Source organism: Nematostella vectensis, chromosome 15 (genome assembly GCF_932526225.1).
Source record: "Nematostella vectensis chromosome 15, jaNemVect1.1, whole genome shotgun sequence".
Classification (NCBI taxonomy): Eukaryota; Metazoa; Cnidaria; class Anthozoa; order Actiniaria; family Edwardsiidae; genus Nematostella; species Nematostella vectensis.
This window is the reverse complement of record NC_064048.1, coordinates 1,972,677-2,043,607: the sequence shown is the minus strand read 5'-3', so window position 1 is coordinate 2,043,607 and position 70,931 is coordinate 1,972,677. Positions and strand designations below refer to the sequence as shown.

Here is a 70,931-nt window from a genome sequence, read left to right as displayed (position 1 = left end):
TTGTCATGGGTTCCAGAATCCACAAAGAAATGGGCATTGTGTTTTGAGGCTATGGGAATAAACCTGGAGTATTGGAGTAAAGAGCATCTTTTTATGAGATGGGCTGTGATTGAAATGAATTTTGTTCAAGTAGATGATACACTAGGTGTACTCTGGGATGTGCATATAGTGTGGTTGTGTGTTGTACAAACTAACTACCCTGTAAACTCTGAGGTGACAACCATGCTTCTGAAACCATGTGCTTCAATAAAAAAAACAGACTTGCTTCTTTTTGTTCTATAAATTGATATATTTTGTGCTATGTATTATTATTTTTTAAGTTTCATCAGTACTCAATTGTGAAAAAAAATTAAGATTTGTTTTTTCTCTTTTTCAGGAACAGGAAGAGAAGTGATTATGGGAGATAAGACTAAAGGGAAAATAATGCCAGGCAAGAAACAGTTAAAGCAACCTTTTAATCAAAGCCAAGATTTCATCTGCAAGCAGGAAGTAAAAGTTGAGCCAAAACTATTTGATTTGAAAAAGATTGCAGAGGAAGTATCAAAAGCACTGAATTTATCTGAGAAACCACACAAATGTGATGAATGTGGCAAGTGCTTTAACCAATCTGGACACCTGAAAAGACACCTAAAGATACATACAGGACAGAAACCATACGAATGTGGTGAATGTAGCAAGTGCTTTACCCGATCTGAACGCCTTAAAACACACCTGAGGATTCACTCAGGACAGAAACCATACAAATGTGACGTGTGTGGCAAGTGCTTTTCCGAATCTAGAAACTTGAAAAGACACCTAATGATTCACTCAGGACAGAAACCGTACAAATGTGACGTGTGCGGCAAGTGCTTTTCCGAATCTGGAAACTTGAAGAAACACCTGATGATTCACTCAGGACAGAAGCCTTACAAATGTGATGAATGTGGCAAGTGCTTTATCCTATATAGGAACCTGAAAACACACCTAAGTATTCACTCAAGATAGAAACCAACAACAACAAACAACAACAAACATCTTTTATTTGCACACAAAATTAAGTGTTACATAGGTTGGGTTTTTTTTATTTTGTTTTCATTAGAGATATAATATTACTCTTCTTTTTCTTTTTTTCTTTCTTTTTATATTCATATATTTATTGAGAGGGAGAGGAGAAAAAAACCCTAGAGTGCATACCAAGGGGGGACAATGCTTCGGTGCGGGCACCCTAGAATAGCTTGAGAGCTAAACGGGCAAGGGTGCACTCAAATGTTAGGGAAAAATCCTAGTTTGGAGATCTGGAGGCTGTGTGCATAAGCAAGAACGTACGAGAAAAACACAAATATAGAGACACGACAAGGATACAGCAAGGATACGACAAGAATACAAGCTCGTACAAGCAGAGCGGAAACAAGGACAAAAGGAAAGAAGGAATATATGGCCAAGAATTAGGTGATAGATGGCCAAGAATTAGGTGATAGTATGGGTTACAGGTGAAGATGTGAGTGGGTTAATAGGTGGCGACCATGTCGTCTGATAATTTTTTTTTGAAGGATTTCATATTTAGGTCTTTGTCATTTTTGGTGAGTTCGTTCCAAATTTGTACACCTCCTAAATCGGATGTTGAATTTCCCGTAGTTGGTTCGTGCTTTAGGTAGGGTGTAACTAGATTTGGCAGAAAGTCGGGTGTTGTATTTGTGGGAAATTATATGAAAGAAAGAGTCAAAAGTTGTGGGGAGAGTTTGGGAGGGTTTGGGAGGAGTTGTTAAAGTCGTTAATGTATAGTAGAAAAAGAACCGGACCAAGCACAGACCCTTGGGGAACTCCGTAGGAGATGGAGCTCAGTGAAGATTTGCAGCTTCCAATTTGTGTGAACTGTTTTCGATTTGTAAGGTAGGAAGAAAACCAGCCATACGCGATGCCACAAATTCCATAATGTTCGAGTTTGCGTAAAAGAATCGAGTGGTCTACAGTATCAAAAGCTTTACTAAGGTCAAGGAAAAGTCCGCACGAAAATTGGCCCAATTCTATGGCTTTCTGTATTTTGTCAACAATGCTTAGTACAGCATGAGTTGTTGAGTGTTTAGGGCGGAATCCAAACTGATTGCTGTATAATATATTATGAGTTTGTAAGTAATGATTTAAGCGTTGGCAAATTAGTTTTTCAAATATTTGGTTGAAAATTGGGAGCAAGGAGATAGGACGATAGTTAGAAAGGGTAAGGGCGGAACCCTTTTTAAATACAGGGATCACCTTAGCGATCTTGAACTTGTCAGGGACTATGCCTGACTCGATTGAAAAATTGTACAGCATTGCCAATGGCTTAGATAAAATGGAGCTTGCAGGTTTTAGAACTCGCGTGGGAATACTGAAGGGCCCCGTTGACTTGTTTGAGTTGAGTTTACAAATTTCAGACTCAATTTCGTTGGGTAGAATCGGGAAAAGGCAAAAACTGTTTGGCTGTCGTTTTTTCAAATAGTAAGAGAAGGATTTCGCAGTGTCTGGAATATCATTTGCTAGATTTTTTCCAATGTTTGTGAAGTAGTTGTTAAAGGCATTAGAAATGGCTGTTGGGTCCGTAAGCACCGAGTCACTAGTTATAATTTTACTCGGAATGGAAACCGGAGATGCTTTAAGAGTGATTATTTGTTTTATACCTTTCCATATTTCTTTAACGTTCTTAAGATGTGCTAAAAATAGTCTTCATAATATTTTTCCTTGCTGGCCATTAATATACGTTTAAGTTTACTTCTGTATAGTTTAAACTTATTATGTATAAAGGAATTTTGAGTATTGAGAAACTGTTTATAGAGTTTATTTTTAATAGTAATTGAGTGTTTGATGCCTGTTGTGATCCATGGTTTGGAAAGGAATTTGATTTCCTTTCTAGATAGTTTTTTCAGGGGGGCGTGTTTGTCAATAATCCTTTCTACTGAAGCGTAGTAAGAGTCAAAGTAGTCGTTTACGTCTTTACAGTGCGAAAAACAATGCTCCCAGTTTATGGCCTGCATATCATGCACTACCGCGGACTCGTCATAATAAGAGTAATCCCGGCGGAATAATTTGAGTCTACGAGGGAGTTTAGTAAATTTGTTATTTATCAAAAAATTCGGTAGATGATCCGTCAAATCATACACAATATTCCCGCTAATGGTGTGATGTTGAAAAGAGTTAAAGAAAATGTGATCAATAAGCGTTGCAGAGTGATTAGTGATGCGGGTAGGTTGGAGAATGTGTTGTTGGAATGAGTAGGATGCCATTGTATTTATAAAATCATCCGTGGCCTTATCTGAGCTACAATTCAATGCGTTAATATTCATGTCCCCCATGAGTATTCAAAACTTATTTTCCTTATTTATCTTATCGATGGTTTCGTTAAGCGTGTTTGTAAAGTTTTCTATTTCTGAATTGGGGTGTCGGTAAGCAACACCACATAAAGTGTTTAGATTTTTTTTGTTTTCGATTTCTATCCAGATTATCTCATGGAAATTGCTCGAGGAGGAAAGGTCTGAGCGAATGTTGTAGGAGAGGTTATTTTGTATATAGAAACCTACTCCGCCTGCCTCCGTATTACTTGGTTCTAAAATAAAATCATAGCCTTCTAGCTCCGTATTCAATGTACTGTAAACACGGTCCTTATTATACTTGATTTCGGAGAGCCCAATGACATTAAACGGGTGCTTCAGCTCGGCTAACAATGAGTGAAAGTTATCAAAATTAGCAGATAGGCTTCTGATGTTACAATGCATAACCGAAAATGTTTTGTGGCAAACTGATTGACTAATTTCGGTACTACTATGAAAATCATGGGCTGAATAGTATTTAAAGTTTACTCCACAGGGTAAACTGTCTGAGGAGTCTTCGTTGGAAGGAGTAGGTTATATGAATATAAACAGCCTTAAGCTATTAAGTAGTAACCAGTCAGGTTTCCGTCCCTATCACTCGTGCGATACTGCCCTAGTAAAGTTGATTGATTATCTCATTGGAAATATGGATCAGGGACTAATATCTGGCTTGAACCTCATAGACTACCGAAAGGCGTTTGATTTAGTAGACCATGACACGCTTATTAAGAAGCTCTCCATATATGGCGTCTCTGGAAAGTCACTAAATTGGTTCAAGTCTTATCTAGAAGACCGAAAACAGAAAGTAACAATAAGTGGTCAGCTATCAGATTCGCAGCCCATTACTGCAGGCGTTCCCCAGGGCTCGATTTTAGGTCCCTTAATGTTTATCCTGTTTATTAATGACTTACCACTTGAAGTCTCCAACAGCGCACTAGAGATATATGCAGATGATACAACACAAGTCGCAAGTGGAAGTAGCGTTAGTGAGGTTGAGTCTATTCTTACTGAAGAGCTAAAAAAGGTGAATGGATGGGCGAATGAAAACAAAATGGTTTTGAACCAAAGCAAAACTAAATCAATGCTTATCTGTAGCAAGCCAAAGTTGCGCAAATTGGCAGGAAAGGATTTGACAGTCAGCACAGAAAATGGCCAGCTTGAATGTGTCAATGAAGTTAAACTGCTTGGCATAAGATTAGACAACTCCTTAACCTGGGACAACCACCTCAAGTACATTCACAATAAGATCTCCAAGCGACTAGGCTTGTTAAAAAGGACAAAGAAATTCCTGTCACTTAAAGCAAGAACCCTGTTCTACCATTCGCTCATACAGCCAATATTAGACTATGGTGCTATCGTCTGAGGCTCGACCAAAAAGCAACACATCGACGATATGGTCAAGTTCCAGAAACGATGTGCGCGGGTTATCCTCGATAAGAAATGGGATGCACCTTCAAAACCACTTTTTGAAGAACTAAATATTGTCCCCTTCGACAAAAGAATAATCTACCTACAACTTGTTTTGCTCTTTAAGGCAATGAACAATATGACCCCATGCTATATCAGAGATATATTCGTTAAGTGTAGTGATGTACATAACAAGAACACTAAAAATGCAGCAAACCATAACTTAGTACTTCCAAAGGCTCGGACTACATTAGCAAAAAACAGCTTTAAGTTTGTAGAAGCTAAAAGGTGGAATGTATTGCCACTAGAAATCAAAGAAGCCAAGTCAATCACCGCCTTCTCCGCAAAACTAAGAGAATACATCACAACTCTGTAAATAAGTTTATAAATCAGCAAAGGATTGTTATTGTAAATAGTTTCGTCAAAGATTTTGCTGTAAACAGATTTGTAAATAGCTTTTTTTAATTTTGTTTCTGTTGAGGGCCATGCGTACATTATCATTGTGATATTAAGTGAATCCCTCATTAAAAAAGGCATCTCTCTCGACGATATGGTCAAGTTCCAGAAACGATGTGCGCGGGTTATCCTCGATAAGAAATGGGATGCACCTTCAAAACCACTTTTTGAAGAACTAAATATTGTCCCCTTCGACAAAAGAATAATCTACCTACAACTTGTTTTGCTCTTTAAGGCAATGAACAATATGACCCCATGCTATATCAGAGATATGTTCGTTAAGTGTAGTGATGTACATAACAAGAACACTAAAAATGCAGCAAACCATAACTTAGTACTTCCAAAGGCTCGGACTACATTAGCAAAAAACAGCTTTAAGTTTGTAGAAGCTAAAAGGTGGAATGTATTGCCACTAGAAATCAAAGAAGCCAAGTCAATCACCGCCTTCTCCGCAAAACTAAGAGAATACATCACAACTCTGTAAATAAGTTTATAAATCAGCAAAGGATTGTTATTGTAAATAGTTTCGTCAAAGATTTTGCTGTAAACAGATTTGTAAATAGCTTTTTTTAATTTTGTTTCTGTTGAGGGCCATGCGTACATTATCATTGTGATATTAAGTGAATCCCTCATTAAAAAAGGCATCTCTCTCTCTCTAGGGAAATTATTAGTTTTGTTGCCCAGTTTTGACAAGATCTCAAATCTCCGTAGTTCTTTTAAATATTCAATTGTTAAGCTCTTAGAGCAGAGACAGCTAGAATTCGAATTGTATGATAAATCAAGAAGTTCAGGCTTAGTTATGCTATTGAATGGAAAAGTTTCTGAGCGGCACGATTCACATAACCAAAATTCATTTGTTTTCGAAATATATCTAAATTCTTGGACCGATAAGCATGTGCATTTTAGGTGAAACCAACATATGCACTGGTCACATTCAATAGCTCTATCGCCCTTCTTGAGTGACTGTCGACAGGAATCTTCATTTAAATTAGACATCAATACGTACTTGACTTACGTGCCTGTTAAATTTGCTGACTCTACCTCTTGTGAATGGTGGTCTTCTCGTTGCTTGAGGTGGAGTAAATCCTGTGATTTACTGATCAACACAGCTTGGCTGTCGTTATTTTTCCTCAGGAACACTTTTCCATTCTGCGTCCAAATGTACTTGAACTTCAGATCATGCCTGGCGCTTAACGCCGCCTTGAACAGCTCCCTGTTTCCTGGACTCAAACTTTCCGAAATGTAGATCTTGTTATCGGACCGTGTGAGACCAATGTCCCGTACGGGTTTATCTCGGAGATGTTTCCGACCGGCATAAAATCGGTCTCGAACATCTCTGCGTGCAAATTTGACAATAATTGATGCAGTCGGCGTGTTAACATGTACTCCTGGCTTAGCTGGGCGCTGGTTGGGATTCGGTCTCGAAGCCGGTAGCCTGTGGCTTGTGCTTATGTCTTCTTCTAAAATTTCGACTTCCATAAGCTCGCCTACCTTTTTTACTACGTCGTTCGTGTTCTCCGTAGGTGTTAGCGGAACGCCTTTAATCTCTAAACAATCCCTCCTCGAGTACTGTTCTATGTCGTCGAGGGACTTCTTCGTAGTATTCAAATCTCCCGCCATTTTGTTGAGTTCCACTTTAATTAGCTTGTTCTCCGTTTCGAGACTTGTGTTCCTTGACTCAAGAAACTTCACTTTTTTGGTTAATATATCACATTGGTCGTGCAGAAAAGCAAGCAAGTTCACAGCCTCCGCCAGTTGTTAGGATAGATCTTTGAGGCTTGATTTCATGGGCCGTAGCTTCTCGTCGAACTTTCTATCGAGGAGGTCCTCGATCGCCTTGAGGTCGCTAGCCATACTAACAGTACCAAAGCACTTTTATAAATTGAATATTCACTTCCTTCAATGAACACATTATTACAGACAATACATATACGACATTGAAGAGCAAAAAGACGAGCAGGAAGGGAAGAAAGCTTGACGGCTTAACAAATTTTCCCTCCAGAGCTCCAAGGACAACCGACCTTCAACCATACAAATGTGATGAAGTTGGCAAGTGCTTTTCTGAATCTGGGAACTTGAAGAGGCACCTAAGGATTCACTTACGAAAGAAACCATACAAACGTTATGAATGTGGCAAAAACTTTACCCTTTCTCACACAACAGAAACCATACAAATGTGATGAATGTGGTAAGTGCTTCACCCAACATGCACACCTGAAAAGACCTAATGATTCCCTCAGGACAGAAACCATACAAATGTTATGTGTGTGGCAAGTGCTTTTCCGAACCTGGAAACTTGAAGAAACACCTAATGATTCACTCAGGACAGAAACCGTACAAATGTGATGGATTGGGCAAGTTCTTTTCTGAATCTGGAAGCTTGAAGAAACATCTAAGGATTCACTCAGGACAATAACCATACAAATGTGATTAATATTGCAAGTGCTTCAACCAATCTGCAAACCTGAAAACACATCTAATGATTCACTCAGGACAAAAACCATACGAATGTGATTAATGTGGCAAGTGCTTTTCCGAATCTGGAAACTTGAAGAGACATCTAAGGATCCACTCAGGACAGAAACCATACGAATGTGGTGAATGTGGCAAGCACTTTGCCCAATCTGGATACCTGAAAACACATCTACAGTAATTATTCACTCAATACAGAAACCATACAAATGTTCTGAACATCATAGAGGTATAACAGCAAAAGATCCCCCAGGACATGATGGTAATGATGATGACCCCAGGTGATATACAGAAAAGTACGATAACCCTCAAAGCAAAAGTTCAAGTCAACAGGAAATTAGAGTTTTTCAGTCAGTTCTGGCGACTTGCAATAAGAAAGAATGTCACTTTTTGAGTGTTATCTCGCGCACGCTATTTATTTTCGCGGCAAAATAACCGCAAAAAAAAGTGTTAAAAAAAAAGAAAAAATTAAACTCATCGTCTGATAAGTTTGGGGTCAGGTATCGGATAGCTTGGTGACCTTACCAAGCGCACCCGAGGAGCTGGGCCTCCGGGCCACAGCTCCCCGCCCCCCCAGGGGATACCTGTCTCACCTTTCGGTGGAATATACTTACCCAATAGATACGCTCTACATAAGGGAGTGGTGGGAGGGGCAAAATATTCCCGAATCCCGTGCTGAGTCATGAATTTGCAGGGATTCAAGAGAGAGTGCAAACGTGCCACGGCTTGAATGGAAATGGGCCCAGGCGCTAGCGGTCATCCTCGATTTTAACTTATGCAAAATTATGCAAATGTAGCATACGTTTAAACTCATCGTCTGATAAGTTTAGGGTCAGGCATCGGATAGCTTGGTGACCTCCTAACCAAGCGCACCCGAGGAGCCGGGCCTCAGGGCCACAGCTCCCCGCCCAAACAGGTGCTTGAAAAGGAGGGACTGAGGACCGGGGAATGGTACCTCTTGACCCCAAACATAACCAAGCACCACCGGAGAACAAGCACTTGAAGACCAAAGGTTGGGTCACCACGGGGAGCCCAGCAAAATAAAAAGCCAGCATGTATGCATATCAACAAGGCACGCAAACCTGCCCTGCGGCCAACTGCCAGGCCCTACCCATCCGGTTTACCATCACCATACATTCCGTACGCCCGCTTGAGAAAAACTTATTCGCCTCGCCGTCTTGGTAGAACAAGGTGTAAGCACTATGTATGGCCATGGGCCTAACAGCACGCTTCTACCAGCGCCTGAGTAACCAGCTGTCCTACGGACTAAATCGTTTCGAACCTGGTAATGTGCCGCTCTGTATCCGGGCACTACATATACCCGAACACGCCAAGTGGGGAGTAGCAGACAAGACCCATTGCTTACCAGCAGGCGATGCCCGATCTGGTGAAATTTTCCGAAATAATAATAGCTTAAAGTGCAGGCACATGCCTCAAAGGGTAGCTCATGCGTGTACTCTGAGTGTATTGTTACCCTATACCATTACAGAAAGAGTTTGACATCCGAGTAGCCGCCTATTACACTGCCTCACACCAATATGCACGAACCCTTGCGTAATACGGGCACCTTACGTCGCGAGAGGGCTTCAACGTCCCCGCCGTGCCCCTTACCTCATAGGAGAAGAGCCCCTTTGAGGCTGGGATTCCCCTGGGGTGATTCAGCTGGTAATCAACCGTCATTCTCCACGTGACGCAAGTCTCGAGGACCAATGGTTCACTCCGACTTCACTCCCAATTCATCTCTCTGTCCCTAATAGCAGTGCCTATTAGCAGTCCCATTAACGCCCCTCTTGCTTCCTCAAGCTCTCCCTGGCGGAAGAGAAACCGCGATTGTGCTTGCCAGTGCGACACCGAGTGCACAGCGTGACCTTATTTAGCCCTTCCCCAGGGCATGTTAAGCGCCAAACCAAAGTAATCATAGGGTCTTGCTTATCTACCCACGATAGTAGGAGTAGTGGGCCTCGCTTGCGGTCGGTCATTAAGCACATGCAAGTGAGGGCGGGCCAGGGCGGCCATTAAGCCCATGCGGGTGAGGGCGTGCAAGGGCGGCCACTAAGCCCAGTCGAGTGAGGGCGGGCCAGGGCGGCCATTAAGCCCATGCGAGAGAGGGCTAGCCGGGGCGGCCCTTATGTCCATGCGAGTGACGGCAGGCCAGGGCGGCCCTTAAGTCCATGAGAGTGAGGGCGGGCCAGGGCGGCCATTAAGCTGTTTGAGAGAGGACAGGCCAGGGCGGCCTTTAAGCCCATGCGAGAGAGGGTCGTGCCAGGGCGGCCCTCAAGCCCATGCGAGTGAGGGCGGGCCAGGGCAGCCCTTAAAGTTCTTAAAACCTTTATCTTATATCAATCTAGCCAAACCAAAGCATAGATAAACTTTCAAATTCTGAAAAGGGAATGAAATTTGATTAAAATTTGAATTTACTACAGATCTTTGAAAATTTTCCTGGCCGCGCGAAAGGAGATTGAATCGAGTGAATAATTCCAAGTTTTGGCGGGGAAATCTGAATCAACCTATATTGCTTAAATCCGTTAAATTCAGAGACGGCAATACCACAAATTGTTGGTAATTGTTGACGAATTGTTTTCTATTGCAATGCTACCCACTAGAAGCGGATAATAATTTAAAGTCGAGAATTTTATGCGAAAAAAGAAAATATCGTTTTGTTGTAGGTTTCAAAAACAGCGCGCGCTCGTGAGAATGTCGCCATTCTTGATTGCGAATGCAGCGCGCGCGCACAATGCAAGCAATGCAACGACAAAAAAATATCTGTTAATATTGCAGATTTGTTTCCTGAAGTTAAATAATCATTTGACTACCAGGTTGAGATATAAAGATGGCGGTAAAAGTTGTAACCACACAACGTTCTTCAGCAATAACTAAGAAGACATGAAGACGGGAACCGTTTTAGCGCGCGCATATGTTTTCTCGTGGTTGACATCTCGATCTACGTCACAAATGACTGGACCCGGGCCTTTCAGTTCACGGCCTTTTTTCCGAAGGTTGACAAAAACACCTCAATATTACAGATTTGAGTTATTCGCGCAAACGGGTGTTTTATAGGGTCCATAAGAACCACATACCATTTGGAAGATTAAAATATCAACTCTGAAAGGTTATAACGACCTTAAGTCCATGCGAGTGAGGGCGGCCATTAAGCCGATGTGAGGGAGGACAGGCCAGGGCGGCCATTAAGCCGATGCGAGAGAGGGCGGGCCAGGGCGGCTCTAAGCCCATGCAAGTGAGTATGGGCCAACGAGGACGCCCAGACAAACGAGGACGGGCCGGTGCGGCCCCTACGCCCAGGCATGAGAGGTTTTTTTCTCACGGGACGGGCAATCAAAATCCGCCCAATCGATCGCGAATGGGTAATCGAGGCCCTTGCCCATTCAATCCCGGGCAGGCAAAGGAAGTCATGCGCAGATACTACCGTGGGCGGTAAACCGAGTCCTTCAGTCCAAAATATCGCGGGCGGGTAATCGAGACCCGACGCCCAATCAACCGCCCTCTCTCGCATGGGCTTAATGACCGACGCCCGCCCTTTCTCGCATGGGCTTAAGGGCCGCCCTGGCCCAACCCCCTCTCGCATGGGCTTAATGGCCGCCCTGGCCCGCCCTCACTCTCATGGACTTAAGGGCCGCCCTAGCCCACCCTGACTCGCATGGGCTTAAGGGTCGCCCTGGCCCGCTCTCTCTCGCAGGGGCTTAATGGCCGCCCTAGCCCGCCCTTATTCGCATGCACTTAAGGGCCGCCCTGTCCCACCCTCTCTCGAATGGGCTTAAGGGCCGCCCTGGCCCGCCCTCACTCGCATGGGCTTAACGGCCGCCCTGGCCCGCCCTCACTCGCATTGGCTTAATAGCCGCGCTGGCCCGCCCTCATTTGCATGGGCTTAAGGGCCGCCCTCACTCGCATGGGCTTAATGGCCGCCCTCACTCGCATGGGCTTAATGGCCGCCCTGGCCCGCCCTCACTCACATGGGCTTAGTGGCCGCCCTGGCCAGCCCTCACTCGAATGGGCTTAGTGGCCGCCCTGGCCCTCTCTCACTCTGATGGGCTTAACGGCCGCCCTGTCCGCCCTCACTCGCATGGGCTTGAGGGCCGCCCTAGCCCTCTCTCACTCTGATGGGCTTAACGGCCGCCCTGGCCCGCCCTCACTCGCATGGGCTTGAGGGCCGCCCTGGCACGACCCTCTCTCGCATGGGCTTAAAGGCCGCCCTGGCCTGTCCTCTCTCAAACAGCTTAATGGCCGCCCTCACTCGCATGGGCTTAGTGGCCGCCCTGGTCCGCCCTCAATCTCATGGGCTTAACGGCCGCCCTGGCCCGCCCTTACTCGCATGGGCTTAAGGGCCGCCCTGGCCCGCGCTCACACGCATTGGCTTAGGGGCCGCCCTGGCCCGCCCTCACTCGCATAGGCTTACTGGCCGCCCTGGCCCGCCCTCACTCGCATGGGCTTGAGGGCCGCCCTGGCCCGCCCTCACTGGCATGGGCTTAGTGGCCGCCCTGGCCCGCCCTCACTCACATGGGCTTAATGGCCGCCCTGGCCCACCCTCATTCGCATGGGCTTAAGGGCCTCCCTCACTCGCATGGGCTTAATGGCCGCCTTGGCACTCCCTCACTCGCATGGGCTTAATGGCCGCCCTGGCCCACCCTCACTCGCATGGGCTTAAGGGTCGCCCTGGCCCGCTCTCCCTCCCATGGGCTTAATGGCCGCTCTGGTCCGCCCTTATTTGCATGGGCTTAAGGGCCGCCCTGGCCCACCCTCTATCGAATGGGCTTAGTGGCCACCCTGACCCGCCCTCACTCGCATGGGCTAAGTGGCCGCCCTCACTCGCATGGGCTTAGTGGCCGCCCTGGCCCTCCCTCACTCGCATTGGCTTAATGGCCGCCCTGGCCCGCCCTCACTCGCATGGGCTTAATTGCGCGCCCTTACTCGCATGGGCTTAAGGGCCGCCCTGGCCCGCCCTCACTAGCATGGGCTTAGTGGCCGCCCTGGTCCGCCTTCACTCGCATGGGCTTAGTGGCCGTCCTGGCCCGCCCTCACTCGCATGGGCTTAACGGCCGCCCTTGTCGTCTTCATTTTGCATGGGCTTAGTGGCCGCCCTGGCCCGCCCTCACTGGCATGGGCTTAACGGCCGCCCTGGCTCGTCATCACTGGCATGGGCTTAACGGCCGCCCTGGCCCGTCATCACTCTGATGGGCTTAACGGCCGCCCTGGCCCGTCGTCACATCTGTATGGGAGCTGGAGGGGAGGGGGGGCTGGATGGTGGTGTCTACTCGATTTTCTTGCGTTTCCACGTCCTGTCGCAGGGGAACACTGCGGTATCCTACCCTTCCGGTGTTGTGAGGTAAGGCTAACTATCTATCGAGAGTTGACATGCCAATTGATTTAACCTAGTCACTGTTGAGCGTATGGGATACCTGTGGCGGTTACAATGGCGGCCCACCAAGCTACGTAAATTTCTGACGTATTCTGTTCCCTAAACACTTACGTACAGGGGGGATCAAGGGGGGGGGGAGGGGCGGTTCTGTGCACACTTGAACTCGATTGCTCGCCAATGCTGAGTGCGAACCTATGACACCCCCCATCGCCATTCCACCAATTAATCAGCCGGAATCACCCGACATAAACGATAAAATAAGTTGAGCATATACTTCAGATATAGTAATCTGAAGTAAGTTACCTTACTTTAAGTTAATACTCACGAATAGCCGTTCTCAAAAGAGGAGCGAAGAAATCGATCAAATACACCTATAGTGTATAGCCGCCCCAACAAACCTTTCGTGTCAGTCTCAACAGAGCATGGGACAAAAACTCTCGCCGGCTATCTCTGCAGTTTGCTCCACTTCTAGCACATGTGCCCTGCTGTTGATGGTTGATTGCTGTGGTGAGATGTTTTTAACGACTTAGCCGCCTCCAACGTCGCTGAAATAGCTCCTAAAAAACCTCCAGGGATAAGAACATGACCGGGACTAGTAAGCCTAGCGAAAATTTCTGTTTTGTACACCTCTTACACGGTAAAAAAACACGCCAAAATATTCTCGAATCCCGTGCTGAGTCATGAATTTGCAGGGATTCAAGAGAGAGTGCAAACGTGCCACGGCTTGAATAGAAATGGGCCCAGGCGCCAGCGGTCATCCTCGATTTTAACTTATGCTAATGTAGCATACATTGTACAGAAATCGCCTTACAGACACCGACCTCCTGACACACAGCGCGCACTGGTAGTTTTCATGGACAAGTTATCGTTCACCATGCAGACACCATGCACTGCACAGACAACAACAAAAATAGACTATAGTCTACTGTTAGACTATGGTAACGGGCCTAAGTGAGTGGTCCGAGGGACTCTTTCATCCTTAGCTGCCTTGTTTCTGCTACTATGATCATTTGCGTGCAGACTTCTGGATTTCCTTTCAGAATTATCTCTTTTCCTCTTGCGGTTCAGATCTTTATTATTTTTGTTCTAAAGGTAAAGTTATATACTGTTTTTTTCTCTTTTTTTAGTGTACTCATTGCGACCTTACACAGGCCTTTTTCTTACACGAAGTGTCTATTCTACTGCCCTACGTCATCGCAATGCCTAGTTACCAGAATCCTTCTGCATAATTTAAAACTGTGTCATGGCCGCCATCTTGAATTTGAGATTCCAGCCCTCAGGTCCATGTAATTTGTGCAGTTGAAGGCCGATTCGCGCTTTAATAACTGCATATTTAACCATAGCCTTAATTTCTACCAAGTTATTTTGGAAAATCATTTCAGCTTGGATTGATTTCGCTGATTTACTTGTGTTTACATTTACATAGCTGTCAACCCCAGGAGATCCAAAATCTTGTGATAAATTAGGGGGAGGGGAGGGGGGTACCAATTTTGGTTGGGGGAGGGGGTACCTGAAACAGGAGAGGTTAGTGGTCAAGCTATGTGTTGTCATTTGTGTTCGGTACTCTGAGAAGACCTATTCAAAAGATTAACATTCAAATATGTTTGGTGTTTTTTCTGATGGTTTTCTTGTACTTTTTATGTTAAGAAGCTCTTATAGAAATCACAGTGGCTATATGCCCGACAGCCCGAAAAGGTCCTCAATTGACTAAATGCCCGAAAATTCTTAATTTATTCAGATAACCCAGCAAATTGTGGACCTACTGAGTTCAAAGTATTCTATATTTGTTGAGAAAGGGCAAGGCAATCTGAATTGAGCTTTGTTGTAGGTATTGGATGTTTTATTTTTCGCTTTGAAGTTATTTGTCCTCTATATTTGTGTAGTTCCAGAAAATATCCATACCCCCCTATTGAGGGGAGCGGAGTTAGGACCCCCCACCCCTCTGGGATTTCAAACCCCCTGGAAAAAGATAAATACAGTAACTGTTAAGGAAAAAGGACATTTACCCCCCCTCCCCTCTGGAAATTCCTGGGCGTCTGAACGCTCGAAATGTCAGCGCAACTACTCTGTTTCACAGAGGCGTTTAACATACCTTTTCAAAATTGCGTTTATTTGTACCAATATTATGCCACACAGCATCACAAGCTAGTAAAATCATTGGAATGCCGAAACAAGTATTCATAGTGAGCAACGGAATTCAAACAGTAGTGAGATCAGACAACGACCCACATTTCGCAAGCAGAGAGTTCAAATAATTTGAGGTAGAGTACGGTTTTCGGCTGGTCACTAGCTCCACCATCTACCCACAAAGCAACGGCTGCATCGAAAAGCCAGTCAAGATGCTACAACAAAAGTCAAAATAAACGCGCCAAATGATCCAAACATAGCGCTTTTGTGCCCCTCTAACGCCCCACAAGCTGTAGATGAAGAAGCAATGAGCAGACTTCTTGTAAGACAACAAGGGAAGATATTCTACCACGATCGAAACGCAAAACCCCCTGAGACCCGGGCAAGACGTCATTGTACAAGTACTCTCAGGTACTGTCAGAGAACGACTCGAAGAACCAAGATCATAATTGGTGGTTACTTGTTGTGTGTGCAGGACAATTGTATGTGGGTTTCCTGTGTTACATATCACGTCAGTTCGTGGCCTCCGCAAATACGACATTACTCCAGACGGAGCAGGTCTGCGAAGTGACTGAGGTGCCGTCCACACTAACACGGATTCGGTATACATTTTGATACGTTTAGGCCTTCCGTCCACACTAACACGCGCGCTGACTCCAGCGAACCCGGATACTTTAAAAAATGCCGTCAAAAGTGAATCAAAATGAATCCGTATACTTTGGTCCGTAGTGTGGACGGTCGAATCCGTATCAGAATGAAACGATGGCGTCATATCGCAGGGGCGCTTTGAGCATGCGCATATCATAAAAATTGACGTCACCCTGTACCTTTCAGCGTTTTCAAACGTTTGAATCCGTTTTAGTGTGGACGGCTGGATCCAGGCGAACACGATGCGAAAACGATAGTGTGGATGCAAAGCAAGTGATGCCTTTTCGGCGAAACGAATCCGGATACTTTTGAATCCTTGTTAGTGTGGACGAACCCTGAGTGCATCTACAAGAATATTCAAGCCCCGGACTGTTTAAAACCAAGAACAAAGAACAATACAGGAACAGGCCCAGGTAGACGATACCCCAACGAACCAACACCCAAAGCTGGCACAATAGTAATACGAAGTGGAAGAGCCGTCAAACCACCCACAAGATTGGGACGACGCTATCGCAATGTATTCGAGTCACTACAAGTCCAGAATAAAGAACGCAAAACCATTACAGTCGCTACAGTTATCTACTTATTTTGGACTATTCTCCTGGTTATATCTTCCTGTTGCCTGTGCATTCCTTTTTGAAATGTGCATCACAAGCACGCGAAAAGAGATCGACAGCTGAAGACGTTTCTGGCTTTATACAATCACGAAAAGTCTCGCGCGCAAGGCAGAACCAAAACTTTGCGCCGCTTTGCACCAAATCGAAGGCAATAACTCACAACTACAGTGAAACCAACGCGACCAGCAAGCCAGAACCAAACATTAGGCTAGCTGCATCCGCAGGCATCTCGAGTAAGTATTTTATTACTTTTTCAGTATTTTTATGAAATGGCGAGTTGAACCAGAACTAGAAGCCGGACGAGGGGAGGGAGACAATAGAAAACGGTCTTCCTCACTCCCAGGACCCCGCTCTTTCTTGAACACGCCACAGAAAGTCCGAAATCGATAAAAACCCTTTCGATACGCCTGCGAAGGAGGCTATGATGCACTACGAATGTCAGCTTTACGGTTGAGTATCTGATCAAGAGACCATGATGTAAGAGAACGAATCCCCCGTATTAGGGTATGTTCCAATGATGACGTCCGTGAAAGCTATTTTTAGAACAAGCAGCTATTATTAGATGCGCCTCTGATTGGTTAGCCCTGACGTTTCCTAGCAACATGAGTCTTACGCGCGATCAAATCTTGAGCTATGTGAACCGGCAAAGGATGTTATGGAAATCTTTTTGACCGAAAACCGTCCTTTTTTACAAACGCTGGGAAAATGATCTTAAATAGAGTACGCTGGATCCAATCAACCGTTTCTGGGACATTGAAATGCATAAAGTGCGTCATTTTAGGCTCGGGGATCAACTTCCCCAGTAAAAATTTTAACGGCTGATTCGCAAATTATAAAACAACAATCAATCATAAATATGTGTTTACAACACAAAATTCTCCCCCAATTCCCTTTTAATGAAAAAGATTCACTCAGAACTTAAAAGCATTATATTCACACCGATATTGTGGTTATTAAGACAGGTATTCCACAAATAAAAGATTTCAAGTCTCTATAATGAAGTAAATCATATTTCGGTGACAAGGGTTTCTTGAGTGACATGATTTCTGAACATTTGCGTGAAGAATTGAAGTTCGTTCATCTAAAAATATTGTAAATGAAAGAAAAATAAAGGCCTTCTTGTATTTAAATACATAACATAGACTGAGAATGCCTAGGTTTGCCATCTCACCATATTGAAGAGAAAAAGAACTTTTTAGGAGTCAGCCTGATGCATTTTGAATGAACTTCAAATTCGCCGTCTCCCCGACGTCTTTAATTATTTATATAACATTTAGATAACTACATAACTTAACAGATACCAGGACACCACCCTACGAATAGCATTGTAATCATGAGCTGAGAAGCAGCTAAAATGATAAAAAAAAGTAGCGAACGAAGTCAAGAAGTGCAGAGGGGAAAAAAATTGTGAAAATGTACTAGCTCGCGAGGTGCCCATAACAAAATGGGCGCGATGAACCATATATGGATTCTATGATTGACAAGCTCGCGCAATCTAAAAATAGCTTTCTTGGACGGCATCATGGGCCACGGGGATTCGTTCTCTTATATCATGGTCTCTTGATCTGATCTAATACATTTCTATGCATTTATTTATATTTGTTTCACCAACATTCTTAAATATATAATAAGACTACGTTAATTGATAGCGAGGTAATCAGAAAAGCGGTTGAAGAGGCTCAAAATCTTGTGACACCCACCTTATGCGGGTGGGTTGACAGCTATGAGTGGAAAACTTCACAGTTTACAACAAAGGCGAATACAACCAATGGCGACAAACAGAAAGCCAAAAAAAACACTGCCAAGATGGGTTTTAGACGACGATTTATTTTGAAAATAAGAAAGTTATTTTTGTTTTATTGTTGTGCTTTTATAGGGCTCGTTTGTTCGTGTTTTTTATAACCAATCGCCCAAACTAAAACTCCGTACCAGCGTACCAGCTTCAGTTTGACGTCAAGATGCCATATCAAAGTCATATATCGTTGTTTTGATTACCTAAAGTACCATCTACTTGAGTTCCTATTGGCTTATAATTTTAACTTACACATAAATGGTTTCTATTCCACCGAAAATCGCCATAAAAATGACGAACGCGCGCTATTCTTGGGTTGCAAATGACGTCACATCCGCCTCATTAGAAATGCCAAAGTTGAAGTGGTGGTCAAAACAGACACAAAGATGGTTGTCTACATTTCGTACAAGTGCCGGGCACCTGTTAAAATGTCTTATATATTCGCTGTTTTTGAGTGAACAAATCAATCCATCCAAAAAGAGGAAGGTTTCTTCAGGGTTTTGTGGAAATTTTACGAAAAGGCGAAAGAATTTACAGAACGGCGTGAAAAGCTGCGAAATTCGTCTCTCCAAATGAAAAGGAGCCGAGGCGAAAATCGCAAGAGTTTCCAGTAATTAGTTTTTGAAAGGTATGAAAACAATCCCAATGTCGTCTTTGATGTTGTAAGTAATTCTGAAATGTGAATTACGCTGTGAATTTTTATAGTCCCGCTTTGTCACACTTAGCCCAAGGCTACTGTCAGTGTAAAGGCATGTATGTGGGAATTAAGATAGCTATGTTAGCGAAAAAAATACTTTTTCGTGAAAAATTAAACTATAGACCTTTTAATACTGTATTGAAGTCTCCCTTTATTTCGCTTTTGCCGATAGAATGTCAAAACAGCGAGTTTGAAGCCCGCAACGAATTGTATTTTCATACTGTAAGAAAGCTAGAAGTCAGAATGAGACTACAAACATATCCGGGCGTTTAACATAATGTCGATGGAGTAAAAAAAAGGTTGTTTACATTATTTCCCTTTTATATACCGAAATGATCACGTTTTTATAATTGACTCATATATTGAAATCCACTCACTTTGACAGAGCATGGGCTTACTCCATGGTAACAGAGGTATCCTTCCAGACAGACATGACTGGTAATGACACTTTGTCCAATGGATTAGGAACTCAAAATAGTGAATTGTGATAAGATTTTCCCGTGAGAATTGTGATAAGAGTTTTCCGTGAGAGAAAAGACTTGAGATAAACTTGAGAAACACTGCGAACTAGGAAGCCTTACCCAAGAGAAATTGTTTACACTTTATTGATAGAACCCCCCCCCCCCCCCCAACACTAACAATCCTGGCTATGCACCTGTTTGGGGAAGTTCTAGCATCTAATATTACTAGTCCTAATGCAACTTCATTTAAACAGTGAACTGAATTTAGCATATGAGGCTTGGATGTGATGCATTAAAAAAATGAAATTTCTCATTTAGTGGCCTCAAAGGGATATACCATGGTAGGATAGCGGCACCAGCAACAGATGTTTGGTAACGACTCGCTGTGGACAGGAAAGTCGCAACGCAGGGACTGGGGGAGAACTCGCCGCGGCATAGCTTTGCATAGGCCTGTACGCAAGGCTTATTGTCTGTGAGTATGCACGCCGTGTGATGTGATTGTATCAGGAATGGGCAGAAATGGTCCGTTGCTACGTCAATTGATAAGGCCTCGACCTCGCATGGCAGCCATGTAGCTTGACCACCACGGAGCTTAGCGCTGAAAAACCCCGCTAAGTGTAGCTTCTCGCCTCTGGTGACGTACAAGGTCGCGCCAATTCCTGGCTTACGGACAGCACCATCCGTTACTATCCAGAGCTGGTCATCGGGTCGAGGATTGGTGATGGCGCGGTTCTTGGTTAGGGCGCTCTTTGCTTCATTGAGTGCCCAGATCATCCTAAGGCTGTGGTGGATTGGCGGTTAATCACGGTCTTGGCCGCAGATAAGCGAAGATTCCACTTGTACAGTACATCATGGACTCTTTGCCAGTTGTTTAGTAGCTCGGTAGGTGTATTGCCGCCGCAGAACAGGCCATCCGCTATTTTCATTACAAAACCCTCTTCCAAAAGGTCGCCTAATACGCGGCACATGAGTTCCTTCAAGGGCTGTCTCTGAACCTGGGATTCCCATGGCAGACCTTACGTACACGCGCACCCCCTTGAAGGGTGTGGCTACGCACTTGTCAAGCCGGTGGCAATTAAGTGCTTCCATTGGGAGATGTGACGCAATACAGTGTCAACGTTCGGTATTAGCGAAGGCGGTTTGCTGTATCGACCTACGTTTGCGAACGTCTGTGACGAGTCTCGAGCACCCGTTGGGTTTCTGGACTAAGAAGGATGGATTCAGATATTCCACGGATACGCCAATGTCCTCTGGATGCTTGAGACATCTAGTTGTTCAAGCTCGTCAAACTTTTGTTGCAGCTCGACAAGTTTGCCCCTAGCATACTGTGGGAGGCGGCCTTTGCGTTGAGGTGGCTCCACGAGGCCCATATTAACCTTTGCTCCGAATGGGTCTGCAGCGCCGTTGTAGCCTTGGATGTTGGGGTCGAAAACCTTGTCGTACTTATCTAGCAATGAATGAAACTGGGCTTTAACTTGAGGTGGTAAGAAGTTATCTGGATCTTTGCGGACTTTGGCGGAGTGCCTGACGTTAGATGTTTCGGCTGGGGGTATCGGTGACTGTTGTTGGAACTGCTCCACAGTGGGGGTGAACACCTCGTTTATTTGACAGAAATGTTCATTCCGCTTTAACAATTGGGGTTCGCTCGAACGGTTGGGGATACAAATCCTGCCTGCTTCACTTGTCACCATCGCAGGGAATGGCCAAATGTGGGAAGTTTTGAGGTTACGGGTGCTAGGCGAGTCTGTCCGCGGCTCCAAGGCGTACTCTGAGTCAGGCAATGCGTCACTGGGGAGCTCGACCTCAATAAATTCGCCCGGCCAGACCGTTGTAGTGGTGGAGGGAGCTAGTAAGATCATAGCGCGACGTGCTGACTTATTTGGGTACAACGGGGAGCCATAGACCGTCTCCAAGTAGGACTCTTTTCGCAGGTCGGACGGCGTCGTTGGTTTCCATGAATGGGGTTCCTGCTAAAACTTCCACATCTAGATTCTCTACAACTAGCTCCTAAAACGCGAAGTTGTGTGGGCCTCGTGCGAATGAGAAGCGGGTCTCCCCGACAACTGCCTGGTAGGCAGACTGGGAGGTAGACTGGGCACCGAGCTTTGTGGCAAGGGAGAGAGAGAGAGAGTTGCCTGTAGCTCCGCTATCGATCGTGATGCGGACTGGGTAATGGCCATAGAAGGTGTCCATGTAAGGCGACTGTCGGGTTTGGACACGAAGTTCGGCGGATGCTCCCTGAACATGTTGGGCATCGTCGTCTTCTTCTTCTGTCAAAGGTGGGCGAGGGAAGTCGCAAGTTCGGTGTTCGTGATCCTCTTCTATGATCCCTATGATTTTTTGCGCTTTAGCCATGTAGCGGCGGTCTTGGTCTGGTAGATAGCTGCACGAGCTGAGAAAATGATTATTTGGCCGACCGGCCTGGCGGCGGGGGCAGCGCTTCTCGGGGTGTGCTGAGGACCTCGGTTTCTTTTGTGCCGTGGATCTCATCCAATAGTCAGGAGAATGCTTGTGAAATTTCTGGTTTAATTGAAGCCAGGGTGCGGGATCAGAGCTCCGTACCGTATCGCTGTTTCACAAGCTTGGGTAGGCTTAGGTGTACTAGCCTAGGTTGTTGTTAGTTCCTCGTCTTCTTTCATAGATTCCCCATGGTGGGAGATGCCATTTTTCTGGAGGAGAATGTCCTCTACAAAGGCCTTTAATCTTTGAAAAGGTCTTCTGGTCTTTCGTTAGGCTCCAAATAGATGTCGGTGAAGTCCAGGAAGTGAGATCCAGTCACTTGAAAGCCATAGTGTTGGCGAATGCAGTGCTGCACTGAGTCGACAGATGTGGAGTTCTTTACAATGGTGTTGCGTGAAATCACAGGACAATAATTGGCAATTTGGCCAAGCATTAATTCCAGAAAGTTGGTTTTCGGTTGGGCAGTGAGGCGCTTGGCTGCTGGAACCGATTCTCCATCGTCTTGAAAACCTCTCGTCAACGTTGTTTGGGTTTTCTTCTCCCAGGAGACGCCATCGACGAGAAAGGGAACGAAGTTGCTATCCAGGGATAAGGTATATAGTGGGTTCTTGAGGACGTTGCCACCACGCCAGTAAATATAATGGACAAACTATACACCGGATCGAGTAACAAAGGCTTTTATACAACCGGAACGGGGTAACTGAAGACCAAAACAAGATGGCGGTTCGATAACACGAGCGAGGCAGATCTCTGCGCGCGCATACATTACTAAGTCAGCACCACTGACTGGCGTAAAGTAAACTTTAAGTGTCTAAAGCGGGCAGCACATAGTTCTTATCTTAAGCCTCACATGTCTCGGGTCCCTTCAGCTAGCAAATGTAACATGAGAAAATACAGCGCAATAAATCCAACCTGAAATAATTTTGCACAATTACTTGGTAGACATTGAGGCTACTGTATGATAAAATATGCAGTAATGAAATCGTGAATCTGCCCTTCAACTGCACAAATAACATGGATCTGAGAGCCGGAATCTCAAAATCCAAGCGGCAGGTATGACACAGTTTAAATTATACAGAAGGTATTCTGGCAACTAGGCATTGCGATGATGTAGAACGGTCGGCAAGATACTTCGTGGAAGAAAAGGAGCTATGTAAGATCGGAAATAATGCCTGTTGTTAAAAATAGGCATCCATCAACTACTGTAAGGCACAAACACGAGAGATGAGATGGCAAAGCACTGTTTGGTGTTTTACTTATTATTAATCCACCTTTGCTTGCAAAAATCTTAAAGCATAGCAGTCCATGTCCAAATGCTAGATACCAGAGATAATTTGGAAAAAAATAGCGGAGATTGTTTTCTGTTTGTTTCTAAGTATTTTTTTCGAAGTAAATTTTTTCAATTTACTTACCCGTTGTGTGTGTGTGTGAGTGTTAGTGTCTGTAGGAAAAAACATCTGCCGAAGGCAGATGCATATCAGTATTTAAGGGCGATTCACAAAGGCTGGGCAAACTAACAAAAATGAACTCGAGGCACACTTGGGAAGAAATCGAGCCAACTAAACTCACAGGAGAGCGATTGTCAAAAGCGAGAACAGCAGGGTTCGTACAAGGGTACTTAATCACAGAGAAAACGACAAACACAAATACTATCCCAGAATCACTCAAAAATGGTAAAAGGGAGTAGATTATACTAACCTTCTCACCACGCGACTCGTCCGCCATTTTGATCTCTTTTGTGAAACACACAGGAAGCACAAATAAGGTTTGCTCTTTTGGCTAATATGTCAACGGGACCCCTGTGGAAACCTCACGCCGGCGAAGAGGTTGGGACTCAAATTCTTCCTCCAGTTCTTCTTTTACTGTTTCTTCTTCATTTTCTCTTTCGCGATTCAGACGCATCGACTAAGAAAACCAATTAAATTAACCGTCCTCTAGTACCAACAAAGGGATCAACCGGAGTTGAACTCATCTAGTCGTATGAGCAGGGTGGAGTCAGTTCCCCTCTGTATGAAAACGAGGCTCTAAAATAAATGTGACGGAATGATAAGTAGAACGTTTAAGAAACCCAATAAATGTAACGCGTTGTCGCCGGTTCGCGGCTCTTTGGTAGTGAAGTTTGGAGCCTGCCACCAAAAAAAGGAACTCTGTTTATCGCATTTTTCTTTTCTGCGTCACCAAAATCTTGTACTCGAATCTGCAGGGTAGACTTAAAAATGACCGTATTCATTACTCTGGTAAGCAAAGCCGACTATTGGTGTGTTCAGATTTTGTTTTTGGAAATACAGATGTCTTTCTCGTTTGCCCAACGTTCAAGAGTTTATCAATGCTTAAGTGCACAGGAAGTAAACCTTGGACCATAAACTCATAAGTTTCATGCCCTTTAATAAGTAGCTGCCCTTCGAAAAGTGCACTTGCGGGCTAGGAAAGGTAAGTTAGCGTCATTGAAACTGGCAAACCAGCACCCAGCATGTGTTCCGAGGGACTCGATATATCCACGGTGCATATGGTTATCTCGGGTCCCATGGTCCTAGTTATTTGCATTATTTATCAGTTTTCAAAGAAGTTTCAAATTTAGAGTACTAGATTTATTATGTAATAATAACAAGCCAGGTAAATATTAAAACCTGTTGTCAAGAGGATTTCGACAATTAGCTTGCTATCAATTATTGAGCTCGCAATTTTGATACAGTTCGCGCTGTCTGTCCGGTGAAGTCTGTATAGTGTGCGCTGTCAGTCTGGCGAAGTCTGTACAGTGCGCGCTGTCTAACTGGTGAAGTCTGTACAGTGTGCGCTGTCTGGTTAAGTCTGTACAGAGTGGGTTTTCAGTCTGAAGAGGTCTGTACAGTGCGCGCTGTCTGTCTGGTGAAGTCTGTACAGTGCGCGCTGTCTGTCTGGTGAAGTCTGTACAGTGTGCGCTGTCTGTCTGGTGAAGTCTGTACAGTGTGCGCTGTCTGTCTGGTGACGTCTGTACAGTGTGCGCTGTCTGTCTGGTAAGTCTGTACAGTGTGCGCTGTCTGTCTGGTGAAGTCTGTACAATGCGCACTGTCTGTTTGGTGAAGTCTGTACAGTGCGCACTGTCTGTTTGGTGAAGTCTGTACAGTGCGCACTGTCTGTTTGGTGAAGTCTGTACAGTGCGCACTGTCTGTCTGGTGAAGTCTGTACAGTGTGCGCTATCTGTCTGGTGAAGTCTGTACAGTGCGCCCTGTTTGCTTGGTGAAGTCTGTACAGTGTGCGCTGTCTGTCTCGTGAAGTCTGTACAGTGTGCGCTGTCTGTCTGGTGGAGTCTGTACAGTGCGCGCTGTCTGTCTGGTGGAGTCTGTACAGTGTGCGCTGTCTGTCTGGTGAAGTCTTTACAGTGTGCGCTGTCTGTCTGGTGAAGTCTGTACAGTGTGCGCTGTCTGTCTGGTGAAGTCTGTACAGTGTGCGCTGTCTGTCTGGTTAAGTCTGTACAGCGTGCGCTGTCTGCCTGGTAAAGCCTTACAGTGCGCACTTTCTGCTCGGTGGAGTATGTATAGAGCGTGCTGTCTATTGTTGCTGTAGTCTGTGTAGTGCCTAGAAAACAACGTCTTAGTACTAGGAAGTCGGTAGAAAGCCCCCTTTGTCAGGCAATGTCTGTAAAGTGCACCCAGTGCGTAAAACGCAAAACTTTTCTTTATCTTTAATCTTTAATTAGGTTAAATGCTTATAGTAAGATACTAAAAGTGCAATTACTAATACGTACTAATAGAACAAATAAAATTAAAAAAAAAAGATCTGAAACGCAAAGAAAAGAGATTATCCTGAAAGAAAATCCAGAAGTCTGCAAGCAAATGTTCATAGTAGCAGAAACAAGGCAGCTGGGTATGAAAAAAATCCTGGCACCTCGGTCGTTGGACCACTTACTTAGACCCGTTACTATAGTCCAACAGTACACTATTGTCTATTTTTGTTGATGTCTGTACAGTGCACGGTATCTGGTGAACGATGTCTTTTCCATAAGAGCTGCCAGTGCACACTGTTTGTTAGGAAATCGGTTAGAGCCGCCCCTGTTAGGCAATGTCTGTGCAGTGCGCGCTGTGTGTTAGGATATCGGTTAGAGCCGCCCCTGTTAGGCAATGTCTGTGCAGTGCGCGCTGTGTGTTAGGATATCGGTTAGAGCCGCCCCTGTTAGGCAATGTCTGTGCAGTGCGCGCTGTGTGTTAGGATATCGGTTAGAGCCGCCTCTGTTAGGCAATGTCTGTGCAGTGCGCGCTGTTTGTTAGGAGGTCGGTGTAGAGCCGCCCCTGTTAGGCAATGTCTGTGCAGTGCACGCTTTGTGTCTAGTGCGTGAGGACAGTTTTTTCAACAATAACAATAGCCTTGATAATCTAACACAGTTTTTTTTTAGAATTAGCTGGCTCAAATTCACTGAACACTTTTAACCCTAATATAATTAACCTTATGAAAATTAAGATCTAAATTGTAGGAATTTCACAAAAATTGGCGACTTGCAATGAGAAACCACTTGACTTTCTGAGTGACAAATTGAGCTAAAATAGACGCAAAAATAATTACGCCCGTCACATCGGAAAAAATGAAAACACTTTTTCAAACTGTTTATTTTGCCGCTTAAATAAAAAGCGTGCGAGAGTGTGCACCCAACAATTCACATTCTTTCTCAATTTAAGACGCCAGAACTGACTAAAAAGTCCCAGGGACGTATTATAATAATTTCTACTCAAATATCTCGAAGTTCCTGTTGACGTGGACTGTTTCCTTTTATCGTACTTTTCTGTATATCACCTGGGGTCATCATCATTATCATCATGTCCTGGGAGATCTTTTGCTGTTATACCTCTATGATGTTCAGCACATTTGTATGGTTTCTGTATTGAGGGAATAATTACTGTAGATGTGTTTTCAGGTATCCAGATTGGGCAAAGTGCTTGCCACATTTACCACATTCGTATGGTTTCTGTTCTGAGTAAATCCTTAAGTGTGTTTTCAGGTTTCGAGATTCGGAAAATCACTTGCCACATTAATCACATTCGTATGGTTTCTGTCCTGAGTGAATCCTTAGATGTGTTTTCAGGTTTGCAGATTGGTTGAAGCACTTGCAATATTAATCACATTTGCATGGTTTCTGTCCTGAGTAAATCATTAGATGTTTCTTCAAGCTTCCAGATTCAGAAAAGAACTTGCCACATTTATCACATTTCTACGGTTTCTGTCCTGAGTGAATCATTAGGTGTTTCTCCAAGTTTCCAGATTCGGAAAAGCACTTGCCACACACATAACATTTGTTTGGTTTCTGTCCTGAGGGAATCATTAGGTGTTTCTTCAAGCTTTAAGATTCAGAAAAACGCTTGCCACATACATTGCATTTGTATGGTTTCTATCTTGAGTGAATCATTAGGTGTGTCTTCAGGTGTGCATGTTGGGTAAAGCACTTACCACATTCATCACATTCGTATGGTTTCTGTCCTGTTTATAATTCCTGTCCTGTGTGAATCCTTAGATGTGTTGTCAGGGCTCCAGATTGGGTAAAGCATTTGCCGCATTCATCACATTTGTATGGTTCCTGTCCTGAGTGAATCCTTAGGTGTACTTTCAACTGTCCAGATTGTTGTATTATGTATGATTGCGTGACGTTGTATGACGTCACGGTTTTGAGATAATAAAGTCACTTAGCACTTGAACGTCGTACAATATGGTGGCAGCCCTGAGGACCCGCTAAAAATCAGTTTTTAGCAGCCTTATATCCAAGTGAACAAGTCAGCGTTTTATCTGGGACATTCCGTTGGACAAACCGAAGAAAAACAGGGAAAAAACTGTGGGAGACACTATCCGTTCGACACTCTGCACAAAAACTTCACCTCAGCGAGTATAGTTCAAGGGACAACATACCGCCGACTTCAATTCACCGAGCTGGAAAGAAACACAAGAACCACAGACAGCTACCACACACTGGAAAGTACAATCTACGTCTACTTAACAGCTGAGTTGATTTATTCAAAGAGTATTTTCTGTAAATAAGCTTACAAAGACAAGCTTACCGTTGTCAGAAATAAACTACGACAAGCCGGCAGATTCACATCAATTCCAACTGTGGGAGGACTTTCATCTCAAGCGGTAATGGCTACATATCAGATCCCAGCCCCACCCCCAATGTCGTTACAGGGAGACGTAGTGGAGAACTGGCGGGACTTCGAATCCTCATGGGACTATTATACCATTGCTACCGATCTAAGGTCGAAATTGACATCCCCTCCAGGCAAGGAAATAGTAGCCGCAACACTTTGCACGGTAATGGGCCCTGAAAGCAAGAAGATAATGAACTCATTACCCACCCTGACCAACGCCGACAAGAAAGACCCGAAGAGGATTATAGAAGAGCTTAAAAAATACTTTGTACCCCAACGCAACGTGCTGTATGAACGGTTTGTTTTCAACTCTGCAACACAGAAGCCCTCCGAGTCCGTCGACGAATATGTCGTCCGCCTGCGTCATCTAGCCAACTCTTGTGAGTTCGGTGACTTGAAGGACTCTCTCATCCGAGATCGGATAGTCATAGGTACTACCGATGAGAGTGGACGTGAACGCCTTTTAAGGGAACGGCCGGTGCCAAGCCTAGATAAGCTGGTGGAAAGCCTTCGAGCTGCCGAGATCTCAAGAACTCACCGACAAGTGATAAGCGGGAAACCATACTCGAGCCAGGCAGAAACCATTCACCATACAGATAAGAGGCAGCCGAACAGAAGAAACAACTAAAGAAAGGGCCGGGGTAACAACGATAACAACGGTGGACAACAAAAAACAAACGGGAACAAAAGAAGGCAAACCCAAGACCGTAGACCACCAACCCCGGGAAGCCATAACTCCTCCACCTCCTGTCACTGGTGTAGAAAAAAGGCAGACCATGTCAAGAAAGATTGTCCTGCTAAGGATGCAAAGTGCCGTAACTGCGGCAAAACAGGCCACTACGCCGTAGTCTGTCGGTCAAACAAACAAGTGCATGAAGTAAATAGAGAAGAGGAAGGAAGCTACCAGGAAGATTACTATTTAGACGACTTCTACTTCATGGGCGAAGTGAGCACCACCAACGGTGAATTCTGGTCAGCGGAAGTGCTCATAAACCACAACCCCTGTACCTTGAAACTTGATAGTGGGTCAAAGGTGACAGTGGTTGGCGACAAGGCACCGTGGTTGGAAAACCGGCGACTGGACAAGGCGACAAGCATGTTCAGAGGACCCGGTGGAGTGAACTTGTCCCACTTGATAAAAGGACAGATAACAGACGCCTTATTTGCAGTCGGAGGGAGGACACACCGCGAAAATGTCTACGTCATGAAGAACCAATCTAAGAATCTACTTTCCAAGTCAGCAATCCAGGCACTCCAGCCTGATAATACCGTCAGCAGCAGTGCACAATGTGGAGACCGCCCCTAATTTCAAGGCAGAATTCCCCGAGTTATTCAAAGGGCTGGGCCTCATGAAGGATAAGTACAAGATACCTCTGAAACCGGACGCAGTATCAGTTTGTCTATACACACCCCGACGTGTACCGCACCCACTTCTCCCTAAGGTCAAAGAGAAGCTACTGGCCATGGTTAGTTAAAAGGTAATCTCACCAGTAAGTGAGCCCACAGACTAGTGCTCAGACATGGTGATCGCTCCCAAGCGCAATGGTGATGTAAGGATCTGCGTTGACCTGACACCGCTGAACAAGGCAGTAAAACGAGAGATCAACCCTATGGCAAGTGTCGACGAGAACTTGGCAAAGCTTAAGGACAGCAAAGTCTTCACCAAGCTAGACGCCAACTCTGGATTTTGGCAAATACCCCTCGACGAGGAGTCTCGGTTGCTCACCACCTTTGTCACACCATTTGGCAGGTACTGCTTCAACCGCCTCCCATTTGGAATCAGCTCAGCCCCTGAGATATTTCAGCATACCATGTCTCGAATCCTAGAGGGCCTCGATGGCACAGTTTGTCACATGGATGACATCCTCATACATGGGCCGACACAGGAGCTTCACGACAGCCGTGTCCGAAAAGTGTTACAGCGGCTCAAGGACGCTGGAGTCAAATTGAACGAGAAATGTGAGTTCTCTAAACAGCGCATGAAGTTTCTCGGGCATGTAATCTCGGAGGATGGGGTAGAAGCAGACCCGGAGAAAAAAGCAATCCAAGATTTTCCCCGGCCTACCACTGTGACAGAGCTCCAGCGTTTCAATGGTATGGTCAACCAGCTGGCCAAATTTATACCCGACGTAGCAACCATCAATGAGCCCCTACGCCAGCTACTTAAGAAAGAGCAGCAGTGGCTTTGGGATCAGCCTCAGGAAAGGGCATTTCAGGCGATCAAGACGAAACTTACCTCTACAGATGTGCTGGCACACTACGACCCAAACAAACGAAGCATCGTCGCTGCCGTTGCATGCCAGGACGGGCTTGGAGCAGTCTTACTGCAAAGCGATAGCAGCGGTAACCGGCGCCCAATCGCCTTCGCTTCACGCTCTCTAAACGACACGGAGAAGCGATACGCAGTCATCGAGAAGGAGGCGCTGGCCGCCACGTGGGCATGTGAAAAGTTCTCAGACTACATCCTTGGGACACCATTCACCCTAGAAACGGACCACCGCCCACTTATACCCCTTCTCTCAAGCACAGCCCCCGAGGGTTTTGAGGTTTCGCCTCCGAATGGCCAGGTATTCACCAGAGGTCACTTACGTGCAAGGAGTGCACCAAAACACAGCGGACGCCCTGTCTCGTGCACCCACAAGGAGTCCCACTCCCCAGGACTTAAAACAAATCGAGGAATTAAAACAACACAGCGAATCAGTCCTAGAGTTCCTACCTGCAACGGAACGGCGCCTCAAAGACATCCAGGAAGCCCAGGACTGCGACGCCATATGCAAGCAGGTGAAGACCTACTGCTTAGAGGGATGGCCTCCCATTATGCCATCCCTACCACTCCTAAAGCCATACTGGGAGAAGAAGCAACACTTGACGGTCAACCGAGGAATCATGATGTATGATCACAGGCTAGTTATCCCCTCAAGCATGCAACTAGAGATGCTGGAGACCATTCATGAAGGCCATCTTGGCATTACCAAGTGCCAAGGGCGCGTGAGCTCCTTGGTGTGGTGGCCGCTCATAACCAAGCAGATGGTCAACAGATGCCAAACTTGCGCCAAACTTAGACCAGAGCGAAGAGAACCCCTTATGGCGCTGATCTTACCAAACCTACCATGGAGCCGGGTCGGTACAGACCTCTTTGAACTAGAACAGACCGACTACCTTATCGTTGTCGACTACACAAGCCAGTTTGAAATCCGAAAGCTAGGATCAACTACCTCAGCTGCAGTCACGCGCCACATGTGCGAGATCTTTGCTCTGCACGGAATACCGGACACAGTCGTCTCGGATAACGGACCCCAGTATGTTAGCCAGGAATTTACCAACTTTGCCAAGGACATGGGGTTCGCCCACATCACCTCCTCTCCACACTACCCACAAGCAAATGGTGAGGTCGAGAGAGCGGTTCAGACCGCCAAGAACATCCTGCGAAAGAGCACAAACCCACACCTTGGTCTCCTAGCATACCGTTCTGCCCCCCTGGCAAACGGCCTAACCCCTAGTGAGATTCTGATGGGGCGGAAACTGCGTAACAAGTTGCCATCGGTCCCCGAGAACCTAAGACCCCGAAAGATCGACCAAGAACAGCTGCTTAAGAGAGAACAAGAATATCGAGAGCGCTACTCCAGTAACTACAACTCTCGCCACAGGGCTGTGGAACTCCCAACACTTCACCAAGGGGACAAGGTGTTCATAAGGGACCAGCAAACTTACGGAGAGATAGAGAAGAAACTTGCAAGCCCGAGATCCTACCAACTGGTAACAGAAAATGGCTCAGGGATCAGAAGGAACAGAAGAGCGTTAGTCCATGAACCAGTGGCGACATCTGGAGAGTCCAGCTCCCTACCGAGCCCTTCCAACCGACCACCAGTACGCGAAGGAGGAGAAGGATCGCCAGGACCTGCTGCGTCTCCCTCCCCTAGCCCATCTAAGGCAGTAGTTAGAAGGTCGGGCAGACTTTTAAAGCCCACTAATAATCCAGACATGATTTATTATTAGTTGGACGTTCACAAGTGTCACTGAACACCTGATTATGATGATTATTTAGTGTGGATGCAAATTAGCATTTAGACCGTTCCAATTCAAGTTTGTTAGTTATAAGTTTATGGACATGATCTTGTGTAAACTGAAAGGGGGATGTTGTATTATGTATGATTGCGTGACGTTGTATGACGTCACGGTTTTGAGATAATAAAGTCACTTAGCACTTGACCGTCGTACAATACAGATTGGTGAAAGCATTTGCCACATTCATCACATTTGTGTGGTTTCTGGCCTGAGTGAATCATTAGGTGTACTTTTAACTGTCCAGATCATTACATTTGTGTGGTTTCTGTCCTAAGTGAGTCATTAGGTGTCTCTTCAGGTGTGTTTGTCGGGTAAAGCATTTGTCACATACAACGCATTCGTATGGTTTCTGTCCTGAGTGAATCCTTAGGTAAGCAGTATCAATTCTAAACTGGAAAAAAAACCTATTAAGTGGAAACATCTTAGGGTCCTGACCCCGTACGCAGTTCTGCTCAAGGTTAAACCAATCAGCTATCGAGCTATGATTTGGGGTTTGCACGGCGCAGATCTGCGCGGTTTGAGCCAATCAGACGTTATAGATCTCGGTGACATCAAGGAGGTGTTGACATACAATAACCAGACTACTCTGTATGGCATAAATATCTGGTTATTACATGTCAACAGGGGTAAAGCCTTTGTTAATTCTCAAACAAAAGGTAAAACAAAACCTCTGAAAGTCTGAACGAAAACACCTTCCTTTGACTAAATACAATAAGCGAAAAAGGAGCGACATTATTTTCACAGGTCCTCTTTTATTATTATAGTTTCTCAAATTGATACTTTTTGTGTTTGATATGTGTATTATTTTTAGCTTACTTGAAGGGTGCTAATTTGGCGGGATTGTTATGGCGCGTTAAGAACAGTGTTCTCAAATACTGGAACTTCCTTCGTGTATCTCCTCCTTAGAGTAAATCGATTAACTCCAATATAATGCCTTCCTTATTTTCGGAGTTTATGATATTTCTTTGAATACCTTGTATCCCAGAAGAGTCCTTGCGTTATTTTCCAATTTCAACTGGAAGCTTGGCAAGCCTTAATCGGCCACGGCGGACTTGTTACTTTGCTTTCGTTGTAAATGCGCATGCAACCATACAAATATCCATCTTTGGTCGCTTAATAGTAAACTCGGAATGATCAAGCCGGCTATAACGCGAGGCAACGCGAGTTGGAGTGCTTATCATTGCAAGTGGTCACAAGACACAAAGCGCAGTCCTGCGCTTGCATTAGCCAATAATGATACAATTATTCACTTCCTTTAGCGCAGGACTGCTCATGTATCAGCGAATCCCGTATTTAGCGTGATATCGGAACCCACGTGAACTGCTACCTAGCGCCTGGTTAATTAACCTGGTTAATCTACTCGGCTTAGTTTCGTATTTTAACTCAAACATATTGATTAAAAATAAACTTCTCACTACATCCAGAGTACTTTTCAATTATCTGTTAAGGACTCGCTTATTTTGAGAAATTTCGGGCTCGTTATGAAAGTAACGCAAAACGGCAAAACTTGAGCGCAGCCCTGCGCTCGCATTAGCCAATAATGATACAATTATTCACTTCCTGTTGCGCAGGACTGCTCATGTATCAGCGAATCCCGTATTTAGCGTGATATCGGAACCCATGTGAACTTCTACCTAGCGCAGAGCAGCTTATGCCCTTGTACCTGCCACTTGGTTAATCTACTCTGCTTAGTTTCGTATTTTCAATCAAACATGTTGTTTAAAAGTAAACGTGTCTATAGTTATGAAAGTGATGCGAAACGGGAAAACTTGTGAGTTAATTACGAGTTTCGCGCACGACTGCACCGTTTTGTGCTTATCTTTCAAGATATTTTTTACTTCACTGTTAGCAAAGCGGCTGTTATCTTATCAAATCAAAAATAACAATAGTATGATAAAGCCGGCTATAACGTGAAGCAACGCGAGTTGGAGTGCTTATCATTGCAAGTGGTCACAAGACACAAAGCGCAGTCCTGCTCTTGCATTAGCCAATAATGATACAATTATTCACTTCCTTTAGCGCAGGACTGCTCATGTATCAGCGAATCCCGTATTTAGCGTAACATCGGAACATATTGATTAAAAATAAACGTGTCACTATATCCAGAGTACTTCTCAATTATCTGTTAAGTACTCGCTTATTTTGAGAAATTTCGGGCTCGTTATGAAAGTAACGCGGAACGGCAAAACTTGAGCGCGGCCCTGCGCTCGCATTAGCCAATAATAATACAAGTATTTACTTCCTGTTTCGCAGGACTGCTCATGTATCAGCGAATCCCGTATTTAGAGTGATATCGGAACCCACGTGAACTGCTACCTAGCGCCTGGTTAATTAACCTGGTTAATCTACTCGGCTTAGTTTCGTATTTTAACTCAAACAGAGCAGAGCAGAGCAGCTTATGCCCTAAACACTCAACAACTCAAGCTGTACTAAGCGTTGTTGACAAAATACAGAAAGCCATAGAATTGGGCCAATTTTCGTGCGGACTTTTCCTTGACCTTAGTAAAGCTTTTGATACTGTAGACCACTCGATTCTTTTACGCAAACTCGAACATTATGGAATTCGTGGCATCGCGTATGGCTGGTTTTCTTCCTACCTTACAAATCGAAAACAGTTCACACAAATTGGAAGATGCAAATCTTCACTGAGCTCCATCTCCTACGGAGTTCCCCAAGGGTCTGTGCTTGGTCCGGTTCTTTTTCTACTATAGATTAACGACTTTAACAACTCCTCCCAAACCCTCCCAAACTCTCCCCACAACTTTTGACTCTTTCTTTCATATAATTTCCCACAAATACAACACCCGACTTTCTGCCAAATCTAGTTACACCCTACCTAAAGCACGAACCAACTACGGGAAATTCAACATCCGATTTAGAGGTGTACAAATTTGGAACGAACTCACCAAAAATGACAAAGACCTAAATATGAAATCCTTCAAAAAAAAATTATCAGACGACATGGTCGCCACCTATTAACCCACTCACATCTTCACCTGTAACCCATACCATCACCTCATTCTTGGCCATATATTCCTTCTTTCCTTCTTTCCTTGTTTCCGCTCTGCTTGTACGAGCTTGTATTCTTGTCGTATCCTTGCTGTATCCTTGTCGTGTCTCTATATTTGTGTTTTTCTCGTACGTTCTTGCTTATGCACACAGCCTCCAGATCTCCAAACTAGGATTTTTCCCTAACATTTAAGTGCACCCTTGCCCGTTTAGCTCTCAAGCTATTCTAGGGTGCCCGCACCGAAGCATTGTCCCCCCTTGGTATGCACTCTAGGGTTTTTTTTCTCCTCTCCCTCTCAATAAATATATGAATATAAAAAGAAAGAAAAAAAGAAAAAGAAGAGTAATATTATATCTCTAATGAAAACAAAATAAAAAAAAAAACCAACCTATGTAACACTTAATTTTGTGTGCAAATAAAAGATGTTTGTTGTTGTTGGTTTCTATCTTGAGTGAATACTTAGGTGTGTTTTCAGGTTCCTATATAGGATAAAGCACTTGCCACATTCATCACATTTGTAAGGCTTCTGTCCTGAGTGAATCATTAGGTGTTTCTTCAAGTTTCCAGATTCGGAAAAGCACTTGCCGCACACGTCACATTTGTACGGTTTCTGTCCTGAGTGAATCATAAGGTGTCTTTTCAAGTTTCTAGATTCGGAAAAGCACTTGCCACACACGTCACATTTGTATGGTTTCTGTCCTGAGTGAATCCTCAGGTGTGTTTTAAGGCGTTCAGATCGGGTAAAGCACTTGCCACATTCACCACATTCGTATGGTTTCTGTCCTGTGTGTATCTTTAGGTGTCTTTTCAGGTCTACATATTGGATAAAGCACTTGCCACATTCATCACATTTGTATGGTTTCTGTCCTGAGTGAATCCTTAGGTGTGTTTTCAGGTTTGCAGATTGGTTGAAGCACTTGCCACATTCATCACATTTGTATGGTTTCTGTCCTGAGTGAATCCTTAGGTGTCTATTCAGGGCTCCAGATTGGGTAAAGCCCTTACCACATTCATCACATCTGTATGGTTTCTGCCCTGAGTGAATCATTAGGTGTCTCTTCAGGTATGCATGTCGGGTAAAACCCATGCCACATTCACCACATTCATTTGGTTTCTCAGATAAATTCAATGCTTTTGATGCTTCCTTTGCAATCTTTTCCAAATCAAAAAGCTCTGGCTCAACTTTTATTTTCTGCTTGCAGATGAAATCTTGCCTTTCTTTATAAGGTTTCTTTAATTGTTCTTTCTATAAAATAAAATAAATAAATATAGTTTACAGGGGTAGTCAGTTTGTACAACACACAACCACACTAAATGCAAATCATCTACTTGAACAAAATTCATTTCAATCACAGCTCCATATATCATCTGTATTGATATTAGGTGCCACTCTCTATAAAAAAATGTCTAAATTTGCTAACTAAGTAACTCCAATCCTCCAGGTTTATTCCCATGACCTCAAGACACAATGCCCATTTCTGTATGGATTCTGGAACCCATGACAAATCTTGGCGTCATTATAGGTTGAAAAGTATGTTATGCGATATCTACAGATATCCATCCGGTCAGAGCCCAAAAGAAGAGAGATACATAGTAAATCCACCTTTGCTTGCAAAAATCCAAAATCATAGCATTCCATTATTCCCTATTTTACCCCAGTGATGAATTTTCACGCGCGCTCATTGGTCAATAAGGGTCACATGCTCAATTCAAGGGACAAATATCAGTCGATAACGTCCAGCCAAAGTGATATCTGTCCTGTGAACATTTTTGTGCAGTAAAACTCACTTTTCATCTGCTCAATAACTCCTAAACAAACACCAAGGTTTTCAAAACGCTATGAAGGTACATAGATAATGCTTTATTTCTTTTATAGAATTATCATCAATATGTTTTTTTAGAATTTATGCTGAAACGGGAAAGAGAAAGCAATGAAAAAAAACTTCACAACAACGCGCACTCATGGAATCATTCCCGTGCATGTCAGCGTGCGCAGAAGACATTTAAAAATTAAAACTTTTGCTGCAATTTCTATTCCAGCTCTTAGCAGAACAATAAGAAAACAGTCTAGGTGAAAATCCATCAGTTGAAATGCAAGTTTTGATCGTGTAGTTTTTGTTCTTTGGATTGTTGTGTGGATTTTTATGAATTGCGAATGGCAAAAATAACAGCGCGTGCTCACGGCTTCATTCCAATGCACATCAGTGTGCTATGAAGACACTTTTCGCATTCAGTGTAGTCACTGGGATATAAAATAAATAAACCCCTTCTTTGGCTTACTGTGATATCGGCAGATAATGCCAGCTGATGAGAAATGGTCCTCAAAATTTTACAGTTGCCCAGTTCGCTTCTCGGCCAACTGTTTACTTTTCGTACCATTTCTCATCCTTGGACATTATCCGCCCATATCCCAGGCACCAGAAGGGGTTTATTTACTAAATAGACTCTCCCACCATCCTAACAGTTGTTGTTCTATTAAACAAATCTGCAATTTATTTGGGCCCTGAATAAAATAAAAATATATGTATAATCTTGATTTTCAATGTAAATCACATATCATAACACTGTTTGTTGCTAAAAATGTAAGAAGCCACAAGTGAGCCATATCCTATTAATAATATAATCTATATGAAATTTATTTTTTATTGATTTAAGTATAAAGCAAGCAACAATATCAATTTACTGTATGTTAACATATTTTGAAGTCAAATAAGAGGGCTATAGAATGTCCAGACTTGAAATTAGTGCATATCATATATTTTCAAGGATCTAGACCAACAACACTAGAAAGACAACACAATACTCGAGTTTTTTATTGAATTTTTTTCCATAAAACGATGACATTCAAGGCTTTCCTAGTACAAGATTTCTGACACACTACTCTACTTATATTTTGTGGGAACCTGTCTCAATTTACACATATGCTCTACTTTTATTGCAAATCGACATGGTAAGAAGATCCCGACACTCAATGAGGAAGATAAATATATTTTATGGTAAAAAACCACAAATTATATTTTTTGGAAGCTGGTCAAGTGTCGTGATGCAAAGTAGCCTATTCTTTGGGATTTATTCACCAACATAGTGGTTTGTAGGAGACAATTTCTATCAATTGTTTCAAACTACTTCTCCACTTCGAATTAGATCAAGAAATAAAGGTAAATACCTCGAGTCCATTCATGAATGTCCAGAACACATTTAATCATGTCTTAAAGTAAACTGTTAGTGTCTAAAGTAGGCAGAACATAATTCTTATCTTAGCCTCACATGTCTCGGGTCCCTTCGGGTAGCAAATGTAAACATGAGTAAATACAGCGAAATAAATCCAACCTGAAATAGTTTTGCACAATTACTTGGTAGAAATTGTGTCTACTGTATGATAAAATATGCAGTAATGAAATCCTGAATCTGCCCTTCAACTGCACAAATAACATGGATTTGAGAGCTGGAATCTCAAAATCCAAGATTGCAGCTATGACACAGTTTTAAATTATACAGAAGGTATTCTGGTAACATGGCATTGCAATGACTTAGAACGGTAGGCAAGACACTTCGTGTGAGAAAAGGACCTGTGTAAGGTCGAAATGAGTGTACTAAAAAAAGGGACACACAATGGTGCATGCGCTTCCTGGAAATTGCAAAATCATGCCTGTTGTTAGGAACGACGAAAAAAAAAAACAGTTGCGTTTTATTACAGGGCAGTATCCCGGTAAAAATAAGAATCCATCAACTACTGTAAGGCACAAACACGAGAGATGAGAGGGCAAAGCACTGTTGGGTGTTTCACTTATTATAAATCCACCTTTGCTTGCACAAAATCTTAAAGCATAGCAGTCCATGTCCAAATGCTAGATACCAAAAAAGATACTAGATAATTTGGAAAAAAATCTGTTTGTTTCTAAGTAGCAATTTAATATCCGTTTTGTCTGTGTGTGTTAGTGTTTGTAGGAAAAACATCTGCCAAAAGCAGAAAGGAAACTCGAGGCACAATTGGAAAAAAAAAATCCAACTATCTAATCTAGAACTAAACTCACAGGAGAGCGATTGCCAAAAGCGAAAGCAGCGACATAAATACATAACAACAGAGTCCTAGAGAATAACACAACCACATAGATTTGATTTGATTTGATTTATTATTACTCCTATAGGTAGCTTTCGCTAATACTAGGAGGCCCTTCGGCTAGTAAGCACTGTCACTGGGGGTGGTCACTGCCAGAGTGGAACAGGTTCCATAGACAAATACTATCCCAGAATCACTAAAAATGGTAAAAGGGAGAGTATATCATACCAACCTTCTCACCACGCGACTCGTCCGCCATTTTGATCTTTTTTGTGAAACACACAGGAAGCCCACCAAGGTTGCCTCTTTTGACCAATATGTCAACGGGACTCCTGTGGAAACCTCACGGCGACGAAGAGGTTGGGACTCAAACTTTTCCTCCAGTTTCTTCTTTACTGTTCTGCTGTCTTTTTAATGTTCTCTTTTGCAATTCAGACGCATCAGCTAAGAAAACCAATCAAATTAACCGTCCTCTAGTACCAACAAAGGGGTGAACCGGAGTCGAACTCATCTCGTCGTATGAGCAGGGTGGGGTCCGTACGGTGGACAGGCCCCTGAAAGTAGTTATCAATAGAGACGCTTCTGTATGAAAACGAGGTTCTAAAATAAATTTGACGGAATGATGAGTCAAACGGTTAAGAAACCCAATAAATGTAACGCGATGTCGCCGGTTCGCGGCTCTTTGGTAGTGAAGTTTGGAGCCTATGGTCTTTAGGGTGGGAGAGAGTGGTACAAAATATCTATCGATGCCTAAGCGATGGTCGGTGATGGTCGGCACAAATAACGCCACCAGAAAAGGTACTCTGGTTATTGCATTTTTTTTCTGCCCGGAAACTTGTAGTCGAATCTCCAAAATCTCGTCTTTAAGACTTTTTCAGGGCAACTTAAAAAGAAACTACCGTAATCATTACTTGGTTAAACAAAGCCGCCTTTTTCTGAATTTGGATGTTAGTTTTGGTAATACAGATACAATGTCTATCTCGCTTGCAAAACTTTCAAGAGTTTTTCAATTCTTCACTGCGCACGAAGTGAACCTTGGACCATAAGCTCATCAGTTTTACGGCCCTTTTATATGTCACTGCCCTTCGAAAAGTGCATAAGTATTTACTAGATGCGCTAGTTTGCGGGCTAGGAAAGGTAAGGTAGCGTCATTGAAACTGGCAAAATAGCAGCCTGTGTTCCGAGAGGTCTTCGTGGGAATCGATATATCCACGCTGCATATGGTCATCTCAGGTCCCATGGTCCTAGTTATTCGCACTATTTCGACAATAAGCTTGCTATCAGTTATCAGTTACCGTGCGCGCTATCTGTCTGGTGAAGTCTGTACAATGTGCGCTAAGTGTCTGGCGTAGTCTGCACAGTCAATGCTGTCTGTTTATTAAAGCATGTACAGCGTACGCTATCTGTCTGGTGAGGTCTGTACAGTGTGCGCTGTCTGTTTGGTGAAGTCTGTACAGTGTGCGCTGTCTGTCTGGTGGAGTCTGTACAGTGTGCGCTTTCTGTCTGGTGAGGTCTGTACAGTGTGCGCTGTCTGTCTGGTGAAGTCTGTACAGCGCGGGCTGTTTGTTTGCTGAAGTCTATACAGTGCGCGCTATCTGTTTAGTAATGTCTATACAGTGTATGCTGTCTTTCTGGTAAAGTCTGCACGGTGAGTGCTGTATGTCTGGTGAGGTCTGTACAGTGCGCGCTGTATTTGCATTATTTATCAGTTTTCAAAGAAGTTTCAAATTTAGAGTACTAGATTTATTATGTAATAATAACAAGCCAGGTAAATATTAAAACCTGTTGTCAAGAGAATTTCGACAATTAGCTTGCTATCAATTATTGAGCTCGCAATTTTGGTACAGTTCGCGCTGTCTGTCCGGTGAAGTCTGTATAGTGTGCGCTGTCAGTCTGGTGAAGTCTGTACAGTGTGCGCTATCAGTCTGGTGAAGTCTGTACAGTGCGCGCTGTCTAACTGGTAAAGTCTGTACAGTGCGCGCTGTCTGTCTGGTGAAGTCTGTAAAGTATGCACTGTCTGGTTAAGTCTGTGGGTTGTCAGTCTAAAGAGGTCTGTAGTGTGCGCTGTCTGTCTGGTGAAGTCTGTACAGTGTGCGCCGTCTAATTGGTGAAGTCTGTACAGTGTGCGCTGTCTATTGTTGCTGTAGTCTGTGCAGTGCCTGGAAAACAATGTCTTATCGGTAAAGCACGCTTAGTACTAGGAAGTCGGTAGAAAGCCCCCTTTGTCAGGCAATGTCTGTAAAGTGCACGCAGTGCGTAAAACGCAAAACTTTTTTTTATCTTTAATCTTTGATTAGGTTAAATGCTTATAGTAAGATACTAAAAGTGCAATTACTAATACGTACTAATAGAACAAATAAAATAAAAAAAAACAAGATCTGAAACGCAAGAAAAGAGATTATCCTGAAAGAAAATCCAGAAGTCTGCAGGCAAATGTTCATAGTAGCAGAAACAAGGCAGCGGGGTATGAAAAAGGTCCTGGCACCTCGGTCGTTGGACCACTTACTTAGACCCGTTACTATAGTCCAACAGTACACTATTGTCTATTTTTGTTGATGTCTGTACAGTGCACGGTATCTGCCTGGTGAACGATGTCTTTTCCATAAGAGCTGCCAGTGCACACTGTGTGTTAGGAGGTCGGTGTAGAGCCGCCTCTTTTAGGCAATGTCTGTGCAGTGCGCGCTGTGTGTTAGGAGGTCGGTGTAGAGCCGCCTCTGTTAGGCAATGTCTGTGCAGTGCGCGCTGTGTGTTAGGAGGTCGGTGTAGAGCCGCCTCTGTTAGGCAATGTCTGTGCAGTGCGCGCTGTGTGTTAGGAGGTCGGTGTAGAGCCGCCTCTGTTAGGCAATGTCTGTGCAGTGCGCGCTGTGTGTTAGGAGGTCGGTGTAGAGCCGCCTCTGTTAGGCAATGTCTGTGCAGTGCGCGCTGTGTGTTAGGATATCGGTTAGAGCCGCCCCTGTTAGGCAATGTCTGTGCAGTGCGCGCTGTGTGTTAGGATATCGGTTAGAGCCGCCCCTGTTAGGCAATGTCTGTGCAGTGCGCGCTGTGTGTTAGGATATCGGTTAGAGCCGCCCCTGTTAGGCAATGTCTGTGCAGTGCGCGCTGTGTGTTAGGATATCGGTTAGAGCCGCCTCTGTTAGGCAATGTCTGTGCAGTGCGCGCTGTTTGTTAGGAGGTCGGTGTAGAGCCGCCCCTGTTAGGCAATGTCTGTGCAGTGCACGCTTTGTGTCTAGTGCGTGAGGACAGTTTTTTCAACAATAACAATAGCCTTGATAATCTAACACAGTTTTTTTTTAGAATTAGCTGGCTCAAATTCACTGAACACTTTTAACCCTAATATAATTAACCTTATGAAAATTAAGATCTAAATTGTAGGAATTTCACAAAAATTGGCGACTTGCAATGAGAAACCACTTGACTTTCTGAGTGACAAATTGAGCTAAAATAGACGCAAAAATAATTACGCCCGTCACATCGGAAAAAATGAAAACACTTTTTCAAACTGTTTATTTTGCCGCTTAAATAAAAAGCGTGCGAGAGTGTGCACCCAACAATTCACATTCTTTCTCAATTTAAGACGCCAGAACTGACTAAAAAGTCCCAGGGACGTATTATAATAATTTCTACTCAAATATCTCGAAGTTCCTGTTGACGTGGACTGTTTCCTTTTATCGTACTTTTCTGTATATCACCTGGGGTCATCATCATTATCATCATGTCCTGGGAGATCTTTTGCTGTTATACCTCTATGATGTTCAGCACATTTGTATGGTTTCTGTATTGAGGGAATAATTACTGTAGATGTGTTTTCAGGTATCCAGATTGGGCAAAGTGCTTGCCACATTTACCACATTCGTATGGTTTCTGTTCTGAGTAAATCCTTAAGTGTGTTTTCAGGTTTCGAGATTCGGAAAATCACTTGCCACATTAATCACATTCGTATGGTTTCTGTCCTGAGTGAATCCTTAGATGTGTTTTCAGGTTTGCAGATTGGTTGAAGCACTTGCAATATTAATCACATTTGTATGGTTTCTGTCCTGAGTAAATCATTAGATGTTTCTTCAAGCTTCCAGATTCAGAAAAGGACTTGCCACATTTATCACATTTGTACGGTTTCTGTCCTGAGTGAATCATTAGGTGTTTCTTCAAGTTTCCAGATTCGGAAAAGCACTTGCCACACACATAACATTTGTATGGTTTCTGTCCTGAGGGAATCATTAGGTGTTTCTTCAAGCTTTAAGATTCAGAAAAACGCTTGCCACATACATTGCATTTGTATGGTTTCTATCTTGAGTGAATCATTAGGTGTGTCTTCAGGTGTACATGTTGGGTAAAGCACTTACCACATTCATCACATTCGTATGGTTTCTGTCCTGTTTATAATTCCTGTCCTGTGTGAATCCTTAGATGTGTTGTCAGGGCTCCAGATTGGGTAAAGCATTTGCCGCATTCATCACATTTGTATGGTTCCTGTCCTGAGTGAATCCTTAGGTGTACTTTCAACTGTCCAGATTGTTGTATTATGTATGATTGCGTGACGTTGTATGACGTCACGGTTTTGAGATAATAAAGTCACTTAGCACTTGAACGTCGTACAATATGGTGGCAGCCCTGAGGACCCGCTAAAAATCAGTTTTTAGCAGCCTAATATCCAAGTGAACAAGTCAGCGTTTTATCTGGGACATCCCGTTGGACAAACCGAAGAAAAACAGGGAAAAAACTGTGGGAGACACTATCCGTTCGACACTCTGCACAAAAACTTAACCTCAGCGAGTATAGTTCAAGTCAAGGGACAACATACCGCCGACTTCAATTCACCGAGCTGGAAAGAAACACAAGAACCACAGACAGCTACCACACACTGGGAAGTACAATCTACGTCGACTTAACAGCTGAGTTGATTTATTCAAATAGTATTTTCTGTAAATAAGCTTACAAAGACAAGCTTACCGTTGTCAGAAATAAACAACAACAAGCCGGCAGATTCACATCAATTCCAACTGTGGGAGGACTTTCATCTCAAGCGGTAATGGCTACATATCAGATCCCAGCCCCACCCCCAATGTCGTTACAGGGAGACGTAGTGGAGAACTGGCGGGACTTCGAATCCTCATGGGACTATTATACCATTGCTACCGATCTAAGGTCGAAATTGACATCCCCTCCAGGCAAGGAAATAGTAGCCGCAACACTTTGCACGGTGATGGGCCCTGAAAGCAAGAATATAATGAACTCATTACCCACCCTGACCAACGCCGACAGGAAAGACCCGAAGAGGATTATAGAAGAGCTTAGAAAATACTTTGTACCCGAACGCAACGTGCTGTATGAACGGTTTGTTTTCAACTCTGCAACACAGAAGCCCTCCGAGTCCGTCGACTCTTGTGAGTTCGGTGACTTGAAGGACTCTCTCATCCAAGATCGGATAGTCATAGGTACTACCGATGAGAGTGGACGTGAACGCCTTTTGAGGGAACGGCCGGTGCCAAGCCTAGATAAGCTGGTGGAAAGCCTTCGAGCTGCCGAGATCTCAAGAACTCACCGACAAGTGATAAGCGGGAAACCATACTCGAGCCAGGCAGAAATCATTCACCATACAGATAAGAGGCAGCCGAACAGAAGAAACAACAAAAGAAAGGGCCGGGGTAACAACGGTGGACAACAAAAAACAAACGGGAACCAAAGAAGGCAAACCCAAGACCGTAGACCACCAACCCCGGGAAGCCATAACTCCTCCACCTCCTGTCACTGGTGTGGAAAAAAGGCAGACCATGTCAAGAAAGATTGTCCTGCTAAGGATGCAAAGTGCCGTAACTGCGGCAAAACAGGCCACTACGCCGTAGTCTGTCGGTCAAACAAACAAGTGCATGAAGTAAATAGAGAAGAGGAAGGAAGCTACCAGGAAGATTACTATTTAGACGACTGCTACTTCATGGGCGAAGTGAGCACCACCAACGATGAATTCTGGTCAGCGGAAGTGCTCATAAACCACAACCCCTGTACCTTGAAACTTGATAGTGGGTCAAAGGTGACAGTGGTTGGCGACAAGGCACCGTGGTTGGAAAACCGGCGACTGGACAAGGCGACAAGCATGTTCAGAGGACCCGGTGGAGTGAACTTGTCCCACTTGATAAAAGGACAGATAACAGACGCCTTATTTGCAGTCGGAGGGAGGACACACCGCGAAAATGTCTACGTCATGAAGAACCAATCTAAGAATCTACTTTCCAAGTCAGCAATCCAGGCACTCCAGCTGTTAATACCGTCAGCAGCAGTGCACAATGTGGAGACCGCCCCTAATTTCAAGGCAGAATTCCCCGAGTTATTCAAAGGGCTGGGCCTTATGAAGGATAAGTACAAGATACCTCTGAAACCGGACGCAGTATCAGTTTGTCTATACACACCCCGACGTGTACCACACCCACTTCTCCCTAAGGTCAAAGAGAAGCTACTGGCCATGGTTCGTCAGAAGGTAATCTCACCAGTAAGTGAGCCCACAGACTGGTGCTCAGGCATGGTGATCGCTCCCAAGCGCAATGGTGATGTAAGGATCTGCGTTGACCTGACACCGCTGAACAAGGCAGTAAAACGAGAGATCCACCCTATGGCAAGTGTCGACGAGAACTTGGCAAAGCTTAAGGACAGCAAAATCTTCACCAAGCTAGACGCCAACTCTGGATTTTGGCAAATACCCCTCGACGAGGAGTCTCGGTTGCTCACCACCTTTGTCCCACCATTTGGCAGGTACTGCTTCAACCGCCTCCCATTTGGAATCAGCTCAGCCCCTGAGATATTTCAGCGTACCATGTCTCGAATCGTAGAGGGCATCGATGGCACAGTTTGTCACATGGATGACATCCTCATACATGGGCCGACACAGGAGCTTCACGACAGCCGTGTCCGAAAAGTGTTACAGCGGCTCAAGGACGCTGGAGTCAAATTGAACGAGAAATGTGAGTTCTCTAAACAGCGCATGAAGTTTCTCGGGCATGTAATCTCGGAGGATGGGGTAGAAGCAGACCCGGAGAAAAAAGCAATCCAAGATTTTCTCCGACCTACCACTGTGACAGAGCTCCAGCGTTTCAATGGTATGGTCAACCAGCTGGCCAAATTTATACCCGACGTAGCAACCATCAATGAGCCCCTACGCCAGCTACTTAAGAAAGAGCAGCAGTGGCTTTGGGATCAGCCTCAGGAAAGGGCCTTTCAGGCGATCAAGACGAAACTTACCTCTACAGATGTGCTGGCACACTACGATCCAAACAAACGAAGCATCGTCGCTGCCGTGCATGCCAGGACGGGCTTGGAGCAGTCTTACTGCAAAGCGACAGCAGCGGTAACCGGCGCCCAATCGCCTTCGCTTCACGCTCTCTAAACGACACGGAGAAGCGATACGCAGTCATCGAGAAGGAGGCGCTGGCCGCCACGTGGGCATGTGAAAAGTTCTCAGACTACATCCTTGGGACACCATTCACCCTAGAAACGGACCACCGCCCACTTGTACCCCTTCTCTCAAGCACAGACCTCTCCAAGCTGCCCCCGAGGGTTTTGAGGTTTCGCCTCCGAATGGCCAGGTATTCACCAGAGGTCACTTACGTGCAAGGAGTGCACCAAAACACAGCGGACGCCCTGTCTCGTGCACCCACAAGCAGTCCCACTCCCCAGGACTTAAAACAAATCGAGGAATTAGAAGAACACAGCGAATTAGTCCTAGAGTCCCTACCTGCAACGGAACGGCGCCTCAAAGACATCCAGGAAGCCCAGGACTGCGACGCCATGTGCAAGCAGGTGAAGACCTACTGCTTAGAGGGATGGCCTCCCATTATGCCATCCCTACCACTCCTAAAGCCATACTGGGAGAACAAGCAACACTTGACGGTCAACCGAGGAATCCTGATGTATGACCACAGGCTAGTTATCCCCTCAAGCATGCAGCTAGAGATGCTGGAGACCATTCATGAAGGCCATCTTGGCATTACCAAGTGCCTAGGGCGCGTGAGCTCCTCGGTGTGGTGGCCGCTCATAACCAAGCAGATAGAAGCAATGGTCAACAGATGCCAAACTTGCGCCAAACTTAGACCAGAGCGAAGAGAACCCCTTATGGCGCTGTCTTTCCCAAACCTACCATAGAGCCGGGTCGGTACAGACCTCTTTGAACTAGAACAGACCGACTATCTTATCGTTGTCGACTACACAAGCGGATGGTTTGAAATCCGAAAGCTAGGATCAACTACCTCAGCTGCAGTCACGCGCCACATGTGCGAGATCTTTGCTCTGCACGGAATACCGGACACAGTCGTCTCGGATAACGGACCCCAGTATGTTAGCCAGGAATTTACCAACTTTGCCAAGGACATGGGGTTCGCCCACATCACCTCCTCTCCACACTACCCACAAGCAAATGGTGAGGTCGAGAGAGCGGTTCAGACCGCCAAGAACATCCTGCGAAAGAACACAAACCCACACCTTGGTCTCCTAGCATACCGTTCTGCCCCCCCGGCAAACAGCCTAACCCCTAGAGAGATTCTGATGGGGCGGAAACTGCGTAACAAGTTGCCATCGGTCCCCGAGAACCTAAGACCCCGAAAGATCGACCAAGAACAGCTGCTTAAGAGAGAACAAGAATATCGGGAGCGCTACTCCAGTAACTACAACTCTCGCCACAGGGCTGTGGAACTCCCAACACTCCACCAAGGGGACAAGGTGTTCATAAGGGACCAGCAAAGGTACGGAGAGATAGAGAAGAAACTTGCAAGCCCGAGATCCTACCAACTGGTAACAGAAAATGGCTCAGGGATCAGAAGGAACAGAAAAGCGTTAGTCCATGAACCAGTGGCGACATCTGGAGAGTCCAGCTCCCTACCGAGCCCTTCCAACCGACCACCAGTACGCGAAGGAGGAGAAGGATCGCCAGGACCTGCTGCATCTCCCTCCCCTAGCCCATCTAAGGCGGTAGTTAGAAGGTCGGGCAGACTTTTAAAGCCCACTAATAATCCAGACATGATTTATTATTAGTTGGACGTTCACAAGTGTCACTAAACACCTGATTATGATGATTATTTAGTGTGGATGCAAATTAGCATTTAGACCGTTCCAATTCAAGTTTGTTAGTTATAAGTTTATGGACATGATTTTGTGTAAACTGAAAGGGGGATGTTGTATTATGTATGATTGCGTGACGTTGTATGACGTCACGGTTTTGAGATAATAAAGTCACTTAGCACTTGACCGTCGTACAATACAGATTGGTGAAAGCATTTGCCACATTCATCACATTTGTGTGGTTTCTGGCCTGAGTGAATCATTAGGTGTACTTTTAACTGTCCAGATCATTACATTTGTGTGGTTTCTGTCCTAAGTGAGTCATTAGGTGTCTCTTTAGGTGTGTTTGTCGGGTAAAGCATTTGTCACAGGCAACGCATTCGTATGGTTTCTGTCCTGAGTGAATCCTTAGGTGTGTCTTCTGGTCTGTTTGTCGGGTAAAGCATTTGCCACATTCATCACATTTGTATGGTTTCTGTCCTGAGTGAATCCTTAGGTGTGTTTTCAGGTTTGCAGATTGGTTGAAGCACTTGCCACATTCATCACATTTGTATGGTTTCTGTCCTGAGTGAATCCTTAGGTGTCTATTCAGGGCTCCAGATTGGGTAAAGCCCTTACCACATTCATCACATCTGTATGGTTTCTGCCCTGAGTGAATCATTAGGTGTCTCTTCAGGTATGCATGTCGGGTAAAACCCATGCCACATTCACCACATTCATTTGGTTTCTCAGATAAATTCAATGCTTTTGATGCTTCCTTTGCAATCTTTTCCAAATCAAAAAGCTCTGGCTCAACTTTTATTTTCTGCTTGCAGATGAAATCTTGCCTTTCTTTATAAGGTTTCTTTAATTGTTCCTTCTATAAAATAAAATAAAATAAATAAATATAGTTTACAGGGGTAGTCAGTTTGTACAACACACAACCACACTAAATGCACATCATCTACTTGAACAAAATTTATTTCAATCACAGCTCCATATATCATCTGTATTGATATTAGGTGCCACTCTCTATAAAAAAAATGTCTAAATTTGCTAACTAAGTAACTCCAATCCTCCAGGTTTATTCCCATGACCTCAAGACACAATGCCCATTTCTGTATGAATTTTGGAACCCATGACAAATCTTGGCGCCATTATAGGTTGAAAAGTACGTTATGCGATATCTACAGATATCCATCCGGTCAGAGCCCAAAAGAAGAGAGATACATAGTAAATCCACCTTTGCTTGCAAAAATCCAAAATCATAGCATTCCATTATTCCCTATTTTACCCCAGTGATGAATTTTCATGCGCGCTCATTGGTCAATAAGGGTCACATGCACAATTTCAAGGGACAAATATCAGTCGATAACGTCCAGCCAAAGTGATATCTGTCCTGTGAACATTTTTGTGCAGTAAAACTCACTTTTAATCTGCTCAATAACTCCTAAAACAAACACCAAGGTTTTCAAAACGCTATGAAGGTACATAGATAATGCTTTATTTCTTTTATAGAATTATCATCAATATGTTTTTTTTAGAATTTATGCTGAAATGGGAAAGAGAAAGCAATGAAAAAAAACTTCACAACAACGTGCACTCATGGCATCATTCCCGTGCATGTCAGCGTGCGCAGAAGACATTCGAAAATTAAAACTTTTGCTGCAATTTCTATTCCAGCTCTTAGCAGAAGAATAAGAAAACAGTCTAGGTGAAAATCCATCAGTTGAAATGCAAGTTTTGATCGTGTAGTTTTTGTTCTTTGGATTGTTGTGTGGATTTTTATGAATTGCGAATGGCAAAAATAACAGCGCGTGCTCACGGCTTCATTCCAATGCACATCAGTGTGCTATGAAGACACTTTTCGCATTCAGTGTAGTCACTGGGATATAAAATAAATAACCCCCTTCTTTGGCTAACTGTGATATCGGCGGATAATGTCAGCTGATGAGAAATGGTCCTCAAAATTTTACAGTTGCCCAGTTCGCTTCTCGGCCAACTGTTTACTTTTCGTACCATTTCTCATCCTTGGACATTATCCGCCCATATCCCAGGCACCAGAAGGGGTTTATTTACTAAATAGACTCTCCCACCATCCTAACAGTTGTTGTTCTATTAAACAAATCTGCAATTTATTTGGGCCCTGAATAAAATAAAAATATATGTATAATCTTGATTTTCATTGTAAATCACATATCACAACACTGTTTGTTGCTAAAAATGTAAGAAGCCACAAGTGAGCTATATCCTATTAATAATATAATCTATATGAAATTTATTTTTTATTGATTTAAGTATAAAGCAAGCAACAATATCAATTTACTGTATGTTAACATATTTTGAAGTCAAATAAGAGGGCTATAGAATATCCAGACTTGAAATTAGTGCATATCATATATTTTCAAGGATCTAGACCAACAACACTAGAAAGACAACACAATACTCGAGTTTTTATTGAATTTTTTTCCATAAAACAATGACATTCAAGGCTTTCCTAGTACAAGATTTCTGACACACTACTCTACTTATATTCTGTGGGAACCTGTCTCAATATACACATATGCTCTACTTTTATTGCAAATCGACATGGTAAGAAGATCCCGACACTCAATGAGGAAGATAAATATCTTTTATGGTAAAAAAAACACAATTTATATTTTTTGGAAGCTGGTCAAGTGTCGTGATGCAAAGTAGCCTATTCTTTGGGATTCATTCACCAACATAGTGGTTTGTAGGAGACAATTTCTATCAATTGTTTCAAACTACTTCTCCACTTCGAATTAGATCAAGAAATAAAGGTAAATACCTCGAGTCCATTCATGAATGTCCAGAACACATTTAATCATGTCTTAAAGTAAACTGTTACTGTCTAAAGTAGGCAGAACATAATTCTTATCTTAGCCTCACATGTCTCGGGTCCCTTCGGGTAGCAAATGTACACATGAGTAAATACAGCGAAATAAATCCAACCTGAAATAGTTTTGCACAATTACTTGGTAGAAATTGTGTCTACTGTATGATAAAATATGCAGTAATGAAATCCTGAATCTGCCCTTCAACTGCAAAAATAACATGGATTTGAGAGCTGGAATCTCAAAATCCAAGATTGCAGCTATGACACAGTTTTAAATTATACAGAAGGTATTCTGGTAACATGGCATTGCAATGACTTAGAACGGTAGGCAAGACACTTCGTGTGAGAAAAGGACCTGTGTAAGGTCGAAATGAGTGTACTAAAGAAGGGACACACAATGGTGCATGCGCTTCCTGGAAATTGCAAAATCATGCCTGTTGTTAGGAACGACGAAAAAAAACCAGTTGCGTTTTATTACAGGGCAGTATCCCGGTAAAAATAAGAACCCATCAACTACTGTGAGGCACAAACACAAGAGATGAGAGGGCAAAGCACTGTCGGGTGTTTCACTTATAATAAATCCACCTTTGCTTGCAAAAATCTTAAAGCATAGCAGTCCATGTCCAAATGCTAGATACCAGAAAAGATACTAGATAATTTGGAAAAAAATCTGTTTGTTTCTAAGTAGCAATTTAATATCCCTTTTGTCTGTGTGTGTTAGTGTTTGTAGGAAAAACATCTGCCGAAAGCAGAAGTATATCATTATTTAAGGGCGATTAACAAAAGGAAACTCGAGGCACAATTGGAAAAAAAAATCGAGCGAACTAAACTCACAGGAGAGCGATTGCCAAAAGCGAAAGCAGCGACATAAATACATAACAACAGAGTCCTAGAGAATAACACAACCACATAGAAAACGTAACCATAGACAAATACTATCCCAGAATCACTAAAAATGGTAAAAGGGAGAGTATATCATACCAACCTTCTCACCACGCGACTCGTCCGCCATTTTGATTTCTTTTGTGAAACACACAGGAAGCCCAACAAGGTTGCCTCTTTTGACCAATATGTCAACGGGACTCCTGTGGAAACCTCACGAGGGCAAAGAGGTTGGGACTCTTCTTTACTGTTCTGTTGTCTTAAATACTTAAATAAATACTCCCTATACACATGTATATATAGCTTACGCTAGTAATGGGAGGGTTGGTCAGCTTTAAAGCCGGCGTAGGTGCGAGGGCACCTTTAGCTGTCTTTTTAATGTTCTCTTTTGCAATTCAGACGCATCAGCTAAGAAAACCAAACAAATTAACCGTCCTCTAGTACCAACAAAGGGGTGAACCGGAGTCGAACTCATCTCGTCGTATGAGCAGGGTGGGGTCCGTACGGTGGACAGGCCCCTGAAAGCAGTTATCAATAGAGACGCTTCTGTATGAAAAGGAGGCTCTAAAATAAATGTGACGTAATGATAAGTAGAACGGTTAAGAAACCCAATAAATGTAACGCGTTGTCGCCGGTTCGCGGCTCTTTGGTAGTGAAGTTTGGAGCCTCTGGTCCTTAGGGTGGGAGGGAGTGTTACAAAATATAAGCGCTGGTCGATGATTTGCAGTCAACACAAGAGGAAGCGGATCGATGCCTAAGCGCTGGTCGATGATTTGCAGTCAACACAAGAGGAAGCGGGGACTCATATGAAGAACACGTTGTCGTTTTGAGGGATTGGTACCGAGGACTCTTAGTTTCTTTTCAGATACTTTCTCCATTGACTAATAAAGATGGTCACAGTCACTGTTTTTCTCTTCTGATTACAAGTCATAATGTACGAAGCACATGCGGTTCCGTAAAATAACAAGAATCATGCAGTTTTTTCCAAATAAGGAATATATTAGTTTCCTTATATGGAAATGACCGCGTTTGGCAAAAACGACAATTTTTGGCTGAATTTTCTTGATATGTGAGACCGTATCATTACACAAAGCCGACTATTTGTGTAGAAGATATATTTTTTGTGAGCTTTTCAATCGTTTAGTGCACAGAAAGTAAACACAACCTTGAACCATAGGTTCCTAACCCCGGGGTACTCTCCAGAATAATAGACAAGGGTGAATAGGGTCCCATCTTTTAGGGTATAAAATTTCTATCAACTGTCATCTTTTAGGGGGTGTTTAAGGATTTTTCCGATTCTGCAATATCATAGGGTTTAAAATTAGACCAGCCTCTTTATTCCTAAGGGGTTGTTTAACGTTTTTCCCCGATTCAGTGTCATCCCTTGCGGTAAAGATCGATTTGACGACGATCATCCCCGTCTCTTTTTATCGGAGCCTCGTTCCTCTTTATAAGTTTCGCGGCCTTTCTAGTGCAGTCTGACCAGTTCGCACTGTCCATCTGGTGAAGTCTGTACAGTCTGTTTTATTAAGTGTATACAGTGCACACTATATCTCTGGTGAAGTCTTAACAGTACACACTATCTGTTTGGCGAAGTCTGTACATTACGCGCTGTTTGTTTGGTTAAGTCTGTACAGAATGTGCTATCTTTCTGGTGACGTTTGTACTGTGTGCGCTGTTTGTCTGATAAAGTCGTCCATCCCGCGTTATCCGTCTGGTGAAGTCGGTACAAAAAGCGCTGTTCGTCTGGTGATGTCTCTGCAGTGCGCACTTTCTGTCTTGTTGAGCAACCTTACAGTGCGCAATGTTTGTATGTCTCGTGACGTTTTCCATTTCGCGTTGTCTGTCTTGTTAATCTGTTCAGTGCGGGCATACTTTTGTTGTTGGAGTCTGTATAATGGGCTCTGTCTACTGTTTCTGTAGTCTGTACAGTGCGCGGTGTCTTGTCTGTACAGTGCACGACAGAGTGGTTTTCAAAAACCCGTGAAATATTACATAATTTATTTAGTACTAATACACCGTAATGTCTTTGTTCTCTGTTTTTCTGGACGGACGGACGGACAGGCAGGCAGGCAGGCAGGCAGATAAGATAGATAGATAGATAGATAGATAGATAGATAGATAGATAGATAGATAGATAGATAGATAGATAGATAGATAGATAGATAGATAGATAGATAGATAGATAGATAGATAGATAGATAGATAGATAGATAGATAGATAGATAGATAGATAGATAGATAGATAGATAGATAGATAGATAGATAGATAGATAGATAGATAGATAGATAGATAGATAGATAGATAGATAGATAGATAGATAGATAGATAGATAGATAGATAGATAGATAGATAGATAGATAGATAGATAGATAGATAGATAGATAGATAGATAGATAGATAGATAGATAGATAGATAGATAGATAGATAGATAGATAGATAGATAGATAGATAGATAGATAGATAGATAGATAGATAGATAGATAGATAGATAGATAGATAGATAGATAGATAGATAGATAGATAGATAGATAGATAGATAGATAGATAGATAGATAGATAGATAGATAGATAGATAGATAGATAGATAGATAGATAGATAGATAGATAGATAGATAGATAGATAGATAGATAGATAGATAGATAGATAGATAGATAGATAGATAGATAGATAGATAGATAGATAGATAGATAGATAGATAGATAGATAGATAGATAGATAGATAGATAGATAGATAGATAGATAGATAGATAGATAGATAGATAGATAGATAGATAGATAGATAGATAGATAGATAGATAGATAGATAGATAGATAGATAGATAGATAGATAGATAGATAGATAGATAGATAGATAGATAGATAGATAGATAGATAGATAGATAGATAGATAGATAGATAGATAGATAGATAGATAGATAGATAGATAGATAGATAGATAGATAGGTAGATAGGTAGATAGGTAGATAGGTAGGTAGGTAGGTAGGTAGGTAGGTAGGTAGGTAGGTAGGTAGGTAGGTAGGTAGGTAGGTAGGTAGGTAGGTAGGTAGGTAGGTAGGTAGGTAGGTAGGTAGGTAGGTAGGTAGGTAGGTAGGTAGGTAGGTAGGTAGGTAGGTAGGTAGGTAGGTAGGTAGGTAGGTAGGTAGGTAGGTAGGTAGGTAGGTAGGTAGGTAGGTAGGTAGGTAGGTAGGTAGGTAGGTAGGTAGGTAGGTAGGTAGGTAGGTAGGTAGGTAGGTAGGTAGGTAGGTAGGTAGGTAGATAGGTAGGTAGCTAGATAGATAGATAGATAGATAGATAGATAGATAGATAGATAGATAGATAGATAGATAGATAGATAGATAGATAGATAGATAGATAGATAGATAGATAGATAGATAGATAGATAGATAGATAGATAGATAGATAGATAGATAGATAGATAGATAGATAGATAGATAGATAGATAGATAGATAGATAGATAGATAGATAGATAGATAGATAGATAGATAGATAGATAGATAGATAGATAGATAGATAGATAGATAGATAGATAGATAGATAGATAGATAGATAGATAGATAGATAGATAGATAGATAGATAGATAGATAGATAGATAGATAGATAGATAGATAGATAGATAGATAGATAGATAGATAGATAGATAGATAGATAGATAGATAGATAGATAGATAGATAGATAGATAGATAGATAGATAGATAGATAGATAGATAGATAGAAGGGAGCCAACGGATCGACACTCTTTTGTCTCTCGTGGGAGCGAGTTCCAGAGTTTTGCCGCGCCGCTGTACTCGAGTGTTCTCTTTCCATAATTATATTTTATCCTCGGTAACACGGGATCGTTCTCGTCAGCGCCATCGAGTGATCGTACCATTTCTTGTAAGCAATTATTCGTGCTTCCCGTTTTTGAAGTAAGAGCATCGTATTGTCGAGCTCTATGAGATTATCCCCCCAAACTTTTATACAGTAATCCATTAGAAGCTGTATTAGAGCATTGAAGAACATTTTTCTCGCTGTCATTGACAGGAAGTCCTTTGTTCTACGTAGAAGCCCCAGGCGTTTCCGGATCTTTTTGGAGACATATTTGCTGTGCTTCTTCCATGATAGCGTGTTTTCTATTTGCACTCCAAGTAATTTTGTAGATCTTACAGTTTCAAGAGTCTTACCGTCAAATTGGACTTCCACACTGCGTCCAGATTTTTGTAGTTCACGTAATTTCGGGTCACTGCATACGATCATAACTTATGTTTTCTCGTTGTTCAACGCCATCTGATTTTCCCTGGCCCAGATGTTTATAGAGGCCAGCTCATTTTGTAGGGTATTTTGAACATCCAAAAGTGTTTTCCCTCTAGCTATTTGAGTGGTATCATCAGCATACATCATGGCGGAGCTACTATGTGTTTGCAGAGGTAGGTCATTTATAAAGATAATAAAGAGGAGTGGTCCAAGTATAGAGCCCTGTGGAACCCCAGAAGTGACGGAATGAGGAACAGAGAGTTTGCCTGTAATAGAAACTTGCTGAACATGCGTCCTGTTAGATAAGATTTAAACCAGTTACACGCGGGGTTTGACAAGCCATATATACGTAGTTTTCTGAGTAGGAGTCGTGGTCAACCAAATCAAAGGCCTTTCGATAGTCAATGAGGGCAAGTCCATTAATCAGTCCGTCATCCATATTCTTCAGAAGAGTATCGACGAGCTCTATAATCGCAGTCTCACTAGAGTGGTATGGCCGGAATCCTTATTGCCTGTGAATTATTAGTTGATGACTGTTTAAAAAAGCATACAGTTGCACGTGAACATGGCGCTCAAGGATCTTTGATAGTATTGGAAGAAAACTGATAGGACGATAATTGTGGATATCCAGGTGATCTCCTGCCTTGAATACTGGTGTTACTCGCACCTGTTTCCATATGGTAGGAAAGATGGACTGCTTGATACTTAGATTAATTATTTTACAAAGAGGCATGTCCATTTCCATAGCTAGTGCAAACGCTCAAAAGTTTGATAACAAATTTATCAAAAACAAACAAAAGGGCCGTTTTGTTATAGCTGTACAAAAATATTACCCATATGTATATCCACTTGATGACAAAGGATTTTAGAATGATTAAATAATCGAGAAAAATGTCAGGAATGAGTGGTTAGTCGAGGGGATCCAAACTAACAACCAGACAACAAAACAGATTAGTTTTCTGCGATCATTTTATCAACGGTAAGTTATTTCATCTCTTTTTAAAAGTTTAAATTTTTATGTGTCTTTTCCGTATTTTCCTTTGTTCATCAAACATGTTTTTTCGGACTAAAAAAGTAATTTTTGTATCTTAGCTTATATTTCACAAAATCTTAGTTGCCTTTTCTTTCTCTTTTAGGATGCTGTTATACCTCCAATATTATAGACGAGGAGAAAAATGCGAATATGTCCTATGAGACTAGATTCTTTTAGTGAACAAAAAATTTGTTTTAGAAAAATACAAATTGTTCATGAGTTCTAAAAGCTTCTTTCAAGGTTTATTTCACCCATTATACCCTTTACCGCTTACTCTTGATCAGATTGTATGAAGGTATCATTAGCATCTAAGAGGTGGCATAAAAATAAGCTATGCAATGCAAGGCAAATGTTTAATCTAAGAGCTTGAATCAATTAGTAATTTATCGTCTATTATCAGGAGAAAATGGGTCCAAGTGATGAGAGAGCCATAAAGGAAAGAAGCATTTTATGTTCCTCACCCATATGTACCAAAGCTTCGGATTTGCAAGATACGTTTCCTTTGTTTTCCTGTGGACTACGTGCTACCGGACGTTCCTGTTGGGCGATCGAGATCGTTTGTAAACATCTTTGGAAAAGCATGAAGGTTTAGATGACTTCTTCATCGCCGAGACACGCAGAAGATAAAGGCTTACTTGAGATATTGTTCTTTTGGCTTTAGTAGATGCATATGGCTGGTAAAGTTTTCATTTACTTTCTTTTCAAGTTTCTGGATCAATCGGTAAACAGGATAGTTTTGGGAGTTGAAGTAATTTACTTACCTCTGATAAATATGGATGTAATGCATTTGCAGACTTTTTGCTTACTTTGATATTTAGATGTATTATTTCATTGTGATTCATCTGTGTAACTCTTATTAATACTTTATTGGTATTATTTACTTTACGTTTTTATATAAGCTTACAGTACAATTGCTGTTGTTTACATTATTCCAAGAATCATCATAGCAATTTGTAAAAGCAAAACTAAGAACATCTTTAATAACAATTTAGTGTAAAACACTCCATAAATAAAAACAGCCCTGCTTTAGTTGTATAGAGTGCAATAGTGTATTTACCTGCCATACTTTGGTTCTGATAATTATAATGGGTAAATTCAAACCTACTTATTCTTATCAAAATAAAAACCCCTTAACATTGATCTATCATGAATGGGAAATGGAAATTGTTAACAAATTTGTAATCATTGCTGTTAATCTTTGTAATATTTGGTGTCTTGAATAAAGACTGAGTCGAATAGTGAATGGTTCTTTTACTACATTACTGGTCAACGGTCAGCAAACGGCTGACTCGCTAGTTACATGCTTGGTCATAAAATCAACTCCAATCACGCGTTACCAAGGTGACGGTAACAACATTACATTTCTCCCTTCTTTGGAGAAAACCTAGCCCATATATAATAGACGTAATTCAAACTAAATTAAAGTATACAATCAAAATGACCTGGGGAAACTAACTCCTTTAGTCTATCATTAGCTCTAAAAATAAAGTTCAAAATCAACAGTTCTAACATAGTTCGTTTGGGAGATGACTACTTGTCGCAAACGTAGTCATCTAACTTGTGCGGGCGTGATCGTGCGCGTTGCGGGTAACGCCGCGGAGGGGTGACATCTGCCGGGGTAGGTGGATCTTGATCGGGGACATCATCTTGGTCTTCCGCAGGTGCAGGTACCCTCTTGAAGAAGGACGAGTTTCTTGTGACCTTGACACCATCCTCGTCTTGCGCTGTGACCATAGAACCTTTCTTTCCTACGATCATGCGTGGTCTTGCGTCGTAGGGTGTGTCGCTCTTCCGCTTTGATTCGTCCCGCTTCACTAGAACCGTATCTCCTTTCGCTAGAGTCGAAGGTTTGACATACCGCTTGTTATCCGCATACTGCTTCATCTTCTCCTTTGCCGCTTGGTCACGCTGTCGGATCTCTTGATCGGCGCAGGGTACTGCAGTCTGAGGCAACTTCGTTCTCAGCGGCCTTCCGAACAACGCTGTTGCTGGAGCGACTCTTGTCGTGCTGTGAGGCGTTGCGCGGTAGTTTCTCAGCAGCCACTGCATTTCTTGCTTGTAACTCTTGTTCTCCGTCTTCGCAGTCTTGATCACTTTCTTCACGGTCCGGACGAATCTCTCCACTTCTCCGTTCGCTCTTGCCCATTTGGGAGTGACCTTTCGATGCTTGAATCCGAGGTCATCTGCGAATGATGCGAATTCCTTGCGGTTGAATGGGGAACCGTTGTCCGATCTCACTACTTCAGGGACTCCGTATCCCGAGAACACTTTGTCCAGCTTGGGCAGTACCGTTGTTGCGGAGGTAGAAGACACGATTTCGACGATCATCGACGATCAGCAGAAGGTATTCCTTGCTCGCTAGCTCAGCGAAGTCCACGCTGACTTCCGTCCATGGTGACTTCGGGAGAGGAGACATTTGTAGGGGTTCTCGCGTATTCTCGGGTGTAGTAATCAGACACGCGCTACACGACTTCACCATGCTTTCGACTTGCTTGTCAATGTTGGGGAACCACACTTTCTCACGTAGAAGTGGTCTTCACTAGCCCTTGGTGACCTTCATGCGCCAGCTTCACCACGTGACATTGTAGACTCTTGGGGATGACTATGCGTGTTCCGCGTAGAATAAGGTTGCCGGACTCGTTCATCGTCAGCTCATCCTTTACCCTCTCGAGTAGTTGAAAATCTGTCTTGTCAACACTTGGACGCTTGACCGCACTGTGCCAGTTCCCTTTGCGTATGGCTTCGGCCACAGCCTGCAGTGTTGCGTCGCTCTCTGTCGCGTTCTCGATGTCTTGTGTTCTTGGCTTTTGAAGTAGATGTCTTTGTGAGATAATTGACATATTCTTCTGCCACCTTCTGTTGTCTGCTCGTCTCAGCTGCGAACTTTGTTGGATGACGGGATAGATAATCCGCAGGGTTTTCTTCACCTCGCTGATACTTTACGGTGACTTGGTAAGGCTGAAGTCTCAGCGCCCATCTCTCGATTCTTGCGGGAGGCTTTGAGTTTGCGTTGCCGTAGATGGACACCAGGGGCTTGTGATCCGTGTATACCGTCACTGGTTTGCCGTATATGTATAGGTGCAGATACTCACATGCCCATACCACCGCCAGGGCTTCTCGTTCCGTCTGACTATATCGCTGTTCTGTTTCCGTCAGAGACCGGCTCGCATAGGTTATGACGTGTCTCGCCTCGGTCTGGGGTTCTACTTGGGATAGGATGGCGGCCAAACCAACGGGACTGGCATCAACAGATACCTCAGTGCGCCTCTCGGCGGTTACGGGTGCGCTTACTAGTGCGTCCTTCAGCTGGCTGACTGCACTGTCATGCTCGGCCGTCCAACACCACGGTTGGTCCTTGTGGGTGAGCTTGCGTAGTGGCTCGGTCTTGGTGGCGTAGTCTGGGATGAACCTTGAGCAGTAGTTCGTCATTCCTAATAGGCTGCGTACTTCTGATGCTGTTGCCGTTGTCTGCAGGTTGACCACGTCTTCGACTTTCTTGGGGTCTGGGGATATGCCGTCTTTGGAGAACACGTACCCAAAGAACTCCAGCTTCTCCTTGCCGTACTCGCACTTGCTTTTGTTGAGGGTTAGGCCCTTTTCTCTCAGCCGTTTGAAGACTGCCCTCAGATTTCGGTCGTGCTCCTCCTGTGTCTTGCCAAATACGGGTACGTCGTCACTGATATTTATCGCACCATCGACGTCTTCCAGTGTCACTCGGATTACATTCTGGAAAATCTCTGCAGCACTCGAGATTCCGAAGTTGAGTTGACGTTTGTAGCGTATTAGGCCCATGTGGGTGCTGAAAGTGGTGATGTATCTCGACTCGGGCGCCAATTCGGGCTGGTTGTATCCTTGGTTGAGGTCAAGTTTGCTGAAAAACTTCGCTCCGTTTAAATCTCCTATCATCTCCTTGATGGTCGGCGTGACGTGACGTTCGCGCTTGATCGCCTTGTTCGCCTGGCGCATGTCGACACACACACGTACCTTGCCTGGGGACTTTGGTTTCGGCGCAACCACTATAGGGGACACCCAGGGTGTTGGGCCTTCGACGCGTTCTATCACGCCAAGCTCTTCGTCCCGCTGTAGCTGTTCCTCTAGCTGCTTGCGAACGTGAAACGGGACCCTTCTGTGCGGCTGTGCAACAGGTGGTGTGTTTTCGTCGATGTGTAGCTTTATCTGATAGTTCTTCAGCTTGCCTAGCCCATGGAACAGGTCGTCATACTCGTCGATGAGGCTTGTGAGCTCGTTGACCTTGGTCTTGTCTTGGGGTGTCTTCGCAGTTACTTGCTGCACCGTCTGGAAGAGATTGAGCTCTTGGGAAGTTTTGCCAGCTTAACAGTGAGCCGCCCGCTCCTTTGACCACATAGAATCGCGCACTGATATTCTTAGTGGTGGACTCCGTGATCGCGGTGAACTTTCCAAGGACTTGTAGGGGATTTGTCGACTGGTAGGCGAATATCTTGACGCCAGATTGCTTTAACTTTGCGCTTTTCGGCAACTTCCGGTAGTCTTCTTCGTCAAGGACATTAATACTAGCACCAGAGTCCGCCATTATTGTGACTGGGGTTCCCTGCACTTTTATCTTAAAGAAGGGCTGGTCCTTCGTCTTGGGTGTACTAAGTGAGAACGTGTACGCCTCTTCTTCATCGCTGGACTCGCTGTCGCTTATTTTGTTTACAGGTCGGCCTGACTTCCTGTCTGGGGCCTTGTTCTTTGAGCGGCAAACGGCTTCGAAGTGATTTGATTTACCACATCCTCGGCAAACTGCTTGATACGCAGGACACGATGTTTTTGGATCAATTGAGCTTTAGGGCCACGGCGGTAAAACAACGGGTAAATGAGAATACCCGATAAGAAAACCAACCCGTACCCGGTAATCAGGTAGATACAAAACATCGGGTAAAATATCCGATACAAAACATCGGGTAAAATATCCGATATAAAACATCGGGTAAAAACCCGATAATAAATATCGGGTACATTGCCCGACTGTAGATTTCCTGTTAAGATTCCCAAAGGACTTCTAAAGCAAACACAAATAAAACAGCCTAACAGACATATGCAGTAGCAGACCACTCTGCGGCAACTCTTATCGGCAATAATATCGCTTTTGCATTGCACCAGGCATAATCCGTGGTTTCCTGATAGCAAAAGCTTAATTTCTCAATATTTTACTGGGCTGGCGTTCGCAAGGCCCACTTATATAGAATGATCTAGAGAAATTACCCTTCACTTTGTGACTGTATAATAATCGATTATCATATATCTACAGTGACTCAAGAAACTTGATTTCGCACTGAACTAGTCACATCCTATTTTCTAAAAGCCAATTGAAGTACAAGCCAGGAAATCTAAGGCCGCTCCTAGCCTCCTCTCTGCAGGCATCTCTAGGTCTAGGTGCTGGAAAATTCAAAACTTAACAAATAGAGAATCTAAGGGTAGGGGCAAAGAAAGTAGCTGTTATTTACTTATTCTGTTTGATTGAAAAATACTGACACAATTTCGATCCGAGATTGGTTCCCATATCGTTTCGTGATAACTGAAATTAATTGTTAGTTAGATAATGGAAAACCACAGTATAGTCAGTACATGATTTTCAACATTATCTACATGTGACTGGGAAGCCATTCAAGATTTCGGTACTGGGTTCATTTACTGTTACTGTTAACTTATCCATATTCAATAGGTTATTCGACCAATCGGATGACCCTCTTTAGACACGTGAGTAGGCTTTTACATAGGCAAGTCCCCGCCCAGCGATATAACTGTGTGGTAAAATCCTCACGTGTCCGAATCAGTTTCTCTAAATCAATTACAAACAGCGCTATGCTGTTCTTCTGCCGGATCCTTATTTTCTCTTACTATTTGCCATTTCGTGTAATTTCTGATCGACTTTGGATTACACAGTCTTCTAAAGTATTTTTGGTCTTCAGTCGCAGGAGTTTGGCGGTATAAACTGCGACTTCGGAGGCATGTTTTTGTGAACTCAACAGCGCTCGAGGAACGCCTGAATTTATTTAATTCCAACAAAATTTGTCTCATTGTCTACTCTGTGTCTACTGTAGTTATCTGGATTCCCAGGAACGCAACATGCATGCATATTGGTCAAAGCGCCTATTGAAATTGGATGAGTTAATCGTAACAGTGAAAATGGACCACTGGACTGAGCAACGAATTCTTGAAATGGCTTCCCAGTCGCACGAAATTTTATACCCGATAAAACACTGCTACTACTGCTCGTGTTTTAAATAGTACATCGATACTAAATGAAGGGAAAATTCTTGCTTAACATTCTATTTATTGTGTATGAGCCTTACAAACAATAGCCATCATCAGCGGATTATGCCTGGCACAACTCAAAAGCGATAATTGCCGATAAGAGTTGCCGCAGAGTGGTCGCTGTCCTGGGAAATCTTTACATAAAATCTACAGTAGATATCTTAAAGCGCAGCTGAAAATATCTGTAATTTGGGCCTTGTCGCGTATTGTCCCGAAATAAAAATAATCATTTGAACCATGACAGCCATGAGTCTTCCTGAACTCGCTCGCATCCTTTCAGTGAGCCAGGATCTTATTACAGCAAGTGTCCGATGTCAGAATACTATTCGCCTTCAGTATGGTTGATCATACTAATCAATGTCATTTTAACAGTTAATAAATGGGATAGTTTTCCGTGGAAAAGAGGTTTACCCCTCGGAACCAAATATAATAGAGAATTAGACCTTATGTGATTATAGATAATAAAGCGCTTTTGACCTTTCAAACGACGCGCTATGTAACCGCCGCCGCCTGGTAAATAAGTAACACTACCCCAAACGGTGCGATTTTTTTTCTTCCCCATTATATAAAAATAACAGCGTAGGCAAGACAATTTACTAGGGACACAGTGATGATGGATCCGACCTTATCAAAACAAATCCAACCACCAACGTCCTCAGCTGGGACTGCTTTGGACTTGTCATCACAAGGGAAATGTACACAAAAGCGGCAGAGAATCTATTTGATAAAATGCTTTAGCCTGATAGCTGACTTTTACGGGGCTTTCCTTTTAGTTTTATTGAAGGCAAGAATTTAGCTATAAAATCAGTCTGATCTCTGTGTTGCATTCGTTAATGGCACACGGTGTCGCAACGTGAGTTCGCCGAAGTCCGGTCAATGAATAACTTGACAATTTGCTGGAGAAACGATAATTTTTGTGTTCCTGCACTTGCAACACATGAAAGCCATTGTGATCTCAATCAATTTCCTCTAATCATCTCCGTCTTAAGCAAGTATTTTTGCCTTTGGAGCTGAACTCAAGATTAGTTTAACATCAATAATAGGACACAAAGGACTACTTATCGTTATATAGCCCTCCGGAATTATATGAAATTTGCTATCTAAAATTTGTACTCAGGGAGTAAGAAACTTTATTTTAGTTAGCTGAGAGACATGATTGAGTCATTTTTAGTGAATGAAGATAAAACGTATTTCAGAGCTCTACATTTTATTTTCCGTTTAGAGTGTCATTAGAGCGGTACCCTGTGTACCAGAGGCTCCGAGCTTCGCGGCGTTCGTTCCATACTTGAGAATTAAGCTTTTGTTTTAACAAAACGAATAATCATAGAAAAACTTTGCCAAATTTATGACACTCACCGCATCCGTATAAGAATTGTTAGTTTCACGATGATGACGTTAATCTGTTGGACGTGTATCAAATGGCAAAAAAGCTGTCCAATGTGTTATTCCTGAATGGCGTTTTTCGCACGTATTTCTTCTGAGGGGATTCCGACCTACTGTTTCAACTTGTAGCTTAATTAACTTTTTATTTGATCAGCAAGGAGTCTAAAGGCCACAACGACTTACAAAACCGAGTACTGCAAAAGGAGACTATATACCATGAAACGGTCGCGACCCAAATATACGGATTGTGATTGGCTTGCATAGACAGTGTATCAAAGGTATGTTGCAACAACTGTGTGTGTGTGTGGGAGAGGGGGGGGGTTATATAGCCCGCCGCCACTGTAGTTGTGTGTGTGTGTGGGGGGGGGGGGGGGGGGGGTGGGGGGGTATCACCCGCCACTAGCAACCTATTTTAAAAGTCGGGTCCCTAGCTTGGATGGTTCCTCGTCACTATGTGAGGGGGAGGGGGGGGGGGTATCACCCGCCACCCATCAACCTTTTTTTTAAAGGTCAGGTCCCTAGTTTGGAGAATTGTTTTGACCTCGTCCCTAAACTACTCGATTCTAATACCAAGTCCAACTAGTATAATGAAATTTAAGTTTATTTCTACTTAAAAATGCTAATTTAAGTTACATTTCGTATTTGTTTTGAATTTATTTAAATTCCTTATTTCGTCCAGTATCATCTTATTTTCGTTTGAAACACTCTTGTTTAACATAAAATAGCATTGTTCAAGCGGTTAGTATTCTCCCTCTATCTGTACTAGAAAAGGATAACACTTTACACATTAAGGTGGCGTCCACCAGTCTCATACTTTTTAATACAAAAATGACCAGCATAAATATTATATATTTTTTTATTTCTACCAAATGTACAAATGTATAGTGAAACATTATAATGATAATACAACATGGTGAGGCATATTCAGTGTTTGTCAGTTATGTACATGGTAAGATGGTACTGTCCGATAAATCTAGATTGTTTTGTAAACAGAAACAACAACATACTGCGTTATAATCATTAAACAAATTACTGTCGCGAATGGGGGGGGGGGGGGGAACTGGGGGTTTCAGTGAAACCCGACTGGCGCCCGCCGTCCGGCTCGCCGCGCCCCCCAGCCCGTTTTCCGTGGCCTGGGGTATACCGTCTGGGGAAGCAGATAGGGTTTCACGTCATAAACAACTGGGGCAACTGTGTATGTAGGCCGGGCGCGTCCGGACTGGGGGGTTTCGTACAAACGGGAATAACCCGCGCCGCGCCCCCCAGCCCGTTTTTTCAACCCGATAAATCCACGGTTGTGAACGAGGCATTCAGAGGCGCTACCTTCAAGAATACCCATGGAATGGCCTACAGCCCCTCCGAAGATGGTGCATTTTGTAAATAACGCGCCGCGACGTCGATAATGAGACAGCAGAAAGGTCCACTTTATACAAGCCCCCTTCACGAAGTGGTACAAGCTTGGAAAAAAAGCGGGAAAACATCAAGTGTCACCAAGAGTGCATGATCATGTCAGTGCAACCCCCCTTCCCCCTTTCTAATGTTGGATGTAACCGTGCTGAATTCCTAAGATTTACACCCCGAATTGGACAACATTGTACTGGGGGGAGGGGGGAGAAGCGGGCAGGAGGAGTGGGTAACATTGAACCCCCTATGCAGTGAAAAATCAAAAAAGGCGACAACAGTTTTGTCCAGCATTGTGGGTCCGGTAGGATTTGCCGTACTCGGGTGGGCCGTTATTTGTACAAAAGACAAGTGCAAAAGGAATACAAGGAAAACAAGTACAAAAGGAATATGAATAAAAAGTTAATGATGTTAGTCTTTATATGTAGTCTTTGTTGCAGTAAAAGACCTAAAAATATATAATAGGCAAGGGGTGTATGCGCTATAGTAAGAAGAATATGTAGCTTGAAAAAAATCCCGAGAACCATCAAGAGAACAATGAAGATGACGTTTTCCAACTTAAATACTCAACATTTGTTGAGGAAGTCGTAAAAAGAGCTGATATGGACCACTAAGCAGGGAAGTTAAGAGGAGAAGATAGGTTATGATAGACAACATCCGATGTTTTTGCAGGGCCGTAGCAAGGGGTAGGTCACTGTTGCACACCTCCCCCCAACCCCCCCACCCCCACCTCAAACCCCTTAAAACTGACCCCAGGACACGAAACGATTGCGAGCAGTTCCGAAATGCGCTCCAAGGGATTGCTGCAATGGACTAAGGGAAAGCTTAAAGAAATGACATGCAATTCTAAGCATAATAAAGGGTTTCCAGCAAATGAATTTCTTAATAAAAACTTGTCTCTTAAAAGCTACAAATTCCAATACAATAACTCTATTTATTACATACAGTGCCACAGCGTCTGATCTGTGATAAATACGACTAAACCCATTCACACACACACACATTTGTGTGGGATGCTTTTGTATGGGGGTCCTATTTTTTTACCCTATGGCTGGGGGAGGATCTTTTTGTGCATCAGAGCACCCCCCCCTCCCCCCCCACTACCACCCGCTAAATAATGACACGACCCTTAAATTTCTAAACCTGCTGGGGAAAAAATGGTTCTGATGGGAAACATGTGGAGTTAAACTTGTTGTGCTACGAATATTTTTGGGGGCGCTTGAGCGGATGCTTAGGAAAAAAATCGCCCCGATTGGTTATACGGGCAAAAATTCATGTGCTTAAATGTCTAACCAATGCTGGCTGGGAAAAAAGGGTCCCTCCTGGGAAAAAGGAACATATTTTTTTTCCAGAAATGCCATTTCTCTGGAAGAGGGGCTCGTTGTATGCCCTTGCTATTAAAAATAGAGGCGATTTTGAAATAAAACAAATCTTTGCAGTGTCAATTGTGAGATTTGTGATTAAAACTTAGTTAGAGATGCATTAAATTTTCTAAGCTTTTTTTACTCCTATTGATCGCAATTTTAACTTTTTATGAGCTTTACTGATCAAATAATGTATCACAACTCATTGCACACTAAATGCAAGCCTTCCAACACTTAGGATGTCTAACTTGCGATCCTTTGACTTTAACGGTACCAAAAAAAGACTGTCGAAGGCTAAACCTCTGTTAAATGTTTTTAGGTAACGCTATTATATCTGTGTTTAAAATACTATGGTATTAGATGGTTACAGGAGATAATGGCTACAGACAAGCTATAGTTTAATAAAATCAGTAGTCGCATAACACCATTAATTAAGTTAGTTAGGTAGTAAGGCCTGTTGTTGAACCCTGTTGTGGCAAAAGTTGGCTTGCGCCACTTGGTATAGGAGCTAAAGAAGATCATACACATTCTTAGTTAAGAATAATATGTTACAGCGTGTTACTTAGTGAAGTTATTTCCTTATTTTCTTTTTATATAATTATTTGTTTGTGCTATTACCTCGTTGGTTATCTGTGGATGAGAAACGCCTCTCAAATACACCAGAAGGGGTCACGGAACCGTACTCTGATTTCCCCATGGCACCTGTTCGCGATAAGGTTCCCCAAATGACGATTACATACTATATATTTTTATATTTTTCTATATCCCGTATAATTTTTTCCTACCGATTACCCTTGTAAGCATGCAATAGACGGGCGAGAGTGCCTGGACGATATTTGGTAGATAAACACCTTCTGGCGGTTGTGATATCGGCGGATAATGTCCAAGGATAAGAAATTGTACGAAAAATAAACAATTGTCCGGGAAGCGAAGCTTCTAGGTCAAGTGTGAAAGTTTGAGAGAGGTTAACCGCTTCCTCAGGGAGGATTTAGGAGGATACCGTATGTATTATCTTTCTTTACTTTTTGCAATGTCTATGTAAAGAAATTACATGATGTATTTCTCTGCCAATAACAAATAGAAAGTATCACGTTCGATCGATTTTTCTGCATTTTACTTTGCCTAAACTTAAAGAGTCAGTCTCTTTTCGTGCAATTAGTGCTATTTCATTGCCAATTTCTAAGTTTATGTTGCTTTCACTATCCAATATTTGCTTAAAAATTTCCTTTCTTAAGATGTAATATATGTCATATAATAGTTTCCCTTGAATTTAGAGAAACTCACACATAACGAAATACAAACAAAAACAACAAATCTAAGCACACTTCCCATTGTAAAGTGTAAGAGTGAAATAACGAATATTCTTAGAAGTTCCAAGTTATTATTCGAAAGTAAATTTTTTTCTCTCTCCAGGCGTCTCGGTTCTGGGCGAGTCTCTCCAGCTGTCCCCACGTCTTGCCCATATGCTTGGCGTCTGCATCCAAATCTCGGCGCCAGGTTTTACGAGGCCTCCCTCTCTTCCTCTTTCCTTGGGGATTCCAAGTGAGGGATTGTCTTGTGATGTTGGTTGCAGGCTTTCAAGGGTGTGGCCAATCCATCGCCAGCGTCTCTGAAGGACGTCTTGATCAACAGGCTGCTGCTTTGTACGCTGCCATAATTCCTCGTTGCTGATCTTATCGGGCCAGCGGATCTCAGGATCTTCCTCAGGCAGGTGTTGATGAAGACCTGGATTTTCTTCATGGTGGTGACGGTGTTTCTCCAGGTCTCGGCTCCGTAGAGTAGTATTGGCTTTATGATGGTGTTGAAGAGCCTGATCTTGGTGGTGATGCTGATCTCGCTGGATCCCCAGATGTTCTTTATTTGATGGAAGGCTGCTCGGGCTTTACCAATGCGGGTTCTGATGTCGGCATCCTTTCCTCCCTGATTGTCCAGGATGCTGCCGAGGTAGGTGAAGGTGTCCACCTCTTCCAGCGCCTCGCCTTGGACTGTGATGGGTGTCTCGTTGGATGCGTTTGTCTTGAACACCTTGCTCTTCCCTCTGTTGATGTTGAGACCCAGCCTGGCTGAGTTGTCTGCAACGATGTTGGTCTTTTCCTGCATCTGTTGCTGGGTGTGAGAGAGAAGAGCCAGGTCATCGGCGAAGTCGAGGTCGTCCAGCTGCTTCCAAAGTGTCCACTGAATACCGTTTCGTTTCTGGTCTGTTGACGTCTTCATGATCCAGTCTATGGCCAGCAGAAACAGGAAGGGCGAGAGTAAGCAGCCTTGCCTCACTCCGGTTCTTATTTCGAAGGCGTCGGTAAGCTGTCTGCCATGCACTACTCTGCAGGTCATTCCTTCATATGACTTCCTGATGATGTTGGTTATCTTCTCTGACACTCCGTAGTGTCTCAGTAGTCTCCAGAGGGTCTGCCTGTCAACGCTGTCAAACGCCTTCTCATAGTCGATGAAGTTGACGCAGAGGGGCGAGTTCCACTGCAGGGACTGCTCCAGAATGATGCACAGGGTTGCGATCTGGTCCGTGCACGATTTCTCCTTACGGAAGCCGGCTTGTTGGTCACGGAGATGCGGGTCCACGGCGTCTTTCATTCTGTTCAGCAGGATGCGGTTAAACACCTTCCCTGGGATGGACAACAGCGTTATCTAGTCTCGACGTCAGCCTTCAGCGCTTCTTCTGGGATGCTGTCGGGTCCTGCAGACTTGCCGTTCTTAAATTGCTTGATGGCGCTGCAGATTTCTTGTGCGCAGCACTCCATTGGCAGGTCACTGTCAGCTGGCGGTATTTCCGGTGGGTTTGCAGGAGCTGGCCTGTTGAGTAGCTCCTGGAAGTGCTCGATCCACCTCTTCTTCTGTCCTTCTTCGTCTGCTATTACTCCTCCATTCTTGTCCTTTACTGGCCTCTCTGACTTGGCAAACTTGCCCGATATTTTCTTGATGATGGAATACAGGTCCTTGGTGCTGTTCTGGTGAGCTGCTTCTTCTGCTTCTGTTGCCAGTGTCTCTATGTAGCTTCGCTTTGTCTGCTCTGATGCTTCGCTTGACGACTCTGTTTGCTTCTGTGTATTCCTCTTGTGCTTTCGCTTTCGTTGCTGCTGTTCTGCTGTTGTTCACCACCTCCTTCTTCTGTCTTCTTTCTTCTATCTTCTGTAGTGTCTCTGCTGATATCCACTTCCTGTGTGTGTACGACTTGGGGCCCAGTACTTCTTGGCATGTTAAGGTCACTGCTTCTTTCACTTTCTGCCACTTCTCTTCTATCGTCTCCTCTTCAAGCAGCTCTTCGAGGACCTGGAACTTGTTGGAAAGAGTGACCTTGAACTCTTCTTTCTTCTTGCTGTCTTTCAGCGTGATGGTGTTGTAGCGCTGGCGTTGGCTGGACCCCCCTGTCCAATTCTTCTTCAGCTTCAGCTTCAG

At 43.6% G+C, this 70,931-nt stretch overlaps 7 protein-coding genes across 8 annotated transcripts in view; 4 read left to right on the top strand and 3 right to left on the bottom strand.

The window, feature by feature from the left end:
- Window positions 1–1,398, top strand: part of LOC116610287 (zinc finger protein 92) — a 4,093-nt gene extending 2,695 nt beyond the window's left edge. For both annotated transcript variants that reach the window (XM_048722777.1, XM_048722778.1), the window contains exon 2: window positions 377–1,398. In XM_048722777.1, coding sequence (XP_048578734.1) covers window positions 397–984 — 588 coding nt within the window. In that variant the 5' untranslated portion in view covers window positions 377–396 and the 3' untranslated portion in view covers window positions 985–1,398. The remainder of the gene's footprint in view (window positions 1–376) is intronic.
- A 4,523-nt stretch (window positions 1,399–5,921) lies between these two features.
- Window positions 5,922–6,803, bottom strand: LOC116610285. The gene has a single exon (XM_032371086.2). The coding sequence runs from the start codon at window positions 6,801–6,803 to the stop codon at window positions 6,195–6,197; it is 609 nt and encodes a 202-aa protein (XP_032226977.1). The 3' UTR covers window positions 5,922–6,194.
- Window positions 6,804–27,212: 20,409 nt separating this feature from the next.
- Window positions 27,213–46,439, top strand: LOC125560732 (uncharacterized protein K02A2.6-like). The gene is made up of 2 exons (XM_048723060.1): window positions 27,213–28,348; window positions 44,485–46,439. The coding sequence occupies exons 1-2, from the start codon at window positions 27,925–27,927 to the stop codon at window positions 46,437–46,439; spliced, it is 2,379 nt and encodes a 792-aa protein (XP_048579017.1). The 5' UTR covers window positions 27,213–27,924.
- LOC116610290 (zinc finger protein 239-like) lies at window positions 35,046–39,333 on the bottom strand. The gene is made up of 2 exons (XM_032371093.2): window positions 39,300–39,333; window positions 35,046–36,253 (listed from the first exon to the last, which is right to left on the bottom strand). The coding sequence occupies exons 1-2, from the start codon at window positions 39,324–39,326 to the stop codon at window positions 35,450–35,452; spliced, it is 831 nt and encodes a 276-aa protein (XP_032226984.1). The 5' UTR covers window positions 39,327–39,333; the 3' UTR covers window positions 35,046–35,449.
- A 191-nt stretch (window positions 46,440–46,630) lies between the features above and the next one.
- On the top strand, window positions 46,631–47,194 carry LOC125560731 (uncharacterized protein K02A2.6-like). The gene has a single exon (XM_048723059.1). The coding sequence runs from the start codon at window positions 46,631–46,633 to the stop codon at window positions 47,192–47,194; it is 564 nt and encodes a 187-aa protein (XP_048579016.1).
- A 126-nt stretch (window positions 47,195–47,320) lies between these two features.
- LOC116607290 (uncharacterized protein K02A2.6-like) lies at window positions 47,321–48,079 on the top strand. Its single transcript, XM_032369088.2, has one exon. The coding sequence runs from the start codon at window positions 47,321–47,323 to the stop codon at window positions 48,077–48,079; it is 759 nt and encodes a 252-aa protein (XP_032224979.2).
- Window positions 48,052–51,964, bottom strand: LOC5500343 (zinc finger protein 83). The gene is made up of 2 exons (XM_048722680.1): window positions 51,928–51,964; window positions 48,052–48,965 (listed from the first exon to the last, which is right to left on the bottom strand). The coding sequence occupies exons 1-2, from the start codon at window positions 51,952–51,954 to the stop codon at window positions 48,381–48,383; spliced, it is 612 nt and encodes a 203-aa protein (XP_048578637.1). The 5' UTR covers window positions 51,955–51,964; the 3' UTR covers window positions 48,052–48,380.
- Window positions 51,965–70,931: the final 18,967 nt, after the last annotated feature.

What these genes read in the sequence shown, in the direction of transcription:
- LOC116610290 (XM_032371093.2), bottom strand. Translation starts at nt 39,326, where the DNA reads ATGGCGGACGAGTCGCGTGGTGAGAAG. An exon ending in ACGAGTCGCGTGGTGAGAAG is followed by an intron (nt 36,254 to 39,299) that starts GTTGGTATGATA and finishes TTTATTTTATAG; the next exon opens with AAAGAACAATTAAAGAAACC.
- LOC5500343 (XM_048722680.1), bottom strand. Translation starts at nt 51,954, where the DNA reads ATGGCGGACGAGTCGCGTGGTGAGAAG. An exon ending in ACGAGTCGCGTGGTGAGAAG is followed by an intron (nt 48,966 to 51,927) that starts GTTGGTATGATA and finishes TTTATTTTATAG; the next exon opens with AAGGAACAATTAAAGAAACC.
- LOC125560731 (XM_048723059.1), top strand. Translation starts at nt 46,631, where the DNA reads ATGGCCAGGTATTCACCAGAGGTCACTTACGTGCAAGGAGTGCACCAA.
- LOC125560732 (XM_048723060.1), top strand. Translation starts at nt 27,925, where the DNA reads ATGGCTACATATCAGATCCCAGCCCCACCCCCAATGTCGTTACAGGGA. An exon ending in GAAGGACTCTCTCATCCGAG is followed by an intron (nt 28,349 to 44,484) that starts ATCGGATAGTCA and finishes CTCTCATCCAAG; the next exon opens with ATCGGATAGTCATAGGTACT.
- LOC116607290 (XM_032369088.2), top strand. Translation starts at nt 47,321, where the DNA reads ATGTGCGAGATCTTTGCTCTGCACGGAATACCGGACACAGTCGTCTCG.
- LOC116610285 (XM_032371086.2), bottom strand. Translation starts at nt 6,803, where the DNA reads ATGGCGGGAGATTTGAATACTACGAAGAAGTCCCTCGACGACATAGAA.